Source organism: Mobula hypostoma, chromosome X1 (assembly GCF_963921235.1).
Source record: "Mobula hypostoma chromosome X1, sMobHyp1.1, whole genome shotgun sequence".
In the NCBI taxonomy this organism is placed as follows: domain Eukaryota; kingdom Metazoa; phylum Chordata; class Chondrichthyes; order Myliobatiformes; family Myliobatidae; genus Mobula; species Mobula hypostoma.
The window spans coordinates 41,885,396-41,957,484 of record NC_086128.1 but is presented as its reverse complement, the minus strand read 5'-3'; positions in this window follow the sequence as shown (position 1 = coordinate 41,957,484).

The window sequence follows — 72,089 nt, the reverse complement described above, 5'->3', positions numbered from 1 at the left end:
GTGATGCTGCTTTCAAGAACTCTGTATATGCTTTCAAGAAACAAGTTTCTCTATTCCACTACACTCCTTGGTGCCACTCCTCAACCCACTTGCCCAACTGATCAAGGTCCCCCTGTAATCTACAATAATCTTCTTCACTATTAACAACACCTCCCAATTTTGTGTCGTCCACATTCTTACTAATCAAACCTTGTGTATTTGCATCCAAATCATTTACATGAATTTTGAATAACACAGACCCCTATGGCAGACCACTTGTCAGTGGCCTCCAGTCCGAGAAGCAAACTTCAACTACCACCCTCTGCTTTCTTCCTCTGAGCCAGATATGAATCCATCTAACTGGATCTCTCTAGATTCCATGGGACCAAGTCTTCCAGACCAGCTTGCCACATGGGTCCTTGTTGAAGGCTTTGCTAAAATTCAAATTGACAACATCCACTGCTCTACCCTCATATACCTTTTAGGTTACCTCTAAAAGGTTTGTCAAGCATGAATTTTCCATGCGCAAAGCCATGCCAAAGACTCCTAATTAGACTCTGTCTATTCAAATACTGGTAGGTCCTCTCCCTCAGCATAACCTCTAGTAACTTCCCTACTACTGATGTCAGCCTGACTAGCCTGTAGTTCCCCACAGGGCCTCCACAATTTCCTCTCTAGCTCCACACAAAGTACGAGGAGGCACACAGTCAGGCCGTAGACGGTTGTCCACCTGAATGCACTGTAAGGCTGCAAATACCACCTTCCTGGCATTATATGAATATCCTCCGAAACATCTCCACTTGTTTCCCTTATCTCTTGAGCAACCATGAATTTCTTCTCAGTAAACACCAAGGAGAAATACTCATTAAAAATCCCACCCATCTCTTGCAGTTCAAGATACATAGATGGCCCTGCTGATCTCCAAGGGGTCCTCTTCCCTTAGCCATCCTTTTATTCCTAATAGAGCTGGAGAACCTCTTGGAATTTTCCTAAATTTCACCAACCAGATGCATCTCATACCTTCTCTTTGCCCCCGACCCCCGATTTCCTCCTTAAGAGTATACCTAATCTTTTTATGGTCATCAAGAGATTAAGTCATCCCTGTCATCATAAATCTAATTCATGCTTCTTTTTCTTGATCTTGAAGTTATAATGTATATGATGGCCATTTTGATCATTGGCAGCCTGCCATAAACTTCAAGCAGTTGGGATGTGAATGACCAGGCACTGCACACTTTTGAGATGGAAATCTGCCCTCCAAGATGGGTTTAGTCTGACTGGTGTGGCTGGCAGTCACAAAAACATGGGCCTATGCTTGACTAATGGTGGGAAGGAGATTTGTAGTGGTTTGGGTAGTTTGATGGATAAAGAGAAGAGGAGATGGGAGAACTGTTAGGATGTATGGTAGGATGGAATTGTTGGATGGAACTGATAATTGTTCAAGGAGGAAGTGGAAGAGGCACTGATAGATGGTGCTGGTGGTGAGGAGAATTGGAATATTGGTACTCTGATAGATGTGAGGAAGGTTTGTAAAGAATGCTTGCACTATAGTAGATTGTTAGGGAGAATGGGAAGAATGGATATTCAGACATGGAGATACAGGTGAGTTTTGGATGGTTGCATGTGGGTGGAATTTTAACACCATAATGGATAGTTTGGGAGGGGCTTGGTGGTGGTGATGGGGTGGAGGTAGTTGCAAGATAGGAGCATCAGATTAGGGGATGATGAGTGTGATGGGGTGAGCTCAAAGGCTGAAGGTAAGTTATTGTCTGGCCTGAGAGCTGTCCCAATCCAGGGCTTTGCTGGGCAAGACCAGTTTGTCCAGGGAGTACACAACAATTGTCATTCTTTAAGACATTGTAATCCAAGGTCCGTGCAAAACTCCAAAAAGGAACTTTGCACATAGAATCTTTATCCATTCTGGCCACGACATGGGAGTTGTGCCAGTGCAAGGGTGACTTGCACCTGAGAGGTTGAACTGAATTTTTAGAGTAAGGTGAAATAACATCACACACTGAAAAAAAAAATCAGTTTTCAGCCAAAAGAAATAGCTTCATGTGATTGAATTTCAAGCTGGAATTGGGGCAAGATGCAGAATATCACAACATTTATACAGAACTTCAGAGGAACGCTGCTGTATTGCTCCACATGGACTTCTGACTTTGATCTCACTCTTTGGTGGAGCTCCATGTTCTTTGATTGACTGTGTTCATCATTGATATTATCCTCATTAATAATAAGCATCTTTTTCTTACTTTACTATTATTCCTGCTGATGGCTGAAATTGTGCACATTACAAGACATTCTACTGCACCTATATAAGATGGTCAAAGGTCTCAAGTTGTCGTCAGATGAATCTGCTCTCCAGCGAGAGGTGTTAGGAGATTGTAAGTTCTCTGCTCAGTGACTAGGAAAAGCCTACATGCTCTCAGGGTTTGTTCTTGACATTTTGAAATGAGGGACCTGGAATGTCTCAGATATACACAAGAAGTCTTTTTACTTGCTTCAGATCAGTGTGCTAAAAATTGTCTGAAATCTGTTCCTCCCTGAGCATTTCAACAGTATTAACCTTTCTGCAGAATTTAGAAGCACATTGCAGGCAGGACAGTTGAGATCATAACCTACTTCACTTAAATTTATTCCTGATCAAATCTTAAAGAGTTGTTGGTTTTCATTATTTTTCTTCCCTTTGTAAGGTCAATCACATGGTAATATATTCCAGATTTCAAAAGGTAAAAGTCAGTAAATGTTCTAACCTTTTTACAAATGATTAGGTACTATTAACAATGTATTTATGACTTTCTGTTTATTTTCTGTAACCGCACAACATCCTTACTTATATAGAGGACAAGCCCAGTGCTGCCATGCTGTTACAAAGTAATGTGAGAGAGGTGTTGGTAGTAACCCTATCTTTAGGGGATGACAATTTAGTCCAACAGGCCTGTCCCACTATTCAAGGAGCTCATGGAAGATCTGTGACTTAATTCACCATTTTTCCCGAGTTTCTTAATAACCTTGGTTAACAAAAAAACTGTTTAAATTAGATGCAAGTTTAACAGTTGACCAAACTTCAAATAACATTTTCAGAAGAGGGTTCCAAACCTTGATACTTTTCTGAGAAGGAACATATTCAAGCCATTAAATCTACTGTATCTCAGCTCTCAGACCACCCCCATTAACCTTAGCCAACCTTGATCCTGTAACCTTTCAAGATCATCTAGATGTCTTTATTTATTTATTCATTCACAGTAGGATTCTTGGCCAGGGCTTTGCTTTGTTTTGTGTACTTATTTCACTGTTAGACACAAAACACTTTCAAGTTAATTTGGCCATTCAAGCTTTTTATTGAATATTTATTGTGAGAGAGTAAATAATTATTCTTGCGCTTGTCTTTCAGACTCTTGGCCAGTCCTTTTCTTTGTTTTGCATCCTTATACCACTTCTTCTTCTTCTTCAGCCCATCACCCCTACTGGGGCATTGGCCGCCAACAGCAGCTCGCCAGAGTCCTGTGTCCTGGGCCAGAAGGTTGATCAGCCCTGTGGCTTCCACTGACTTGCAGCTTTCATCACATAACCTCATCTGTCTTCTAGGTGATAATTCCTCTCACAGGTATGAGGTCTTTGTGATTCCTTGTTTAGATGAACATAAGCTTAGAAGAAAGAAAGAAAGAATACACAACAAAAAAATGGAAACATTAAGGACTAGACCTTACACTCTCTGGAAGCTGCTTCACCATTCAGTGATCCTTAACACTTGTCCTTTGGTATTCAAAATCATATTAATCTTGGCATTAAATACACTGAGTATCAAGGGGGGATTGGCAGTGAGGGGTACCTGCCAAGAAAAAAATGTTCATATCTTTATAACATCAGAAGGCCATTCAGCCCACCAAGTCAATCCAAGCTTTCAGGATTTATCCTAGTGGCCCATTCTTCACTTTTTCCCCTGTAACATATTCTCCACTTGAACTCTCCACACATCAAACTGGGGATAATTCAGAGTAAGCAATTAAACTACCATGCAGTACATCCTCGAGATGTGGGAAGTTACTGGGGTATTAAAGGACAACCCATGTAGTCCAAGGAGAAACACCCAAATTCCACAGAGACAGCACCTACAGTATGAGGCACCAGCTCTGCCTGCTTTACCTCTGCAGCTTGTTCCTAAATTCCCCAAATCCAAAAAATAATTACTATCTCCTAGGCTTAATCAAATCATCCCTTAATAGGAAATGTAACCTTAATTTACATGATTTCTCTTTGTAATTTCAGTCTAGAAGACCAGGCATCTCCTTGCAATTCTACAATCGCCTGATGGCAAATACATCACTGCAGAAATGCTAAGTGTAGTCTACTGTTGTAATGTGACTTTTATCTCCTTGTACTCCTCTGTACGTAGAGCAACATTCTAGAAACTAGTCTGATGATTTTATATGAAATTAATGAAAATCAAATAAAATAACTGCTCTGAAACCAAAACTGAAAATGCTGGAAACACTCGGCAGGTCAGGGTGAGTATTTCAAGAATCAATCTATTTGAAAACTTCATGTTTCTTTGGACCTCTGAATACTTCTGCCTGTCACTGCTTGAAAAATACCTTGTATCTTCCTTTAATGTAAATTTGTCTTTGCTGAAATGCTTTTGACACCATTTACCTATGTGATTTTCATCGTAATCTTACTGATTTGTGGCATAGTGTGTAGGATTCTGTCATTCAGGGCACACAGACTAAAATATTCCTGCAAAGGCATCAAGTAAGTTATACATCTTCATGGCACTCTCAGTCTTTCAGAATCTTTGCCAGCTCAGAGTCATAACATTCCCTCAATACAATATTAAAATCATCATAGTTGCTGTTTATTTTTTCACTTCTTCCTTGACAGAATATTGACCTATATTATGTTATTTTATTTCTCTGTGAGATTATCTGTTTGACAGGTATTTGCTGGTGGTCTTTAAAATGACTCCAGCACCTCATCAGTGCCCACTTTGTTAGTGGTCACAACTACAGGCCAGTACAAAATAAATTTTCTTCCTGTCCATGTATTTAGAAAAGTGCCTTGCCAGATGTATGACTTTCACACGTTTCAATTGCTTCTTAACTTCACTCCAGAAAGACATCACTCTAATTTTTTGACCTTATTGCCTGGACCAGGACTTTCTAACTGGTAGTAATTGTTTCTCATAGAGTCATAGAGTTAGATAGCACAGAAGCAAGTCCTTTGGCTCACCTTGCTGACCAATTTGCTCATCTACACTAATCCCATTTTCAGAATCAGGTGTAATATCACTGACATATGTCATGAAATTTATTAACTTAGCAGCAGCAATACAATGCAATATATGATAAATATAGAAAAAATACATAAGTATATATGTATATTAAATAAAATTTAAAAAGTCATGCAAAAACTGAAATGATAAAAGTGAGGTAGTGTTCATGGGTTCAATATTCATTAGAAATCAGATGGCAGAGGGGAATAAGCTGTTCCTGAATTGATGAGTGTGTATCTTCAGGCTTCATTACCTCCTTCCTGATCATAACAATGAGAAAAGGGCATGTCCTGGGTAATGGATGCCGCCTTACTGAGGCACCGCTCTTTAAAGATGTCTTGGATACTACAGAGACTAGTACTCAAGATGGAACGGACTAATTTTACAACTTTCTAAAGCTTCTTTCAATCCTGTGCAGTAGTGCCCTGCTGCAGCCTGTCAGAATGCTCTCCCCAGTACATATGTTTTAGGTGACAAACCAAATCTCCTCAAACTTCTAATGAAATATAGCCACTGACTTGTCTTCTTCATAGCTGAATTGATATGTTGGGACTGGGTTAGATCCTCAGAGATCTTGACACCCAGGAACTTGAAATTACTCACTCTCCATTTCTGATCCCCCTATGAAGACTGGTTCGTGTTCCCTCGTCCTACCCTTTCAGAAGCCCAGAATCAGCTCTTTGGTCTTATTGACGTTGAGTGCAAGGTTGTTTGCTGTGACACCACTCAACTAGCTGGTATGTCTCGCTCCTGTACACCCTCTTGTCTCCATCTGAGATTCTGCCAACAATGGTTGTATCATCAGCAAAGTTATAGATGACATTTGACCTACTGTATGCCTAGCCACACAGTTATGGGCATAGAGAGAGAGAGAGTAGGGCAGTGGGCTAAGCACACATCCATGAGGTGCACCAGCAATGATAATCAGTGAGGAGATGTTACCTATCTGCACAGATTGTGGTCTTCTGGTTAGGAATTTGAGGATCCAATTGCAGAGGGATGTACAGAGGCCCAGGTTCAATGTGGGAATGATGGTGTTAGATGCTGCGATATAGTCAACGAACAGCATCCTGACATGGGTATTTGTATTGTCCAGTTGATCTAAGGCAGCGTCATGTTGCTGACATTAGGACCATATCCTTCTATGCCTCGTCTATTTATATGTCTGTCTAAATGCCACTTAAATGTTATAATTATCTGATTTCACCACCTCCTCTGGCAGTATAGTCCAGTCGCCAACTGAACTCTTTGTTTAAAAAAGTCAAAAACTTCTTCCTCACCTTTTTTGATACCCCTGTCACGGGTGGCAGGGTGGAGATAAATCTCCACCAAATGAGGTGAAGGCACTCTTTCCCTCCACTAGCCTGCAGCTCACTCTTGGGCAAGGTATAATACCCATTTAGTCCCACCAATTGGTGTCACATGAAGCCATGGGAGCAGGTGGTGGATGGTCATATGAGCAGTTGGTGCACATTACAAGTCCTGGTTATACAACCACTGATACTAGACACTGCCTAGAAGGCAGCAATGGCAAACAACTTCTGTAGAAAAAATTTGCCAAGAACCATCATGGTCAAAAGATCATGCATGGCACATAATGATAATGTGCATGGGAAATGATTTTACCACCTACTCCATCTAGGGCTGTTATAATCTTATATACCTCTGTCAGGTCACTACCTCATCTTCCTTCACTCTAGGGAAAACAAGCCTAGCCTATCAACTCTCTCTCCACAACTAAATTCTTACAATCTCTTCTTCATAAATAGAAGACAATAGGAGTAAACAGCTCTTCAGGCAAGTTCCATCTACTCTATTAGCTTCCCTTAATACCTTGAAAACTTCAATGAAATTGCCGTTAATCTTATTAAAAATGCTATAGAATAAATTCCATAGAATTAAAAAAGAATTTTTTTTTGGAGATACAGCACAGAACAGGCTCTTCTAGCCCATTGAGCCACACCATCCAACAACCCAGCTATTTAACCCTCGCCTTATCACAGGACAATTTACAATGACTAATTCACCTCATAACCAGTACATCTTTGGAATGTGGGAGGAAACCAGAGCACCCCAAGTAAACCCACACATCCCACAGGAAGAACATGCAAACTTCTTATAGACAGCATCAGAACTGAACTCCAGGAAATTCAATGCCTTAAGTTATAATAACATCATGCCAACCACTACACTACCATGGCACCCATATACAAAATATGCTTTATAATTTTTCCTTGTTGTTTAATACTTGGTATCCAGATATTAAACCAGTACACTTGCATTCTTCTTTTGAGTCCTGTATAATACCCATGTGCCATAAGGTACTCACAAAGGACTGGACCCCAGTGAGGAGGAACAGCAGGATTCCCAGGAAGGGATGGAAACAAGAGGTTGGTTAAACATCAGAATACTAACAGAGCCTCAGAGGAGCAACTGAGCACCACCACAAACCCATTCATTTTCTCCAACACGATGTCCCCACTCAGGCCCTTCTTCTTCTTCTTTTTCTTCTTCTTGTGTAGTTTTATGGCGGTTGGCAAACCAACTTTAAGGTGCATTACCGCCACCTGCTAGACTGGAGTGTGGATCATTGGATAAACAGGAGAAGGGAAAAGAATTGCATTCCCTATATTCTATATAATAAACCTGAGTCTTTCAGATACTTCATGATACGGATCTGTATTTCTCTTGAATTCCCACTTAAAATGTCTTCTATACCCACATCAGTTTTTTTGTTTCTCTTAAGCACTCCTATCATCTTCACTCTTTCTTTTTGATACTTCTGACATTTTATCAATACATGTTCAACTGTTTCTGGTTGATTACAGTATTCACACAACCCAGTTGGATGTTTCCCTATTTTGTGTAATGTGTAATTAAGATTAGTGTGTCCAATTCTCAAACGACTGATGATCGATTCTGTCTTTCTATATCCACTTGACAATCTTTTGTATCTGACTTGCCTCTGTATCTTGTACAGTTATTTCCCTGTTTCACTCTCATCCCAATGCTTCTGCCATGTCTCCTCAATACGTGTTTTAATAATGCTCTTGACTTCCGCTTTGCAAAGAGGGATCTGGACCTCTATTATAGACGATTTCAGCGATTGTTTAGCTATTCATTACCCTCCACTCCACAATGAGCAGGAACCCAAAGAAAGCTTGCTTCTATCCCATTTTTGGTCAGTGTATACAACTTGCATAAAGTCTCCAATAAAATATCCTGTCTACTTTCTGATTTTCTTGATTTGATTGAGGTTAATGCAGATAAAATGTCTGAACAGGTTACAGCCTTTTTGATATTATTTTCTTCTATCCAAGATAATGCACTCAATATTGCCATTAATTCTGTTGTATACACTGATAAATGGTTTGATGTTCTTTTCCTGATACTAGTTTTGCACTGAGGCATATAGACTGCAATACCTGTGTGACCAGATCGAGGGTCTTTTGATCCATCCGTAAATATTACAAGTTCATTTCTAAAATGTGAGTCTATATATTCTTGTTCTATCTGTTTGATTCCATAGTTAGACTTCTTTTTTAAAAGTTGTTGCAGGTTTTTATCTACTGTATGCATTGTAAAGAGCCATGGAGGAACATCGGATATTGGAACTGTAGGGCTATATTCCATTTCGTGTAGACCATATTTCTGTGCTGCTGCATCCCCAATCCATCCAAAGCTATTATAACTTGACTTATTATGTTCCCAGCAGTCTTTTAATATAGCTTTAGCTGGATGTGAGTGGTTATGTCTCATGATGTTAACCCAGTGATTTAGCATTAGCTTTATTCTTCTAAGTCTTCATGGCATTTCCCCCATTTCGATTTGAAGAGCTGATATAGGTGATGTTCTGAATGCACCACTACATATCCTGAGGGCCTGGGCTTGCTCATCATCCAGCATTTTTAAATTACTTTCTGCAGCTGACATGTACGCTACACTTCCATAATCCAATGTAGCCCTCATTAAAGCTTGATAAATATTTAATAGTGATATCCTGCTCGCACCCGGCAAGACCCCTCAATAAGTTATTTATTTTTTTACATTTGTTTGTAATTTTCTTGATTTGCTTTTTCCATGTAAGTTTCTCATCAAATAACAAACCAAGGAACCGAATTACCTTTACCTGCTCTAATTTTTGTTCATATAATTTCATGGAAACTGGTTTGTGACTTTTTGAGAAACGTATCACTTGCGACTTACTTGTAGACAATTTGAAACCCCATTTATTTGCCCACTCCTCCACTTTAGTTATTGCATCTTCCTTTGTATACAAATTAAATTTCTTCCCCTCACCCATAAAGCCCCATCATCTGCATATAAGGATTTCCCCACACTATGTTCAACTTGTGCAAATATGTCATTATTACTATGGAAGATAGTAATGGACTGCAGACACTACCTTGTGGTGTTCCATTTTCAACCATATATGTCCTGGAGTACTCTGTTTCCACCTTGACTTGAATTGTTCGACCAAAAAGAAAGTCTAGAACCCAATTATGTAATTTTCCTTCCACCCCTAGTTCTTTCAATTTAATTAACACTCCCTCTTTCCAGAGCATATGGTATGCCTTTTCTATGTCAAACAATACCACCAGGACCATTTCTTTATTTGTTTGAACCTTCCTAATTTCAGATTCCAAGCTAAGTATTGAATTTACTGTAGTTCTTCCTTTACGAAAACCGCTTTGGTAGGGAGAAATGAGATTTCTTTTTTCTAGAAAGTATGTAAGTCTATCAGTTATTACTCATTCAATAAGTTTACCTAGCTGTGAAGTTAGTGCAATTGGTCTATAATTTGTTGGGTCTGATGAATCTTTACCAGGTTTTAATACTGGAACAATAACAGGATGTTTCCATGCAGTTGGTAGTTTACCTATTTCCCATATTTTATTAAACAGTCTCTGTAGAACTAGAAGTGCACTTCTTGATAAATGCTTCAGCATTATACCCCATACTTGATCCTTCCCAGGAGAAGTGGGCCGCACATTCATAATGGCTCTTTCTATTTCTGTTACGCTAACAGGTGTATCCAGCACTACTCCTGAGGTTGCTATTTTGTCTGTAATTCCTGAATTTTGCTTAAGCCTCTCCTCCCTTTGCTGTCTAGCCTCACCATCAAATTCTGTGAGCTATGTATGTTTACAAAAGTTTTTGCCAATATTGCTGCTTTTTCTACATTGTTAATTGCCATTTTGTCCTTACTTTTTAGCACAGGAATCTCTTTACTACTACTTATACCATTCATTTTCCTTATCATGCCCCATATTTTGGACAGTTGAGTTTCTCTTCCAATTTTGTTACAATACTGTCTCCGAAATGCTCGCTTTGCTTGTCTGATTGTTTTCCGAACTTCTGCTTGTGCTCTTTTATATTGTATTAATGTTTCTACCGAATGTTGTCTTTTTAACATTTTAAATGCTTTATTTCTTGCTTTTATACTTCTACTACATTCACAATTCCACCATAGAACATTTTTCCTCTTTCCTGTACCTTTACTTTTCGGAATAGTTTCTTCTGCCGAATTTATAATTGCTGTGACCAATTTATCATTCATTTCTTCTATATCTGATATATTTTCATCTAAAATCTTTGTGCATCTTACTTCAATTCACAAACAGTTAATTGCATGTACCATAAACAGTACGAAATCTTTTCTATACATTATTAGTGTCCTTATTTATCATATTACGGCTCTCGGTTTATTATTCCCTGTATTTGTTTGCTTTATAGCTTTCTCCTTTTCAGCGAAACCTCTCACTGCCTCAGCATAAGTAATCCCTTGAATTACTTTAACATATTGTGTCTCAGATGCCTTCTTGCTAATAATGCACCCTCGATAAGCTGCACTGTGTTCCTCGCCACAATTGCAACATTTCAGCCTAGCTCCCACCTCACACTTCCCGTATTCATGTTCTCCAGCACATCTCCCACATCTTTGTTTCCCTCTGCAGACCACCGTAATATGCCCAAATTTCTGACATTAAAAACATCTTAAAGGCAGTGGTATATATATTTTGACCTCATAACATATATACCCTAAATAAACATTAGTCAGCAATCTCTCCATCAAAGTTAATCATCACCGATAAACTATCACACTTTTTTCCGTCTCTTGTAACTTTCAAATGTTTGGCCTCAATAATCTTTGCTCCTTTTGTTTTGTTTAATCTCATCCATTGTAACTTTTGTTGGCGTCCCCAAAATAACTCCTCTGGTCCACTTTCTATTATCAAGTATTGAGCATTGTACTTTTTTGCCGTCTATTTTATTTAATCTTATCACTTTGCCTTGCTGAGCACTATCCCGACATATCACTAATAGCGATCCATTTCGTAATACCTTGGCTCTTTTGACTTCACCGATAAGTTTGTTGAATACCTTCGTCAAATGAATCGGGTTCCAATCCCCAAAAGATGCCCCATCTTCGCTCAGTTTTATAATTGCTTTAATCACATCTCCTTTTGCTATCCTTTTCAATCATCCCCTGACCCCTCAGAATTTGACTGCTCATACCTCTGTTTTCTTTTCTTACTCTTTACACTCCATTCCTCTTTCCCACCATCTTCCATCTCTAACTCACTTCCTCCTGCCATCCTCCATCCATTCACAGTCTAGTCATCCTCCAAAAAACCAGCAAAACACTGCAGGCAGAGCTCCAGTCATCTCTCCAACACTCAACTCAACTCAGGCTCCTCTTCTTCTTCTTCTTCTTCTTCTTCTTCTTCCAGTTGGCATCCACACTGTTGCATTACTGCCATCTTCAGGATTTATTGTTCCTCATTGTCCATTCACTTTAAAGCCATCTTTCCAGTCCCATCGCCCTTAAAAATCTAAACAACCATTTCCTCCCCAATCACTCTCCCCACATTCCAATAAACTTTTAACACTGTTCTCTAACAGTCCTATTTTGCGTAATTGTTGTAACATTTGTTGCCTTTCCTGTGCAAATTTCCGCCATGAAATAAGGATATGCTGTACTGTTTGTCTCCTGACATAGATTGCAAAAACCTGTTGGATGCTTATTTATGATGGCCAGGGTGCCATTAAGGTTGCTGTGCCCAATTCTCAGTCTACTTATAATTACTTGCTCCTTCCGCTTTACTCCCCTACTTCTTCCCATATCTACTCTGTTCTGAATTGAATGTAAATGTCTTCCTTTTACTGCTCTATCCCAATGCTGCTGCCACTGTTGATTTATCCTTCTCCACACTATGCTCTACCCCTCTGATTTTGATAGTTTAATATTGACCTCTACAGATCCTTTTTTGACGGCTGCTTTTGCCAGCCTATCTGCTGTCTCATTTCCCATAATACCGGAATGTGCTGGAGCCCACATGAGTGCGATATTTTTGCCTTGTCTAGCCAGTCTTGAATTTGTAAACAGGATTTCATAAAGCAGATCCTGGTGACCTCTAGCTGTACAGTCTTAATGCTTGCAAGGGCCGATACAGAACTGCTACATATCACAATATTATTACAATCAACCTGCTCACTCCATTCTAGAGCTAACAATATGGCAAACATTTCAACTGCATCAACTCAGGCCCTTCTTCTTCTTCTTCTTCTTCTTCTATTTCCGGCTGTTTAGACACATCTAGGCGTATTACAGCCCTCTGCAGGATGTATATTTAATTATAGAACTTCAAGGGACTCAAATTCTCGAATATAACCTGTTCTCACGTATAAACTGAACAATAAACTCTTCAATCAGATGTTGATTCTCTTGATGGCCAAATAAAGATTGAATAGAAAACAAAAATAAATTTAAGCCAGATAGCCTCTTGAACAACATGCTTCTTTCAATTTTGTGTCAATTACAGCTCAGCAAAACATGCTGGACTGTCTCTGGACTACCATCGTCTCATAATCCAGTAGGATGTTTTCCTATTATCTTTAAATAATAGTTTAGCCCACAATGCCCCAACCCAAGTCTTGTTAATTTCACCATATCTCTACGACTTAAAAGGTAACAGTCTGAGACCTTTTTAACTAGTAGGTGACTAGAAAAATAATGCCTGCCCCTTAATTCATTTTTCCAATCCTCCTGCCACTTCTTCTCTATACCTTTTTTAATCCTACTTCTCAATTCTGCTCTGCCTAGGGGAACTCTAATTTCTACTTGCCTGCTCTGTGAGGAAGACTTTGCAATGCCATCCACAATTTCATTTCCCTCCACCCCAGCATGCCCAGGTATCCATGAAAATCTAACTGCACAACCCATCTTCCCAAATCTAAACAACACTAATAGAATCTCAATAACTATGTCAGGACGAGCTTTTGATTTTCTCCCTTTTACAGACTCTAAGGCAGCAGCAGAATCCGAACAGATGATAACCCTACGTGGTCGAGATTCTTCTATCCACCATAAGGCCCAGAGGATTGCTAATAATTCTGTTGCAAAGACAGAAACACCTTCTGAAACCCAGTGACCAATCTTAACTCCAAGTTGAGACACATACATCCCAAATCCTGCCCTACCGTTCTCTGGGTCCACTGAGCCAATAGCAAAAATCTTCAGATAAGAGCCCCATTTATTATTTAAATATTCATTTGTGATCAGCGCTGATGGAATTGCTCTGCTTCCTTGAAGCTGAAAAAGGAGGAATAGGTCTACTTCTGGTTCTGGAAAGAGCCAAAAAGGGACAGGTGGCAAGCAAATTTGGCCAACTATGTCTTCCTCAGTCAGTTTCAATTTCACAGCCCAGTTATTAACTAAATCTTAAAATGGGTATCTTTTAATTTTATTTCGGCGCTCTGACTTCCCCTGCAAAAGACACTTTGATGGACAGCTGTGATTGAATCCATTTAGTTTTACCCAATACTGCAGGCCCAACTGAATTCATCTTAAATATAGAGGCAATTCTCCCATCTTCACACATAATGCCGGGACTGATGTTGTTCTAAAAGCTCCACAACAGTGTCTAAGTGCTTTGGACTGCACAGTATCTAGTTTTCCAAGCACTGCCGTAGCAGCAGACCTATAAGCAATACAACCATAATCTATAACTGATCTAATGATAGCTAGATATATTAAGTACATAGTTTCCCACCCTGCTCCCCAGTCGAATCCAGCAATACTTCTCATAACATTTAAAACTTTCTCATACTTTCCAATTGTTTTATCTATATGAACCCTCCAAGTAAGTCTTTCATCAAACCAGACACCTAAAAACTTGACTAACTTGACTCTTTCTAGTTGAGAATCATATAGACACCATTCACAATCAAGAATCTTTCTTCTAAAGCCAAAAATCATGTATTTGGACTTAGAAGCAGAAATCCTGAAACCCCATTTATTCGCCCAGTTTAACTCAGGCCCTGCATGGGAGTCCTCTTTAAATAATCATAAAATGTGGGAAACATGTGCCAGCCTCAATTAACTTGATGAGATTAAACTGAAAACACAAAGGTTTAACAACTCCAGTTAAGAGATTGATTAGTGAATACAGGTACCCAAAAGCCCGAGGAGCTCAATGCTCCAACACAAGCCACAAGGCTCATGACACCATCCTTGTGACAAATAAGGTCTTTTGTACAGGTTACCAGATGAGGTGGTTTTGTTTAAGTAGGGCTACTTCCATTAGGTGGTGAGTGGATAGGGAGGGGCCATTTTTCCATTTCTTCTTCCATTCTGTAACCATTATGATTAGACCTCATTTTTGTACAGTAAGCCAATATTAAATGATGCTGACAAGCCATTGATTGGGGATGGGATGGGGTTCTGGATGGTGCAAGAAGTTCAGCATTCTTTTGTACTGATGGTAACAAAAAATATAAAGAGTAACAATGATCCTCCTGAGAGCCATGGAGGGTCAGATATCCGAGAAGCTATTATTTATTGAAATGTATTGCTCAACTGCATTCTTTTAACTTTATTTACAATGTTTTAGCTTTAAGCAACCCACATTTGTCACTTTAAGGATTACTAATAAGTCTGTTTAATACGAAGATAAATGAGTAAAGCATCCACAGTGAACATACCACATCGGTATGTCAAGATTACGAGGGTCCCTTAGATGTCATTCCATCTAAATAGTAGCAGCTGAGAAAGTAGAGTGGATGTTGTAGAAGTTTTTGCATCTTAATTTTCACTATTGTCACTTTCATTGGCTAGTCTTCCTCTGGGCACCTCTCTGTCCTCGCAGTCAATATCAAACCTAATCTCTTTCTTATCACTTCTGACATATGCAGAACCAACCAGCAAATGGGTTCCACCATTTCCTTGATTAAATTTTATCCCCAAACATTTACTGTTGGGTTCTTATCATGAGAAAAAATAGTAAAAGTAACCTTTAATTTTCAATTGCTTTCTTAATTTTTAATTACTTCACTTTAACATTCAAATTTTCAGTTTCCTTTCAAAGTATTGGTTTGAGATCTTGAGTCCACAAGTGAACAGGTAACAGCATTTCCCCTGATGCATGATATGATTAGGAGGTTCTAGTGTGCTAGAATGGATATTCTGCATAACTATGATAATAGAATATCAATGCCATGGCCTGCCTTCCCCTGTACTCTCCCAAAGGGAGCATTGCCCAGGCAATGAAGCCATTTTGCACACTCTTGAAGCAGAAATGAACTCAGGGTGATTTATGCCTAAAAGTGCCCAATAAAATTTCTGAAGCAAAATGAGATAACCCAAAAGTAGCTATTATTGCATTTTCATTTCTGGAAAATAAATTGATTATTATTTGCATGACACTGGGGAAAAAAGCTTTGGAAATTGAATTTTCAGGTACTGATTTCTTCTTTCCCCTTGGCACACTTGTTCCATTAATTCCTGTTGTTCTTTCACACACGCAATTTATTCAAAATATAGCCATACACGTTACCCTTTTAGATGTTCAAGTGCATTGGTTAATTAAGTGTCAAAACAAAGTAAAATCTGCCATGCTGAGATGCAATAGTAACTGATTTTGGTTTATACATTTCCTGTTTCTGTCTGCATGCTAATAGGTGTTTAATAATTCCTTTTCTTACTTTCTAAATGTAAATCTGTTAATCTTTCATCCAAATTGGTCTAGTTTAACAGTCCATTACTCACCAACTACTAATGCCTAGCCATTATACATGATGATATCAAAGGGCTTCTGTTACAGCAACACCCTAGTTTTAAATTTAATTACAGAAACTAGTCACCACATATTCCCAAGTTGAAATAACATCGGAAATTGAGGGACACACAAGCTAACTGAAGGACCGCGAGTTCCTAAGGCTGATTGAGCAACTAATTTCTGTGATTGCACATTAAGTATTTTTGCAATATTGTTGCCTTACCTTATTATAAGGATGTCACATAGTAACTTAACTACATTTTATCTGCAATCAGCCCTTGGCAGAATGGAACTGGAATCAGGAAGAAGGTTCAGAGTTTCATGCTACTCTTTCTCCTCAGGCCTGATAAATCACCTGTCTGTTACAAGTGGGAATTAGTCAGATGTGGCATCTTGATTATACTGAATGTCATTTGCTGCAGTGACTGACTGCACCAACAAGATATTACCAATGCAGAATACAAGCACCAGGAGAAAAGGTCACATTGCAAGATGGTACTGTTCACCTGCGTCAGAGTTTGATTTCAGATACCTCTACACAAGGGCTCGCAGGTATTACAGAGTTTTAATGAGATACTGGAATTAGGTATCGGTGGAGTTCATTGATTTTGCAATCATTTCTAGCAAATAGTTGAAAATTTAACTCACAGTCTGGTGATTGCTTTCTTTTTAAAGTATTGCTTATTTTTATTTATAAAGGTATCCATATTCATTTCCCCCTGCATTGTTTTCTGATTATCTTTGTTATTTTATTCCTAAACAGGCCAGTGATAGAAAGTAGTGATCTGAAGCCATTCATTGAAACTGGAGTGCTGGTCATAACTGTATGTCTTCCCTTTTACCTAAGGTGATATGTGCTCACTGAGAAGAGCTCACCGAGAAGAGCACACCAGGCACCAGAATGCAATAAAGAAGGTATTTCAGATTTGAGACCCACCAGCATGCATGCAGGTATCAGCTGTGTTTGAATGGGTTGCATTCTTGCCTTTGAGTCAGCTCAAATCCCACTCCTGAGTCCTGGGGCACAATGATCCAGGCTGTCAGTCTGGTGGATGACTGTAGGGATGTTCAATCCCCATACACTTCTCTCCTCCATCAAGAAGGCCTCAAAGCCTTCTGCTTCCTTCTTGACAAAAGAACTAACCCATTCCTCTCCACCACCACCCTCCTCCATCCGGCAGAACTGACCCTCACCCTGAACAAATTTTCCTTCGGTTCCTCCACTTTCTCCAAACTTGAGAGGTAGCCATGGGTACCCACTGGGCCCCAGCCATGTCTGCCTCTTCGGTGGCTGCATAGAATATTCCATGATTGAAGCCTTCCCCAGTAATGCTCCCCAACTCTTCCTCCACTACACTGATGTCTACATTGTGCTGCTTCATGCACCCATGCTGAGCTCATCAATTTTATTATCCTTGCCTCTAACTTCCACCCTGGCCCATCTCTGACACCTCCTTCCCTTTTCTCGATCTTTCTGTCTCCATCTCTGGAGATCTCTGGAGACAAACTGTTAACAAACATCTTTCATAAACCTACTGATTCCCACAGTTATCTCGACTACATCTCTCCTATTCTATCCCCTTTTCTCAGTTTCTTTGCCTCTGGCGCATCTGTTCCCTGGACGTGACTTTCCGTTCTGGGCCTCCTTCTGGGCCTAAGAGGTCTCCAGTCTAGTTCTCTTCAGCTCTTAACCCTTTTCTTCGAGAATCAATAGGTTTACAGAAAAGGATATAAAGTTGCAGTTTCAGCTATTGAATGAAGCAAGTGAGAATCAGATATACAACAAGTGCAGGCAGCTTTTGAGGCCCTATTGAAGGAGGGCTGATGGAATATTGTACCTATTTTGAGCAGAGGGGCATTTCCCATTGAACGATAATGCAGACAAGTGTGAGGTGTTGCACTTTGGTTGGACCATCCAGGGTAGGTCTTACACAGTGAACGGTAAGACACTGAGGAGTGTGGTAGTACAAAAGTTTCTGGGAAGACAGATCCATAATCCATCAAAAGTGGTGTCACAGGTGGATATGGTTGTAAGGAAAACTTTTGGCACATTGGCCTTCATAGTATCAAAGTATATTTTACAGGAGCAAGAGAAAATCTGCAGATGCTGGAAATCCGAACAACACACACAAAATGCTAGACGACCCTTCAGCCTGAAATGTCGATTGTACCTTTTTCCATAGATGCTGCCTGGCCTGCTGAGTTCCTCTAGCATTTTGTGTGTGCTTATTGTGTACAGGAGATGGGATGTTATGTCAAAGTTGTATAACACATTGGTGAGGCTTAATTTGGAGTAGTGTGTGCAGCTTTGGTCACCTACCTGCAGTAAAAATATAAATAAGGCTGAAAGAGTACAGATAAAATTTACAAAGGATGTCGCTATGACTGGAGGACCTGAGTTATAAGGAAAGATTGAATAGGTTGGGACTTTATTCCTTTGAAATTAGAAGACTGACGGAAGATTTGATAGACGTACACAAAATTATGAGGGTTATAAATAGGATAAATGCAAGCAGGCTTTATCCACTGAGGGTGGGTGGAACTTCAACTAGAGGTCATAAGTTAAGGGTAAAAGGTGAAAAGTTTAAAGGGGCTATGAGGGGAACTTTCTTCACTCAGGTAGTTGAGAGAGTGTGGAAGGAGCTGCCAGTGCAAGTGGTTCATGTGAGCTTGATTTCAATGTTTAAGAGAAGTTTAGGGAGGTGCATTGATGGTAGGGGTATGGAAGGCAATGGTCTGGGTGCAGGTTGTTGGAAGTAGGCAATTTAAATGGTTTGGCATGGATTAGATGGGCCAAAAGACCTGTTTCTGTGCTGAGCTTTTCTATGCCTCTATGACTCTAATAGCATTGTGGAAACCTGGATGAGATTGGGATAAAAAATACATTTTTTCTCATAACCTTGTATAGGAAATTTAATAAACCTCATGCAGATTGATGCAAATTCTCTGGGTACCACCAACAAAGGTCGCAAGGTTTAGTGTCCAACAAAGAGATTGCATCTCTTCTGTGTGCATCCAAGTTACAAGGGCCAAGGATCATACTGTTTCTCCAAAAATATAGTCCGGTAGATATGTGAAATTTAAGTCAATTAAATTCAGTCAGGAAGGGGAAAGGGGTTAAGGAGCCAGTGCTGAGTACCCCTGTGGCCATCCCCCTCAACAACAGGTATATCACTTTGGATACTGTCGGTGGGGGTGGGGGGGGGGGAATGACCTAGCAAAGGAAAGTTTTGGTGGTCGGGTCTGTGGCACTGATTATGCCTCAGTGACCCAGAAGGGAAGCGGGGAGAAGAGGCACGATGCGGTGATTGGGGATTCATTAGTTAGGGGAGTGGACAGGAGGTCCTGTGAGCAAGAACGAGATTCCCAGATGGATTGTTGCCTCCTGAGTGCCAGGGTCTGGAATATCTCGGATAGGGTCCTCAGCATTCTTAAGTGGGAGGGTGAACAGCCAGAGGCCGTGGTCCATGTAGGTACCAATGACATGGGTAGGACGAGTGACGAGGTTCTGCATAGGGTATTCAGGGAGTTAGGTGCTAAATTAAAGGGCAGGACGTTCAGGGTTGTGATCTCAGAACTGCTATCCGTGCCACATGCTAGTGAGGCCAGAACTAGGAAGACAATACAGTTTAATATGTGGCTAGGGAGTTGGTGTAGCTAGGAGGGCATAAGATTTTTGGATCTTGGGCTCTCTTTCAGGGAAGGTGGGGCCTGTACAGAAGGGACCGTTTACACATGAACTGAAGGGGGACTAATATCTGAGCGGGAAGGTTTGCTAATGCTGCATGTTGAGGTTTAAACTGGAGTGGTAGGGGGATGGGAAGCAGAGTGCCAGAACAGTTGGTGGAGAGGTTGTGGAGACAGACCTCAGACAAAGTCGGAGATCAAAAGGTTGATCAAGTGCGACTAGTGGCCTGAGCTGCATATATTTCAATGCAAGAAGTATGGTAGGAGAGGTGGATAATAGTGCAGAAGATGAAGTAGCTGGTTTACAAACAGAGACAATGTGTAGTGAGGAGAGGCTGTTGGGCAAAATTGCAATCAACAGGATGAGTTGCAATGTAGAAAGCGAACAGAATCGAAAAGAATGAATACAGGACAGAAGGGGTTGTATGTGAATGCATGCAGTATACAGATGACAGAAGGTAGATGAACTTGCAGCACAGTTACAATTTGACAGGTATGATGTTGTGGGCATCACTGAATCATGGCTGAAAGAAGATTACAGCTGGGAGCTTAATGTCCAAGGATACTATTGGTAAAAACTGAAATTAAATCATGAGAAAGAGGTGACATACGGTCAGAAGGTGCAGAGTCATTGTGGATAGAGCTAAGGAACTGCAAAGGTAAAAAGACTGTGATGGGAGTTGTATATAGACCTCCAAACAGTAGTAAGGATCTGGCCTACAAATTACAACTGGAGATAGAAAGTGCATGCCAAAAGGGCAATGTTATAATAGTCATGGGGGATTTCAATATGCAAGTAGACTGGGAAAATCAGGTTGGTGCTGAATCCCAGAAGTGGGAATTTCTAGCATGCCTAACAGATATCTTTTTCGAGCAGATAGTGGTTGAGCCCACTGGGGGATCAAGTATTCTGAATTGTAGAATGAACCAGCTTTGATTAGAGAGCTGATCAAATTCACCCAGAAATTTGAGAAAGTCAGATGTATCAGTGGAATAAAGGGAATTACATAGGCATGAGAGAGGAGTTGGCTAGAATTGATTGGAAAAGAACACTGTCAGGGATGAGGGCAGAGCAGCAATGGCTGGAGTTTATGGATTTGGAAGGTACAGGGTATATACATTCCAAAGAGGAAGAAGTATTCTGAAGGAAAGGTGATACAACTGTGGCTAGCAAGCGAAATCAAAGCCAAAGAGAGGGCGTATAATAGAGTAAAAGTTAGTGGGAAATTAAAGGATTGGGACGTTTTAAAGAAACAATCAAAGGCAAATAAAAAAGTTATTAAGAAGGTAAAGATGGAATACAAGAGTAAGCTAGCCAACAATATTAAAGAGAATATGAAAAGTTTGTTCAGAAACATAAAGTGTAAAAGAGAGGCAAGAATGGATATTGGACTGCTGGAAAACAATTCTGGAGAGGTAGTAATGGGGGACAATGAAATGGTAGATGAACTGAATAAGTATTCATGGTGGAAAACACTAGGAGTATGGTGGAAGTTCCAGATGTCAGGCGACATGAAGTGTGTGAAGTTACCATTTCTAGAGAGAAGGTTCTTGGGAAACTGAAAGGCCTGAACGTAGGTAACTCAACTGGACTAATGCTGTACACCCTAGAGTTTTGAAAGAGGTGGCTGAAGGGATCATGGAGGCATTAGTAATGATCTTTCAAGAATCACTAGATCGGGAATGGTTCAGGAAGACTGGAAAATTGTCAATGTCACTCCACTCTTCAAGAAGGGAGAGAGGCAGAAGAAAGGAAACTTTAGGCCAGTTAATCTACCCTCAGTGGTTGGGAAGATGTTGGAGTCGGTTATTAAGGATGAAGTCTTAAAGGTACGTGATAAAATAGGCCGTAGTTAGCATGGTTTCCTCAAGGGAAAATTTTGCCTGACAAATCTGTTGGAATTCTATTAGAAATAACAAGCAAGGTGACAAAGGAAAATCGGTCAATGTTTTGTACTTAGATTTTCAGAAGGCCTTTGACAAGGTGCCACAGACAAGGCTGCTTAACAAGATATCAGCCCATGGTACTACAGGGAAGATTCTAGCATGGATAAAGCAGTGGCTGATTGGCAGGAGGCAAAAAGTGGGTATAAAGGGAGCCTTTTCTGGCTGGCTGCTGGTGACTAGTGGTGCTCCACAGGGGTCTGTGTTGGGACCAATTCTTTTTATTTTATATGTCAATGATTTAGATAATGGAATTGATGTCTTTGTTGCAAAGTTTGCGGACGATATGAAAATAGGTGGAGGGGCAGGTAGTTTTGAGGAAGTAGAGAGGCTGCAGAAGGACTTAGATTAGAAGAATGAGCAAAGAAATGGCAGATGGAATACAACGTCGGGAAGTGTATGGTCATGAACTTTAGTAGAAGGAATTGTCAGCGTTGACTATTTTCTAAGTGGAGAGAAAATAGAAAAAAAATGAGGTGCAAAGGGATTTGGGATGCCTTGTGCAGGATCCCCTAAAGGTTAATTTGCAGGTTGGGTCTGTGTGAGAAGGGTAAATGCAATGTTAGCATTCTTTTCAAGAGGACTAGAATATAAAAACAAGGATGTAATGTTGAGACTTTATAAAGCACTGGTGAGACCTCACTTAGAGTATTGTGAGCAGTTTTGGGCTCTTTATCTTGGAAAGGATGTACTAAAACTGGAGAGAGTTCAGAGGAGGTTCAGGATTGAATGGTTTGTCATATGAAGAATGGTTGAGGGCTCTGGGCCGGTACTCACTAGATTTCAGAAAAATGAGGGGTGACCCCATTGAAACCTATCGAATGGTGAAAGGCCCTGATAGAGTGGATGTAGAGAGGATGTTTCCTATGGTGGGAGAGTCTAAGGCCAGAGGGCACAGCCTCAGAATAGAGAGGTGTCCCTTTCGAACGAAGGTGAAGAGGAATTTCTTTAAACAGAGGGTGGTGAATCTGTGGAATTCATTGCCACAGGCAGTTATGGAGGCCACATCTTTATGTATATTTAAGGCAGAGGTTGATAGATTCTTGATTGGTCAGGGCAAGAAGGGATACGGGGAGAAGGCAGGAGATTGGGGCTGAGAGGAAAATTAGATCAGCCACGATGAAATGGCAGAGCAGACTCGATGGGCCAAATGGCCTAAATATGCTCCTATATCTTATAGTCTTATAAAAAGAATCAATAATCCACAGAAGTTGAGAAAAACCCACAGAGACAAACTTTTGCCACAATTGAGGCTTGGAGTATAACACCGAGTTTGCTGCAGAGTTCTCTGTAATCTGTGGTCTGGTGATTTATGCACTTGTAATAAAGGTTCTTAAGGTTGTCATAGCCAGGTGGGTAGTGGGGATCAGCACCCACTACCTATTAAATGCTCTCAATGGTGTGCGTCTCAAATAGCCTCTGACAACCAATCCAGTCCATCGTGTGTGGCTTAGCTACTAACCCCGGTGGAACCATTTCTACTGACAGGAGAAGGGACAAAGCTGGGTCACTGGGGCCTTAAAACCAGTCGCTTCAGGCAGATGGGGCTCAACAGCCGTAGTGGGCAGCTCATCTAAGAGAAGGAAAACTCTGATCTGAAATCTCTGCTGGCTTGTGGCTATACCCACTCATGGGGAACTTCTTGGGAGTAAACCCTGAGGAAAAATCCAAGGCTGGAGTCCGTAAGTTGAGTTCAATGCTGACTGGCAACTACTGTGATGCTGCTGGTGCCAAAATGGTCCCTGCCGTTCCTCTGGATTCATTAGCTGCGTGGAGAGTGTAGCCTGCTACATGGGCAATGGCCTGTTCTCCACATTGTGCTGTCCTGGTTTGTGTACTGGCTCCCATGTCGACTTTGACAGCTGGGCGCACCATCCATGGTCAACCTCGACTCATGGAGGGCCTCACAAAATGAAGGTTACATCTTTACATTCCATACATATATGAGATTTAATGGGGAATTTTTCTTCTTCTAATTGATGCTTCAATACAAGTCATGATATTGCAACTGAATAAAGGCTAACTTTGTTTGAATTGTGTTTATGTTGATACGTTTTCAGCTTAATTGTTAATTAGGTATTTGTGTTTTATTTACTGTTTTACATGGCCAAGTATTGCCAGTATTATCACAAGTATACAAACGTCCACAAAACAAAAATATAAACCCTGAAGCACTTAACTCTGTTCCTTGTTCTATCAATACTGTTTGACCAGTTGAGTAATTCAGGCCTTTTCTGTTTTTCTTTTGTATTCTCACACCTGCAAACTTTTGATTCATATAACCTCTCACTTTCCATTTATTCATTGGTGATAAGCTCATCTGGCAGGACCATTTCAGTTTTAATACTTTTTCTGTATTATTGTGCATCAATATATTAATCTATTTCTGCAATTGATTGAGTAACATTTGATGAATTGGCCAATACCAACTAGATTTCTGTATCTTTGACAGGAACTGTTTGTCAACAAACACTTGGAAGGTTTGTCAACTTGTAAAAAACAGTTATGCTACTCCTTAAATCAATATTTTAATCCTGAAAGCACACAAAATCTATACTTAATAATTCACATTTACCTTTGTTATTTTTCCTAGAACAAGCAAATAAGCTCCCGCTTGAATAAAGCTAGGATCTCTCTGTACATTCTGTGGCCACTTTATTAGGTACCCCTGAATAACTCCTTGTTCAGAATTAATATGCATAATACTGCCATTTGTAGGGAGAGCTCTTGTCAAGAAATGGTTCAGCATGTATTGTTTGAATTTAGTTCCTATGAGGTGCAAAGGAAACATCAAATTGCTAAATTGAGATCTTTGGGACAGACACAGTTTAACATGGAAAGTTTGTTAGGATATCACTGATATTGTTATGTATATAAGTGTGTCTATGACTTTTTTAAAAGCATTAAACTTTATGATATTATTTAAGTGTTTTTTGGGGGTGGGCGAGAAATTTAGTAGGTATACTTTCCGTCTCTTTGTTCCGCACTCCAAAAAAGTAGCTGGCAGTAATGCACTTTATGTTGGTCTGTCAACTGCGTTAAACTTTGCAAGAAGGAGAAAGGGAACAAGAAGATGACTCTATCTTTCCAATAATCAAAAGACCACCAAGGGATCCTGTAAGGAAGTCATAGGAAACCCTTTTACCTGAAGCAAGGTAGGAATGTGGAGCTTGTACCTCCATGAATGGTTGGAGTGAATAGTACAGATGCGTTTAAGGGAAATCTGGACAAGCACAAGGGAGAAGGGAAGATATGGTTACACTGATAGATTTAGATGAGGCAGGAGGCAGAAACACTGGCCTGGATTGGTTAATCTACTTGGCTTGCTTCTATTCCGTGTAAGCTAAGTATTTTAATCTAATGGGCATCATGGTAATGTAGCGGTAAGCATGATGCTCTGACAGCTCGGGGCATTCTGGAGTTCATTTCTGGTGCCGGCTGTAAGGAGTTTGTATGTTCTCCCTGTCATCACGTTGGTTTACTCTGGGTGCACTGATTTCCTCCCACAGTTCAAAGGCGTACCAGTTATTAAGTTAATTGGTCATTGTAAGTTGTCCTGTGATTAGGCTAGTTTTCAATGTGAGGTATGCAACTTTATTACTTAAGGAAAGCAGCTACCAATAATAATGGCCACTAAAAGCAACTAAAATTGTACAATGGATATAAATGGAAGTTAATGGCTCTATCTCTCTTACAAAGCTGCCAAGTTTCAACTTTGTCATTTAGGCACTCCTTGCTGATGGAATTGTAAAGAGGATAGAAAGTCAAAGGAGCACACTGATTGGCAAATGAAGTAGAAGTTTAGGAGAACTCCAGAGAGATTACCAATGCTTCTATCTTGTTATGAAGCTCTTTGTATGATATTCTACTTTTCTAACACTTAAAATGATTATTTTAAGTAGCTACATATTTTGTCTGGATTAGCAGGAAGATCAAGGTTGAGTTATTTCTCTCCATCAAGAGCTGAGTCCCTCTCTATGAAGTGCTCAGAGTTCTTGATCCCATACTAGTTTTTGAGAAGGGAGTCATCCGCCTGGTTTGGAAATAAAGGTAACTATTCCTTAACAAAAGCTTTTTTTAAAGTCCTTATTCCATCTTATATCTTGTGTGGAATAAGTCTTTGGAAAGGCAATTGGATCTGATTATCTTTACCAAGCAAAGCCCTGATTCTTGTTATGAACCTCAGCAAAAATAATTGAGTATCAACTTTGCCTCCAACTTTCACCCTGCCCTCAAGTTTACCTGGTCCATTTCCGACACCTCCCTCCCCTTTCTAGATCTTTCTGTCTCTGTCTCTGGAGACAGCTTATCCACTGATGTCTACTATAAGCCTACTGACTCTCACAGCTATCTGGACTATTCCTCTTCTCACCCTGTCTCTTGCAAAAACGCCATCCCCCTTCTCGCAATTCCTCCGTCTCCGCTGCATCTGCTCTCAGGATGAGGCTTTTCATTCTAGGACGAGGGAGATGTCCTCCTTTTTTAAAGAAAGGGACTTCCCTTCCTCCACTATCAACTCTGCTCTCAAACGCATCTCACCCATTTCACGTACATCTGCTCTCACTCCATCCTCCCGCCACCCCACTAGGAATAGGGTTCCTCTGGTCCTCACCTACCACCTCACCAGCCTCCGGGTCCAATATATTATTCTCCGTAACTTCCGCCACCTCCAACGGGATCCCACCACTAAGCACATCTTTCCCTCCCCGCCCCTCTCTGCTTTCTGCAGGGATCACTCCCTACGTGACTCCCTTGTCCATTCGTCCCCCCCATCCCTCCCCACTGATCTCACTCCTGGCACTTATCCGTGTAAGCGGAACAAGTGCTACACATGCCCTTACACTTCCTCCCTTACCACCATTCAGGGCCCCAAACAGTCCTTCCAGGTGAGGCAACACTTCACCTGTGAGTCGGCTGGGGTGATATACTGCGTCCGGTGCTCCCGATGTGGCCTTCTATATATTGGCGAGACCCGACGCAGACTGGGAGACTGCTTTGCTGAACACCTACTCTCTGTCCACCAGAGAAAGCAGGATCTCCCAGTGGCCACACATTTTAATTCCACATCCCATTCCCATTCTGACATGTCTATCCACAGCCTCCTCTACTGTAAAGATGAAGCCACACTCAGGTTGGAGGAACAACACCTTATATTCCGTCTGGGTAGCCTCCAACCTGATGGCATGAACATCGACTTCTCTAACTTCCACTAATGCCCCACCTCCCCCTCGTACCCCATCTGTTATTTATATTTATACACACATTCTTTCTCTCACTCTCCTTTTTCTCCCTCTGTCCCTCTGACTATACCCCTTGCCCATCCTCTGGGTTCCCCCCCGCCCTTGTCTTTCTTCCTGGACCTCCTGTCCCATGATCCTCTCGTATCCCTTTTGCCAATCACCTGTCCAGCTCTTGGCTCCATCCCTCCCCCTCCTGTCTTCTCCTATCATTTTGGATCTCCCCCTCCCCCTCCCACTTTCAAATCTCTTACTAACTCTTCCTTCAGTTAGTCCTGACGAAGGGTCTCGGCCTGAAACGTTGACTGTACCTCTTCCTAGAGATGCTGCCTGGCCTGCTGTGTTCACCAGCAACTTTGATGTGTGTGGCTTGAATTTCCAGCATCTGCAGAATTCTTGTTGTTTGTGGTTTTAAAAATGACCACATTCACTGAGTTTCACTGCAGATTTATTGGAAGCAATCCTGCCTCTGCCCCATCTTCCTCTACTCTGCAAAACCCCTGATGCAAACCTCAGTCTCCACTCCACCTGGACACCAATTCCCTGATGGGCATCTCTATCTTTCCCTTCCTCTCCCATATCTAGGCTGGAGTTATATCTCTTACTGTTCCCATTCTCTACAAATGTAACTGCCTTAACTGTGCATCTTTGTTTGCATGGAGCAGTTGAGAAAAGGGCGTGTTTCTGTGTTGTATTTCTCTGTGACTTTCCTCCAGATAGTGCACAAAGGAAAACATGCAGCAGTTATTCATGTGCTGATTTTTCTTTCTGACATCATAGCAGGCCATTTAACCCATTGTATCCCTCTCAGCTCAGAGTATTCCCATTCCCAAACTTATTTCCCAGAAGCCATTTTCTTACAGATAGAAATGACTATTTCCCTGATTTTTCCATTAGCAACCAACACTAGGGGTAATTCTTGAGGGCCCTCAAAGCTAACAGACATTTTTGGGATGTGGAAGGAAATGAGAACAGCCACATTGTGCCCACATGGTTACAGGGAGAATGTGCAAATGCCACACAGGGAGTGGAATCGGACACAAATCATGGTAGCTGTGAGACAGCTGCACCTTGACCTACACTGTGCTGCTCAGTAACCAAATGACGTACATTTTGTATCATGCTACAAATCCAAGATCTATCAGAGTTTCAGTTTATGAGCCAAGATGAGGAAGGCTCTTTTTCATATTGAAGCCCCTTCATCAGAATGGCAATGTTAACTTAGTCTGCAGCTTTTGTTTTGCAGTTCAATCTATTTTCTTCATAGAGTAGTCACTGCTGCTGACTTAAAATGAGGCCAGCCATCCATTTAATCCATTCCCCTAATGGAAGGCCATGAATATATAACAGAAGTTGATCTGACACTACATGTTGTATCATCCCACTGACGCTGAAAATTGCACTTTAAGCTTCACAAATACAAAGAATATTTTACTATGAATGTGAATCTGACTGACTGTGTTAATGAAAGTCATGTGTTGTGAACAGAGAAACACAGGCAGATGGCATCAACATGTCTTCAGTTTCTCAATCTGCCTCCTATAGTACACAATGCACTTAACAATAGCATAATGCTAGCAAAGAGAATATGGAATGGGAATGGTGCTGCCTGAATTTTAATCACCTACAAGAAGCTGGAAAATGATAGAACAGCATGCAACTTTGAAATTATTCAAACTATTTGATAGTTTTCAAGGAACTTATTAAAATGAAATATTTTCTTATTTTATTATAAATTAGTGCAAAGATTATTAGCTCTTTCTGGTAGCAGTAACCCAGAAAAGGCAAATATTTCATATTAGGTTCTAAAATATTTTCATCATCTCCTGTACTATAATGATTCTCAATTATTATTATTATACTCAGGTCACTCTTTTAATTTATGATCTGTTTGACTTCTTTTTTAAAAAGAGAAAGAACTAATATATGGATCAGCACAGCAGATGAAAACAGTAACAAAAAGGATGACATAAACCTAAATTCAATTGAAAAATATCAATAGTGTTTGAGGTATCTGAAGGTCACGAGACTAAATAAAGAATGACTGAAATTTTATGGTTGCAGAATAGAGTGAAAGGAGATCTGAATTTGGAAACTGCATAAGTTTTGTTTGGGCTAAAAATTACACAGTGGGCATCTTATCAGATACACCAGTTCACCAATATCTAATCAGTCAATCATGTGACAGCTACTCAATCCATAAAAGCACGCAGACATGGTCAAGAGGTTCAGTTGTTGTTCAGACCAAACTCCAGAATGGGGAAGAAATGTGATCTAAGTGACTTTGATCATGGAATGAATTTTGCTGCTAGAGTTTACAGAGGATGGTGCGAGAAACAAAAAAGAATCCATTGAGTGGCATTCTGGGGGTGAAAATGCCCTGTTAATGAGAGAGGACGGAGAAGAATTGGCAGACTGGTTCAAGCTGACAGGAAGGAGAAAGTAACTTAAATGATCTCACTTTACAACATTGAAGTGCAGAAGAACAACTCTGAATACATAACACGTCAAACCTTTAAGTGGATGGGCTACAGCAGCAGAAGACCACAAACATACACTTAGTGGTCATTCTATTAGGTACAAGAGGGACCTAGTAAAGTGGCTACTGATAGTAATTTCCAGTCGCACTAAAGCATAATGTTTAAATAGATAGTGAATAACGAAGAGGATAATGAATGGTTGATCACATCAGATTCCTCTTTTTTTTAACTTTGCAAATGCATTGAAAGTGGATATGATGACATTCATGATACCTTGAGCAACTGGATAGGACCTGAGGCTGATTTATACTTGTGCGTCAGATGTACGTCGTAGCCGCGAACCCTACACTGTACTCTACACAAACCCTACGCTTTAGCCTAACGCGCACCTCTCCCAAAATGTAACTATGCATCGTGCCAACGCAGACCGCAACAACTGTGATTGGTCCGCTTGGTAGCATCGCATTTCCTCCTACGCTGCAATAGCTTCCCATTGGGCGACTGAAGGGCAGGGAAGGAACTCTGGCTGCAATGCTTTCCATAAAGCTTTACAGACCTCCAAAATTATGGAGGACACATTTCGCTTTTACGAAAGACCTACATTAGTACCTGTTTTCGTTAACCGAAAGAGGATTTTCGCTTTTACGGAAAAAGATGCTCGCTTTAAACTTGTTCACCTCGAGAAAGACTACCATGACCATGAAGCCTTGCACAGGCAGGTGTGTGCACATGCATGTACATGCCGATTTTTTTCGACAAATCGATTTTGGCTCAAAATTCCTGATTCTGTAAGTGACACTACACTGTACATACAGAAAATTCACCCTCCTTCAGTTTCAGCCGCCATTGTTTGAAGTTTAAGTTTCTTCATGTTGAGTTTCAACACGAAGAAACTCAACACAGTGGCATAGAAACCCCACCGCCAACTAGCGTTTTGGTGGTGAATTGCAGAGCAACCCAGACACATCAATGCACAAGTATAAATGCTCACAATGGCGTAGGGTCCCAGTCTGCGTCAGGTCTCGCCAATATATAGAGGGCCGCATGGGGAGCACCGGACGTAGTATATCACCCCAGTTCATTTCACTGGACACCTACGCTCTGTCCGCCAGAGAAAGCAGGATCTCCCAGTGGCCACACATTTTAATTTATGTCCCATTCCCATTCCCATTCCCATTCTGATATGCCTATCCACGGCCTCCTCTACTGTAAAGGTGAAGCCACACTCAGGTTGGAGGAACAACACCTTATATTCCGTCTGGGTAGCCTCCAACCTGATGGCATGAACACTGACTTCTCAAACTCCCGCTAATGCCCCACCTCCCCCTCGTACCCCATCCGTTATTTATTTATATACACACATTCATTCTCTCATTCTCCTTTTTCTCCCTCTGTCCCTCTGACTATACCCCTTGCCCATCCTCTGGGTTCCCTCCCCCCTTTTCCTTCTCCCTGTGCCTCCTATCCCATGATCCTCTCATATCCCCTTTGCCAATCACCTGTCCAGCTCTTGGCTCCATCCCTCCCCCTCCTGTCTTCTCCTATCATTTTGGATCTCCCCCTCCCCCTCCCACTTTCAAATTTCTTACTAGCTCTTCCTTCAGTTAGTCCTGATGAAGGGTCTCGGCCCGAAACGTCAACTGCACCTCTTCCTAGAGATGCTGCCTGGCCTGCTGCATTCACCAGCAACCTTTATGTGTGTTGCTTGAAATTCCAGCATCTGCAGATTTCCTCGTGTTTGAACTTTGTCTTTTTGTGTGTTTTCTCCCTAGTCATTGGTCTGTGGTTTTGTATTGTCATGTGCTCCTGTTTGTTTTCATGTCCCATGTGCTCCTGTCCCTGCTCCTGCTCTGCTCCAGCCCCTGTATTACTGAGTACTTCGCCTCTCACCTGTCTCTCATTACTACCTGCATTGCCGCTATCTGTGTCTCATTGTGCTCTACCTATCATCTGCCTCTCTGTTTGTTGCTCAGTGTATTTCAGTCCTGTGTTTTCACCTGTTTGTTGCCTGTTTGTGCCAGTGAGTTTTCCTGAGCCTTTCCAGCATTTGTATCTGAACTCTGTCCATCTGAAGGTGGGGGAGGAGCCCAGAGGATGGGCAAGGGGTATAGTCAGAGGGACAGAGGAAGAAAAAGGAGAGTGAGAGTAAGAATGTGTGTATAAAAATAAATAACAAATGGGGCACGAGGGGGAGGTGGGGTATTAGTGGAAGTTAGAGAAGTCAATGTTCATGCCATCAGGTTGGAGGTTCTTTTTCTCCCTCTGTCCCTCTGACTATACCCCTTGCTCATCCTCTGGGTTTCCCCTCCCTTGTCTTTCTCCCCGGACCTCCTGTCTCATGAGCCTCTCATATCCCCTTTGCCAATCACCTGTCCAGCTCTTGGCTCCATCCCTCCCTCTCCTGTCTTCTCCTATCATTTTGGATCTCCCCCACCCCTCCCACTTTCAAATCTCTTACTAACTCTTCCTTCAGTTAGTCCTGACAAAGGGTCTCGGCCTGAAACGTCGACTGTACCTCTTCCTAGAGATGCTGCCTGGCCTGCTGCGTTCACCAGCAACTTTGATGTGTGTTGATACAGTGAAATACCAGCATCTGCAGATTTCCTTGTGTTTCCAGTGACACATTATTTATTTTCTGTGATGAAGCCAATTAAGAATAAATGTTATTATGTTCTCGACAATTGGCCTACCAAGACTTACCAGCAACATCTGATCTGTTAGTGTTTTCTCATTCCATTTTTTTCTCCTTTGTTCCCTTTGTTTCTGTTATTCAGTTATGTTCATACATATACTTCTTAAAATATATTTATTCCTACATAGCCACCACCCCGCAACCCATCCTTGCAAATTAGTTCAGCAGTTCGGAAAACTCTCTCTAATGGAACAGCTAACTTCTACTTGAATCAGAATAGTTTATTTCTCATTCTCTTTGACTGTAATGGGAATCTTCCCTTCCCTATCTTAGAAGATACTGCCTCCAGCAGTTACTCAGAACAACTTTGTGATGTATAATTATTTCAAGGTACTTTGGGAGTCTAATCGTGCTTTGAGAAATGTGGTAATTGGGAGACCCTTGCTTTAACTTAGTGTCTGTGTCACTGGGTGACTTGCGCAATTCCCCAAAAGTCCAGATTTAACAATGGCCTTATACTTTCTTCAAACTCAGCAAGAATCCACTTTGATCCTCAACCTCAGTTCTGCATAAGTACTCATTTTAGTTTTACTAAGTACTACTCCCTAGTTTTGCACTTTTATTACAGTTTTGCTTCATTTTAATTATTTGTTCCATATTTTGTTTTTCATGATATCTAACCTTGACCTTAGCTTCCTTGCCCTGAGTAACTCTGCAGGAGGCTAAGCTGTAGACTGCCCTGTAAAGCAGTGATAGTATAAAAACTGAAACGTTTTGATTTCTTTCTTTCTTTCTTTTTAAATCTTTTTATTGAGTAAGTATACAAAAAAGGTAAGCCATATAAACATTAATACAATGTTAAAGTATAATAAAATTCCAAAAGATATCAATACCAAAAAAAAATACTACAAACAATGTAATTTAAACATAAGAAACCAAGATAACATAATAGTATACTAAATTTTATATATATCAATGGGAAAAAAAAAGAAAAAAAAAACCCAAAAAAAAACCCACCGTGCAGCTAACTAAAAGCAAGGCAAAGCAATGGGCTAACTTGAAACCAAACAGAGTTAAACTTAAATCACGTCCTCAATCCCGACCTCCATTAAAAACAGTGAAAAAAAAACAAGAAGGGTAAATATTACATTAAATGAAAATATCGAATAAAAGGTCCCCAAATCTGTTCAAATTTAAATGAAGAATCATAAAGGTTACTTCTAATTTTCTCCAAATTCAAACATAAAATCATCTGAGAAAACCAAAAAAAGGTAGTTGGAGCATTAAGCTCTTTCCAATGTTGTAAAATACATCTTTTCGCCATTAAAGTAAGAAATGCAATCATTCTACGGGCTGAAGGGGAAAGATTACTAGAAATTTTAGGTAGTCCAAAGATAGCAGTAATAGGGTGAGGAGAGATATCTATATTTAATACCTTAGAAATAATATTGAAAATATCTCTCCAAAAAGTTTCCAAAGTAGGGCAAGACCAAAACATATGAGTTAAAGAGGCTATCTGCCCCGAACATCTATCACAGAAAGGATTAATATGCGAGTAAAAACGCGCTAACTTATCTTTGGACATATGTGCTCTATGAACCACTTTAAATTGAATTAGGGAATGTTTAGCACAAATAGAGGAAGTATTAACTAATTGTAAAATCTGCCCCCAATCATCCACAGAAATGGTAAGCCCCAATTCCTGTTCCCAATCTACCCTAATCTTATCAAATGGAGCTTTCCTAAGTTTCATAATAATATTATAAATCATAGCCGATGCACCTTTCTGACATGGATTAAGGTTAATTATCGAATCTAAAATATATGTAGGAGGAAGCATTGGAAAGGAAGAAAGTATAGTACTTAGGAAATTTCTAACTTGTAAATATCTAAAAAAATGTATTCTTGATAAGTTATATTTATTAGATAATTGTTCAAAAGACATAAGGGAACCATCTAAAAATAAATCCAAAAACCGTAAAATACACTTAGTCTTCCAAGTTTGAAAAGCGCGATCCGTAAAAGAGGGAGGAAAAAATATGTTACCTAAAATAGGAATCGCTAACCCGAATTGATTAAGATCAAAAAATTTTCTGAATTGAAACCAAATGCGCAAAGCATATTTAACTATCGGGTTAGAGACCTACTTAAGACGTTTCGAATCAAAAGGGAGAGAGAAGCCTAAAATAGAACCAAGTGTATAACCCTGAACAGATTGTAATTCCAATGCTACCCATTTAGGAATAGATAGTATATCCTGGTCAAGTAACCAAAATTTCATATGTCGAATATTAATAGCCCAATAATAAAATCTAAAGTTAGGTAATGCTAAACCTCCATCTCTCTTAGCTTTCTGTAAATGTATTTTACCCAGTCTCGGATTCTTATTCTGCCAAATAAATGAAGAAATTTTAGAGTCAACTTTATCAAAAAAAGATTTTGGAACGAAAATTGGTAATGCCTGAAACACATATAAAAATTTTGGCAAAAAAAACATCCTAACTGCATTAATACGACCAATCAAAGTTAAATATAAGGGAAACCATTTAGATGAAAGTTGAGTAATATGGTCTATTAATGGTAAAAAGTTAGTCTTAAATAAATCTTTGTATTTACAAGTAATTTTAATCCCAAGATATGAAAAGTAATTATTAATCAATTTAAATGGAAATTTATAATATAAGGGAAGATGTTTATTAATCGGAAAGAGTTCACTCTTACTAAGATTTAATTTATAACCTGAGAAAAGACCAAATTGTGCTAATAACTCTAAAACAGCAGGAATGGATTTCTCAGGATTAGAAATATATAAAAGTAAATCATCAGCATAGAGTGATAATTTATGGGACTTTAATCCCCGAGTTATCCCAGTAATATTTGAAGATTCTCGAATAGCAATTGCAAGAGGTTCTAATGCAATATCAAATAATAGGGGACTAAGAGGACAGCCTTGTCGAGTACCACGAAAGAGAGGAAAAAAAGGTGAGTTTAAAGAGTTAGTACGAACCGAGGCTACAGGGGATGTTTTGATTTCAATGCTGCTGCAACTTTCTTGAGTCCTTCTTTGAAAGTCTGAACAGCCATCCAATAGATAAACTATTTAATGGGGAAGATGTCAGAAGGAGAAGATGGCGGTGCGACGGCAGCGCCCGTGGCCACTTTGGTGGTGATGTCTGTTATCTGTCAAGTAGGGGGCCGTGCACAATTCTGATTTGATGGAGACGGACGTGAGAGTACGGAGGAACATCTGGAAAACTTCTGAAATGCCGCTTTGCTGCCGCTGCCACTGTGTGGTAACCGGAATCTCCGGAGCAGAAGGCTCCGAAATCCTCGGCTTTGCTTGTTTCAGCGGCCTGGGCTCGGTCGAAGGCGCTTGGCAGAGGATGGCGCTCGGGAGGCTGTATCGGAGAGGCTGGTCAGAAGCTCGAAGTTTTCAGACGGATGGACTCAGTATTGGCTGTGGTCGGCTGTTTCCAAGGTATCGGCAAGTTGACGGTGCCTGGAGGTTTATGGCAGGGAGTTTCTCCCTTTTGCCGCCTGCTATCGGGGACTCGGGAGTCAATCGACTCGGGGACTTTTGAGACTTTATTTACCGTGCCCATGGTTTGTTCTTCATCAAATTATGGTATTGCTTTGTACTGCTGTAACTATATGTTATAATTATGTGGTTCTGTCAGTGTTAGCCTTTGGTTTGTCCTATTTTCTGTGATATCACTCCGGAGAAACATTGTATCATTTCTTAATGCATGTATGCATTTCTAAATGACAATAAAAGAGGACTGAGTGTTCTCATAACCTAAAAAAAAATTTGCACCATTTCATCTCAAAAAATCCTTAATTTCTGCATTTGTGAAGTAACATATGTTGTCTGGGAATGAATATGAGGCAATCCCATGAACAGTCGAACTCTGACCAAGCTTTACAATGGTAGCACTGGACATTGAAATATTCATTGAATATCAGTCCTTCTAATTTGAGTGAGCATCAGATATCAGTAGGAGCATTTTCCCAAAGAAAGGTCCAGCAAAGTCTACTCCATTGCCACTCCGAGCACTCCCAAGGATTCAATGTAGCTGAAGCACTTCTCTTTTCTTGATACTTGACACAATTTGACACTTCTTAATGGCAGAGTTTATTTTGAATTCACCATGGATATCACCTTGCTATCCCATGCATCTAAGTATTTCCAGGCTGTGCCTGATGCAGTTGTGTCAGAAGCAATGGCCTTGAGATAACGCCAGTTCTCCAAACAACACATCCATTCCTCAAGATTAGCTCTAAGCAATTGATAGGGCATTAACTACATTTCTTTCTCCATAGTCCATGCATGGTCCATCATCAAGGCCGCCCACCATCCAGGCCATGCTCTCTTCTTACCGCTGTCATTGAGAAGGAGGTACAGGAGCCTTAGGTCCCACACCACCAAGTTCAGCAACAGTTATTACCCTTCAACCATCAAGCTCCTAAACCCCTGTGGATAACTTCACTCACCCCAACACTGAATTGATTCCTCAACTCATGGATTAACTTTCAAGAACTCTACAACGCATGTTCTCAGTGTTATTTATTTACTTATTTATTATTATCATTATTTTTCTGTTTGTATTTGCACAGATTGTGTGTAAATTTTTTTTATTAATTCTATTGTATTTTTGTTCTACTGTGAATGCTTTCAAGAAAATGAATCTCAGGGTAGCATACGGTGACATATGCATACTTTAATAACAAATTTACTTTGAAAAAGGATCAAGTGACTTCCCGACATATATGAAGAATAAACTCTTCTTGTGCTTCCATCTGGGTACAGGTATCGATTTTAACCAATGTTTTGATGACAAACTCTGCCATCTTCATCAGAGATGATTCCTGGGCTTGTCTAATCCAGTGGTATTTATACCCCGTCGTCCATTCCTCCTGGTTGGTTAGACCTCTTCCTTTCAGAATTCCACTGTGCCATTTACCTTGAACTTTGATCGTCCAAACTTACAAACTTGAGATAGTTCAGTATCTTCTGGTATCCATTTGTACAGTACTCACTGACAGAGTGTCCAGCTCATCATTCACAGCAACTTGGCCCTGTATTTCTTTCTCAGCAGTTAGATCTAGCGTCGACTGGGTAACAGAGTATTTGCACATCTTTGATATTTCCTTGCTTTGAAAGCCATGATATTTGTTCTTTGGCTCCCAAGGTTAATAGAACCTATATTTGAACTTGTGGAGAAGCCATCATGGAATAGGGAAATTAGAGATCTGCAATCTGTGTAAATGGTGATGTGATATTCATAAATGCACTCGTGGATCTACTGTACTCCAAACATAGTGGCTGTGCCCTCTTTATCTGATTATTCTTTCTAAGCTGGTTTGTTTAAGGAGCATAAATGTTTTGGATGTATAATAGCAATATTTGGGCTTTGCGATATAGATTTTAATTACAAAATTTATGTGGCATTCACAAAGTGCTGAAGGAGCTTAGCAGGTCAGGCAGCACCTATGGAAAGAAATAAACAGTCGAAGTTTTGGGCCAAGAACCTTCTTCAGGACTGGAAAGAAAGGGGGAAGATGCCAGAATAAGAAGTTAGGGGGAGGGGAAGGAGGACAAGCTGGAAGGTGATAGATGAAGCCAGGTTGCTGGGGGAGGGGGTATGAAGTAAGAAGCTAGGAGGTTATATGTGGAAAAAGTAAAGAGCTGAAGAAGGAATCTGATAGGATAGAAGGGTGGACCATAGGAGAAAGAGAAGGAGGAGGGGCACCAGGGGGAGATGATAGGCAGGTGAGGAGAAGAGATAAGGGGGGCAGAGTGGGGAAATTGAGAAAAGGGAAGGGGGGGGGAATTATCAGAAGTTGGAGAAATCGATGTTCATGCCATCAGGTTTGAGGAATGTAAGGTGTTGCTCCTTCAGCCTGAGAGTGGCCTCATCATGGCAGAAGAGGAGGCTATGGACTGACATGTTGGAATGGGAATGGGGATTGGAATTGGAATAGTTAGCCACTGGGAAATCATGCTTTTTGCATATCGAGTGAAGGTGTTCAACAAAGTGATCCCTCAACCTATGTCGGATCTCACTAATGTAGGCATTTTTGCATTTTAAAGCTATTTATAATTACCATGTTCATTACCTCTGCCTTAACTATTTGGGTCAATTGCGGTTTATTTCTCACTTGTAGAATGCTGTTGAGAGGAGACTGTGGACCAGATGTGATACAACTAGGGGGATAAACAGGTGGAGAAGTTGTGGAGACAGATGTTCTTAAGACCTCAGACAAAGTCAGGAATCAAAAGGTTGAGCATGGTGTGACTGATGTTCAGAGCTGTGTATATTTCAATGCAAGAACTGTAGTAGAAAAGGCAGATGAGCTCAGGGCACCGGTCAACACCTGGAATTCTGGTATTGTAACCATTAGTGAGACTTGGTTGCAGGAGGGGCAGGGCTGGCAGCTCAGTATTTTGACAGAGCAGGATCAATTAAAGAGGGAATAGTGGTGTTAGTAGTCAGGGGAAATGTCATGGCAGTGCTCAGTCAGGACAGACTGGAGAACTCATCTATTGAAGCTTTATGGGTGAAACTGAGAAATAAGAAGGGTAATGGGGCTATATTATGGACTACCTAACAGTCTGTGGGACTTAGAGGAACAAATTTGTAGAGAGATTGTAGACTGTTGCAAGAAATATAAGATTGTTACTGTAGGTGATTTTAACTTTCCACATATTGATTGGGAATCCCATACTGTCAAAGGACTAGATGGGACAGAGTTTTCCAAATGTGTTCAGGAGAGTTTCCTTAAACAAGTACATAGAAGTCCCAATGGAAGAGTGTGTGATACTTGATCTGCTATTAGGGAATGAGATTATGACGTGAGTCCTTGACAAGGACGATTTGGTCCAAAATGCTGGGGTATCTGAAGCAAGGTTTGAGACACGGTATTAAACTGGATCTGAGCACAAACAGACACGAGATGATATCACTAGTAGGCTTACGATTGAGCATCAAACTGTAGCTCAGGTGTTCCTTAAATACTCAATTCCTGACACCCAAAACATGATTACCAATTAGCGGGACGATCCCAAAGCCTTAAAAGGGCCATGCTAGCTATCCGTACTCTGAGGAGTTAGAGCATCTCGTAACAGGACCCCCTCCCTTATGGCCGACTCCTGACAGCCCTGGCTGCTTGGAGAGATGGTGATGAGAACTGGATCCAATATGTCTCCTTTAGGCATCAAACACCTCTCTTCAGGTCCAAATCCTTCCCAGTCCACGAGGTATTGCTGAACACCCCAAAACAGTACGTGAGTCCAAAAGTCTTATCACCGTGAAGACCTGTTCTCCCTCGATAAAACTGGGTGGCGGTGAGGCTTGATGGTGGTGGGGCTAAGGGGCTGGTGCAGACAGGTTTTAATTTAGAGATGTGGAAGGTGGGATTGATCTTCAGGAACTGCAAGGTGTAAGCCACTGGGCTTACTTTCCTCAGGACTTTGAAGGGTCCAATGAACTTAGGTGCCAACTATCTAGACTCCACCCAGAAAGGCAAATCCTGAGTGGTCAGCCAGACCTGTTGTTCAGGCTGTAAAGCAGGTCCCTGTCTTCTCTTTCAGTTCGACTAAGTGTCCGCTTTCCGGGTGGAGTCCAGCAAGATCTTTCTTGTCCTCATCCAGTTTCGCTTGCAGTATTGGATGAGATGTTTGGCCAGAGGGACCCCAATCTCAGCCTCCTGTTCTGGAAAGTGAGGCGGAGGACAACCAAACTGGCATTCAAACAGTGATATCCTCTGTGCTGAATATTGTATGGTGTTGTGGGTGACCTCTGCCCTCATCAAATGGTCAGGCCACTTGTCCAGCCTCTCTGAGATCAGACATCTTAGGGTATGTTCTAATTCTTGGTTGGTCCGCTCCGTTTGGCAGTTGGACTGCAGGTGAAACTCAGAGGAAATGCTTGCTGTTGCCCCTATCAGTTTATAGAACACCCTCCAGAAATGTGATGTAAATTGTGGACGATGATCCAAGACATTGTCCATCGGGAATCCATGATCCTGAAGACCTGGTCCAGGACAATTTTGTCTATCTCAGCCACAGACGGTAACTTCTCCAAGGCAATGAAATTGCAAGCTTTCGAAAACCAATTGATAACTACCATGGTGACCGACTTTCCCCTGGATGGGGGGTGACGTTGTGCATCTCTAGGCTCTGTCTTGAAATTTTCTCGCTGTGGCTGGCCACAGCTGACGATGGGCTTCAATACCCCACTGGTTCCACATTGGCTCAATCGTACTGTGATGAGAGTCCTTGATGAGGATGGTTTGGATCCAGATGCTGGGGTATCCGAAGCAAGGATTGAGACACGGTATTAAACCGGATCTGAGCACAAAACAAATGCCAGACAATATCGCTAGTAGGCTTACGATTGAGCACCGAACTTCAGTTCAGGTGTTCCTTAAATACTTGATTCCTGACACCCAGAACATGATTACCAATTAGCAGGACCATCCTGAACCCTTAAAGGGGCTACGCCAGCTATCCGTACTCCGGGGAGTTAGAGTGACTAAATCCCGGAAGCTGGCGTGGTTGGGAGCGTCTTGTAACAGAGACCGGGCAGGTGATAGAAGTTTGTGATATGGAACACTATATAGTGATCATAATGCCATTAGTTTCAAAGTAAATATGGAACAAGATAGGTCTGGTCCATGGGTTGAGATGCTAAACTAGAGAAATGCCAATTTTGATGATATCAGAGAGGATCTGGGAAGTGTGGAATGGGACAAGCTGTTTTCTGGCAAAGGTGTACCCATAAGTGGGAGGTCTTAAAAGGTAAAATTTTGAGAGTACAAAGTTCGTATGTGCCTGTCAGAATAAAAAGTAAAGATAATAGTATTAGAGAATCTTGGTTTTCAACAGATATTGAGGCCCTGGTTAAGAAAAAAAAAGAGGTGCATGGCAGGTATAGGCAGGTAGGAACAAATGAGGTACTTGAGTGTAAGAAATGTAAGAAAACACTTAAGAAAGAAATCAGGAAGGCTAAAAGAAGGCACGAGGTTGCCCTTGAAGACAAGGTGAAAGGGAATCCTAAGGGATTCTACAGATACGTTAAGAGCATATGGATTGCAAGGGACAAAATTGGTACTCTGGAAGATCAGAATGGTAATTCATGTGTGGAGCCAAAAGAATGGTAATTTGCGTGTGGCTTTGCAGGAGAAGCCAGAGAGGGTTAGTCGATGGCTGTTTCTCCCACTGGAGGCCTGAGGGTAGTGGAGTGTGCCAGGACTTGGTCCGTTGTTGTTTGTCATCGATAGCAATGATCTGGATGATAATGTAGTTAAATGGTTCAGCAAATTTGCGGATGACACCAAGATTGAGGGTGTAGTGGACAGCAAGAAAGACCATCAGAGCTTGTAGCGGGATCTGGACCAGCGTAAGAAATGGGCAGAAAAATGGCAGATGGAATTTAATGCAGACAAGTATGAGGTGATGCACTTTAGTAGGACCAGTCAGGGTAGGTCTTACACAGTGAACGTTGGGACACTGAGGAGTGCAGTGGAACAAAGAGATCTGGAAATACAGGTCCATAATGCATCAAAAGTGGTGGCACAGGTAGATAGGATCGTAAAGAGCTTTTGGCACATTGGCCTTCATAAATCAAAGTATTGAGTACAGGAACACAAGGAATTCTGCAGATGCTGGAAATTCAAGCAACACACATCAAAGTTGCTGGTGAACGCAGCAGGCCAGGCAGCATCTCTAGGAAGAGGTACAGTCGATGTTTTGGGCCGAGACCCTTCGTCAGGACTGTACCTCTTCCTAGAGATGCTGCCTGGCCTGCTGCATTCACCAGCAACTTTGACGTGTGTTTATTGAGTACAGGAGATGGGATGTTATGTTGAAGTTGCATGAAACATTGGTGAGGCCTAATTTGGAGTATTGTGTGCAGAATCGGTCACCTACCTACAGGAAAAATTTAAATAAGGTTGAAAGAGTTCAGTGAAAATCTGCAAGGATGTTGCTGGGACTGGAAGACCTAAGTTATAAGTAAAGATTGAATAAGTTAAGATTTTATTCTTTTTAACACGGAAGATTGAGGGGAGATATTTGATAGAGCTATACAAAATTTTGACAGGTATAGACAGAGTAAATGTAGGTAGACTTTTTCAACTGAGGTTGGGTGGGACTACAACTGGAGGTCATGGGTAAAGGGTGAAAGGTGAAAAGTTTAAGGGAACACGTGGAAACTTCTTCACTCAGAGGGTCGTTAGAGTGTGGAATGAGTTGCAAGCTCAAGTGGTGCATGCGAGCTCAAGTTCAACATTTAAGAGAAGGTTGGATAGATATATAGATAGTATTGGTATGGAGGGCTATGGTCCTGGTGCAGGTCATTGGGTGTAGGCAGTTTAAATGGTTCGGCATGGACTAGATGGGCCAAAGAGCCTGTTTCTGTGCCAAACTTTTCTCTGACTCTATAAAAAGGCCCACATTTCAAAACCCCTATATGAAGATGCAGTTTGAGAGAATTTCCTTTATTTGGAGTTATCTAGCAGCTAAGGCACTAGACCTACAAATATTTCCATTCTATATAACTCAATGATATATGAGATGGTGTTCGACTTAAAGCTGTGTTAAGAGAATGTCAAATAGAATATTGTAAATTGCATCACAATAGGACTATTGGATAAATAAGCTAATAAACTTAAGGAAGAAGATTTGCTGACTTCCCATAGAGACAAAATATCTGTCTCTTTTCTGTTCTGACTTTATGGTTGCCATTGCTCTGATTATAACAATGTAAGAGTCCCTGATGTATTTTATAAATATTGGAAATGGCATCCCAGAGGGTTAGATATCTTTCAAAGCTGCTGCCTGTATGTGTCGTTTCAACTTGAGGCTGTGAATCCCCTCACCTAACCAAATCAATATGTTTTCTTCATTAAAGAAAAAATATTGTGACATTACATTTGTATTAGATAAATGTATCTTCGTAAAGGTGGCCATGCACTGTTGGAATTTCATGTTTACTGGGAGGTTCATTCTGCAACAGATTTCTGAGGAATGAATCTAATGTGTTAATTTGAAAGACCCTCACCCTCATATCCCAATATATCCTTATTATCAAATATTCTCATTTAGCTAAGAATTTGATGCCATAGCTAGCATTGATGTTAATGCTCATTAGCACTCTGATCAAATGTGATCCTGAAATTCCTTGGGAGTCAAAATCCGAAGCACTTTAAAAATTTGTGGATTCAGTAGCTTAGCTGTTAGCTTACTGGATATCATCTAGACTCCAGAATCATTAATCTAGAAATGCAAATTGGAATCGTGCCTTGAAAGCTGGAGAATTTATATTCAATGAGTTGATTCCACAAATCTGGAATGAGATCAGAATTGAAATCAGGTTTACTATCATTGACATCTGTCTTGAATTTTGTTCTTTTGCGACAGTAGTGCAGTGCAATACATAATAAATTACTATAATTTACAATAAGGAATATGTAAAAAAATTGTGCAAGAAAAGAGCAAAATAGTGTGCTAGTGTTCATGGGTTCAATGGCCGTTCAGAAATTTGATGGAAGAGGGTAAAAAGCTGTTCCTAAAACATTGAATCTGTGTCTTCAGTCTCCTGTCCCTCCTCTTTGATGGCAGCAGTGAAGAGACATCATGTCCTGAGTGGTCGGGGTCCTTAATGACAGATGCCATCTTTATGAGGCATTGACTTTTGAAGATGTCCTTGATGCTGGGCAAGCTCGTGCCCAAGATGGAGCTGGCTGAGTTTATAACTCTCTGCAGCTTTTTTCAATCCTGTGCAGTGGCCCCTTCATACCAGATGGTGATGCAATTAGGCCGAATACGCTCCACAGTACATCTGTAGAAATTTGCTGGAGTGTTTGGTGACATACCAAATCTCCTGAAGCTCTTAGTGAAATATAGTTGCTGACATGCCCTCTTCACAATTGTATCAATATGTTGGGCCCAGAATAAGATCTTCTGAAATGTTACAACCCTAGGAAACTGATCACCTTTTCCACTACTGACCCATCAATAATTGCTGGTGTGTGATTTCTCGACTTCTTCTTCTTGAAGTCCACAATGAATGCCTTGGTCTTACTGATGTTGAGTGCAAGTTTACTGTTGTGACACCACTCAACCAGCTGATCTATCTCACTCCTGTATGCTTCCTCGTCACCATCTGAGATCTACCAACATCAGTCGTGTCATTAGTGAGTTTACTGATGGCATTTGTACCATCTATAAAACAGAGACCACCTTTATCTCTCCCCCATCCATTCTGTTGCAATGAAAATAGTGGATAGATTTAGTTTGCTGGCATCCTTTAGGAAAACAAATCTTTCCACACTTGGGTCCAAGTTGGGTATTGGCCATAGCTCCCAAAACTCGGTGACTCCTAGCTGCTCTTTGAAACAGCCTTAAAAGCTATTCAACGTCAAGAAGGTGGCTCACCTCCACCACCTTGAGGGAAGTTATGTACTGTATAAAAAGCTGCAGAAGATTGTGAACACAACGCAGCACATCACACAAACCAATCTTCCGTCCTTGGACTCACTTGCTGCCAGGATAATCAAGGACACAACCCACCCAGCCAACACACTTTTCGTCCCTCTTCCCTCCGGGAGAAGGCTCAGGAGCTTGAAGACTGGTACGGCCAGATTTGGGAACAGCTTCCTTCCAACTGTGATAAGACTGCTGAACGGATCCTGACCCGGATCTGGGCCGTACCCTCCAAATATCCAGACCTGCCGCTCGGTTTTTTTGCACCACCTTACTTTCCATTTTCTATTTTCTATCTATGGTTTATAATTTAAATTTTTAATATTTACTATCGATTTGTAATCCAGGGAGCAGGAAGCGCAGAATCAAATATCGCTGTGATGATTGTACGTTCTAGTATCAATTGTTTGGCGACAATAAAGTATAAAGTATACATACTGGTCTTGTCAGCAATGCCACATCAGATAAAATGAATGAAGAAGCCCATGCTACATAAAAAGAAGATGGGTTAGTCATTGAAAACAAAAATACGTTTTAAAAGCTAATTATCTAATCTTTTGTGATGATGCACCTATTGAGTGAAATTATATAGTCTTGAAATGAAATGGGATTAGAGTTCAACTATAATTGAATTAATGATGAGATTTTTCTCCAATTTAAAATAATTCTACATTCCTCATATTTATAATATATACATATTCCGGTAACCTTAATTTTTGTAGAAAGAGCTGAAGTAACATCATCACTTCCCACCAAAGTACTTGTCATAGAAAGTAGTAACTGGATGTGGTGCAGAGAGAACTTTTAAGAAATTGTTTATTGTTGTGTGCAAATATCATTAAAAAAGAACAAACTGATCTTTTGGCATAATGATGACCAAGTATTTGACGGACTCTGTTTGCCATGCCCAAATATATCTACTTTCAATTTCTCTTGGTGGGCTATAGTTATATGAAAGTAGTTGGGTTTTATCTGTGTTGATCTTGTATCCTGGTAATTGGTCATATTGTTCAAAGAATTGCGTCAATTTAGGTAAAGAGTCTGTTGGTTGCCCTAGATAGATCAAAATGTCATCCACGTAACAGGCCAATTTATGCTCTGGCTCTTTAATAGTAATTCCCCTGATATCTTCATTTGTCTGATGTATCGAGCTGAACAAATAAGAGCCAAGAAATGCGAATAATAAAAAAAAAGTAACAAAGGTGTGATTCCAAGGCTGGGGTCTCTAGATGACACTGGGTTGGGCTAGAAGAAAAGTCTAGCCATGTGGGATAGTCCCTCCTGCCTATGGGTTGAGGGCCCCCGGTGCAGTACCCATAAAAGTAAGTAAAAAAAAACTATGTCCATTACAAAGAAATGATTTCCCTGTGTATTCCTCCCATGTATATATTCTCATTTAGGTGGGGAAAAAGGAATGAATAAATGAATTTTTAGAAAATTGAGTAATATAAAAACTACATTATAACGCGTATTTCTCGAGATAGGTATATCACCGTCTATTTTTGCTTCCGTTTAGTTTATCAGCATTTTTAAAGTTAGCCAAACCTTATGGCTCTTCTGGAGGAGGTGAGGGTTGTCTTCAGAGAACTCACAGTCTCTTCCTAATATCCTTCTCTCGTCCTGTTCCCGGCCCCTGCTTTCTCGGTTCTCTTACTATTTCCCAAGCAGCTCGGGACAACTGCTCAGCCAGACTTTCCCTTGGTCTGACCACGCTAATGGACAGTCCTCTGTTGTTCATGTCTGTAGTCGCCTCTTCCACCATCTGGTACAATTGTATCCCTTTTTGGTAAAATACTCTCAGGTTAGCAGGATATGGGGTTTGAAATTTAATCATATATAATCATATCACAGAATATATTTAACCATAAAGTCAATGAATATGTTGTAAAAAAAGATCACTCCCTACTCTGTACATAGTTTTCTTCTTTCGATTGTTCTTTCTTTCCTCTCCTTTCTATAAGTGTATACCTCAGATAAATATTATGTGGAGATTTGTGACAAATATAATTAAATGATATATATGTACAGTATCTGAAATACATTTTATGGAAATGTTTGTTTGATGATGAAATTCAATAAAAACAAATTACAAAAAAAAAGAACAAACTGTTCATTCACAGATATTCAACATTTACAATCTGTGATCGTTTGGGGAATAAAGTGGGGAATATCTTGAATGAAAATCCACCAAAATCAGATCAAATAATTATCCACTGTAAACCATAACATATACTGTGTGTGTATATATAATAATCTAAGAAAAGAGATGCAATGAACATTCCAACATTTTAAATTCCTGTAGCATTTTTTGATGGTTTCTTTTTGTGGAGGTGAGGAGTTGCATATTATTTTGGACTGGTTAATTATCAATTAGAAAGGCTGGGCTTGAGAATGCAGATTTGAATGCATGGTGCTGTTTCAGTCAGTCATTCACTTAGGTACGGGGTTAGGTGCTCCATATCTCTCAGTTGTGGAAGTAAGCCCATTGATCCCATTGAATTCATCAGCCCCCTGTCAAGCAGGTGAGGAAGAAGATAATGATTGAAAGGCTGTCAGTGTTGCTGCTGCCTTGTGTGAAAGGATATTTAATGAAAAAAAAGAACTGCCTTCTTTTGTCCTCTGCTTTATCAATTTTGATACATCCTAAACCAGGAGATCACAAAGCTGCTTTCTTTTTTTTCTTTATTAAGTTATAAGCAATGAAATAACCCATCACATTTTAACTCAAGATCTGCTGGTTGAAAAGGAAGCTGCCTAACTTAATAAGAAGAAAAACGGTTTTGGATCTTTGCCTAGATTTTTCATGATATGGAGACACTGCAAAAGCTTTAGAGCAAGGGTTCGCAATCTTTTTTATGCCATGCACCCCTACCATTAACTGAGGGCTCCATGGACCCCCAGCTGGGAACCCCTGCTTTAGAACTATGAAGTAGTGTTGAAGTCTAGTGGTTGTTGTTGCATGCCAGCTCTCTCTCAGTACTGCATTGCAGTGTCAGCCTAGGTAATTAGTGTTCCATTCTCTGGACTAGGGCTTGAACCAAAGATCTCAAGCCTCAAGTGGGACATACCCTAACCCACAGATGGCAGAATCATTTTGATTATTGTTTTGATGAGACATCTTCAGCTTTGGAAAGCAGGTGATTCTATTAGACAGTGCTATTGCATTTCTACATCATTCACACCATGTTTTCAAGGTGTGGTAGCATTGTTTCAAGAAGGAAAACGGCAGTAGTTAACTACCATCAGAAATTACCAGTAACCTATTCAGTTTGAAACCATTTGAAACTGGCTAATAAAATCTTTGCCAGTTGCCCAATAACAAGAAAATGAATGAAAACATTATAATGTGGACACAATTGCCGGGCATTAGCATTGCTCCTGAATGGAGACTAAAGGACTTGCATTGATATATTTTTCAGAAATGCCTCAAGTTGTTTCATGTTTGATGGATTACTCTAACGTGTTGTCACAATTGTTTCACAGGCCATTTTTCACACCAACAGCATGATGGTGAAAAACCAGCTATTGCACTGCCATTGACATTGACTGAGAGAGAAGTGTTGAACAGACTTTTTATTCAAGTTCAATGGTACTTAAGCCACCAAAGGTTCAAAGGTTAATTTATTATCAAAATATGTATGCAGTATACAACTCTTGAAATTCTTCTCCAGATAATCACAAAATAATGAAAACCATGGAAGTTAGTTCAAAGAGAAACTGCAACTCCCCCCCCATACAAAATGTAACAAGAACATTGACCCTCAAGCCCCTTCCTCTTCACGAAATGCAACTAGAACATTGACCCCCCCCAACGTCCCCACCCACAAAAAAAGAGAAATAATGGGCGAAAACACAGAATATAAAAACCATAAGACTGATAAAGTCCATAGCCCATAGTCCAAATTCATAAACACAGAGCCCCAGTAACAACCTCCGACATCATCAAAAGAGAGAGACACTACTCAATCTGACTACAGGCACTGATCCTTGGCCCGTGTTTGCTGGCCCCTTTCCCCCTTCGGACCCAGGGACCCAGCCTCAATCTTGGGCAGCAAATTTTCATCATTGAGAAAGGTCATTGTCTGCTCAGTTCTAAAATCTGCAGCAGCAGGCACCCTACTTCATCATTCATTAATGACCCAAAAGGTCATTAGGGTGCAGAACACTAAAATTGCAGTGCACTAATTATCTGCACTGACTGAAGGTGGAGTGGAGCTTTAAATAGTGTCTTACGGTACCTCATGCAGGCCACAAAAACCTTGTGCTTTGTCTTCAGTGTTGATGTAACACAACCCCCAGCTGCAGAGGCTGCTGCCAAACCCCTGCCACTGCAATCCCAATAACAGATCCACTGACCCCCCTGAACCCCAGCACTGCATTTCCACTTCCAGATCATTTGGCCCCACCACTGCAACCCCACTGTCTGATCTCCAGATCTCTTTCTCAGTGCCAGAGCCCCTACTCCCCACCTCTGCACACCCACCGCGATCTCCCCTGATCTCCATCACTACACTCCCAATACGAGAACCCTTGACCCCACCACTGCATTCCGACTGTCAGATCCCCTGATGCAGTTCCACTGCACACTACTGCCAGATCTCCTGACCCCCACCACTGGACACTTACTGCTGGATCCTCACAACTCTCCACCAACAACACACACAGCTTATGGCAAGGTCTGCACACCATCGCAGACTTCAAAGCTAAGCACAGTGGTGCTGCCAACATCATTGCCTCTCTCCCAGATGAGCTAAATCATTTTTACGCTTGGTTTGGTGTCACCAACACGGAGCCCCCGAAGAGAGCCGCACTTTAGTCATCTCTGAGGCTGAAGTACGCAGTTGTTTCCGATGAGTGGACAGTCGCAAGGCTGCGGGACCAGACGGCATCCCTGGGCGGGTCCTCAGGATGTGCATGGCACAACTTGCAGGTGTGTTTACAGACAGTTTTAATCTCTTCCTTCCCCAGTGTAGAGTGCCCTCCTGCTTCAAAGCATCCACCATTGTTCCTGTACCTAAAAATACCAAAGTAACATGTATGAACGACTGGTGTCCTGTCACACTCACCTCAATAATAAGCAAATGCTTTGAGAGGCTGGTCAAGGATTACATCTGCAGCTTGCTACCACCCACACTGGACCCCCTACAATCCGCTCACCAACACAACCAATCGACAGATGACACAACAGCCACAGCTCTACACACCGTCCTTACACACCTGGAGAAGAAGGATGCTCATGTGAGAATGCTGTTCTTGGTCTACAGTTCAGCATTCAACACCATAATTCCCTCCAGGCTCAACAGGAAGCTGAGACCTCGGCCTTCACCCTGCCTTGTGTAGCTGGATCCTGGACTTCCTGTCAGATCGCCGGCAGGTGGTAAGGGTGGGCTCCTTCATCTCTGCTCCTCTGACCCTCAGCACAGGTGCCCCTCAGGGCTGTGTCCTAAGCCCCCTCCTTTACTCTCTGTATACCCATGACTGTGTCACCACCCACAGCTCCAATCTGCTAATTAAATTTGCCGAAGACACTACGTTGATTGGTCTTATCTCAAATAATTACAAGGCAGCCTACAAAGAAGAAATCACCACCCAAACACAATGGTGTCAAGAAAACTCTCTCTCAATGCCGCAAAAACAAAGGAGCTGATTGTGGACTACAGGAGGAACAGAGACAGGCTAACCTCTATTGACATCAATGGATCTGGGGTTGAGAGGGTGAACAGTTTTAAGTTCCTCAGCATAAACATCACCGAAGATCTCTCGTGGTCTATGTGTGGTGAAAAAAGCACAACAGCGCCCCTTTCACCTCAGACTGTTGAAGAAGTTCAGCATGAGTCCCCAAATCCTGAAGACTTTCTACAGGGAAACAATTGAGAGCATCCTGACTGGCTGCATCACTGCCTGGGATGGGAACTGTACTTCCCTCAGTCGTAGGACTCTGCAGAGAGTGGTGTGGACAGCCCAGCACATCTGTAGTTGTGAACATCCCACTATTCAGTACATTTACAGAGACAGGTGTGTAAAAAGGGCCTAAAGGATCATTCGGGACCCGAGTCACCCCAACCACAGACTGATCCAGCAGCTACCATCCAGGAAACGGTACCACAGCATAAAAACCAGGACCAACAGGCTCCGGGACAGCTTCTTCCACCAGGCCAACAGACTGATTAATTCACTCTGTACAATTGTATTTCTATGTTACATTGACAGTCCTGTTGTACATACTATTTATTATAATTTGCACATTGCACATTCATAAGGAGACGTAATGTGAAGATTTTTACTCCTTATATATATGAAGGATGTAAGAAATAAAATCAAGTCGATTCAGTATAAATCTGAACCCCACCAATGTACACCCGCTGCCAGATTCCTGTCCCCTACAGCTGTACTCACAGTGCCAGATCACCTGAAGCATTCCACTTCCCCACGACCAGTCGCCCTGACCCCCGCCACTGCACTGCAAGATCTGAAACCTTCCACTGCACAGGAAAAGACGGACTGCACTTCCATGAACAGAACCCCGACCCACACCAATACGCTCACACGCCACCTCCCCTGATCCAGCCACTGCAATCCCATGAACAGCACCACAACACTCCCAATGCCAGTCACTCTGATGCCCACCATCACATTCCCAATGTCAGACACGCTGATGTCCATCACCACACTCCCAATGCCAGACACGCTGATGGCCATCACCACACTCCCAATGCCAGGCACTCTGATGCCCATCATCACACTCCCAATGCCAGACACTCTGATGTCCATCACCACACTCCCAATGCCAGATACTCTGATGCCCATCACCGCACTCCCAATGCCAGACACTCTGATGCCCATCACCACACTCCCAATGCCAGGCAGTCTGATGTCCATCACCACACTCCCAATGCCAGGCACTCTGATGCCCATCACCGCATTCCAATGCCAGACACTCTGATGCCCATCACCACACTCCCAATGCCAGACACTCTGATGCCCATCACCACACTCCCAATGCCAGACACTCTGATGTCCATCACCACACTCCCAATGCCAGACACTCTGATGTCCACCACCACACTCCCAATGCCAGACACTCTGATGCCCATCACCACACTCCCAATGCCAGACACTCTGATGCCCATCACCACACTCCCAATGCCAGACACTCTGATGCCCATCACCACACTCCCAATGTCAGACACTCTGATGCCCATCACCACACTACCAATGCCAGTCACTCTGATGCCCATCACCACACTCCCAATGCCAGGCAGTCTGATGCCCATCACCACACTCCCAATGCCAGACACTCTGATGTCCATCACCACACTCCCAATGCCAGACACTCTGATGCCCATCACCGCATTCCAATGCCAGGCACTCTGATGCCCATCACCACACTCCCAATGCCAGACACTCTGATGCCCATCACCACACTCCCAATGCCAGACACTCTGATGCCCATCACCACACTCCCAATGCCAGACACTCTGATGTCCATCACCACACTCCCAATGCCAGGCAGTCTGATGCCCATCACCACACTCCCAATGTCAGACACTCTGATGTCCATCACCACACTCTGAATGCCAGACACTCTGATGCCCACCACCACACTCCCAATGCCAGACACTCTGATGCCCATCACCACACTCCCATTGCCAGACACTCTGATGTCCATCACCACACTCCCAATGCCAGACACTCTGATGCCCATCACCACACTCCCAATGCCAGACACTCTGATGCCCATCACCACACTCCCAATGCCAGACACTCTGATGCCCATCACCACACTCCCAATGCCAGACACTCTGATGCCCATCACCACACTCCCAATGCCAGACACTCTGATGTCCATCACCACACTCCCAATGCCAGCCACTCTGATGCCCACCACCACACTCCCAATGCCAGACACTCTGATGCCCATCACCACACTCCCATTGCCAGACACTCTGATGTCCATCACCACACTCCCAATGCCAGGCAGTCTGATGTCCATCACCACACTCCCAATGCCAGACACTCTGATGCCCATCACAGCACTCCCAATGCCAGATGCTCTGATGCCCATCACCACACTCCCAATGCCAGACACTCTGATGTCCATCACCACACTCCCAATGCCAGGCACTCTGATGCCCATCACCGCATTCCAATGCCAGACACTCTGATGCCCATCACCACACTCCCAATGCCAGACACTCTGATGCCCATCACCACACTCCCAATGCCAGACACTCTGATGTCCATCACCACACTCCCAATGCCAGACACTCTGATGCCCATCACCACACTCCCAATGCCAGACACTCTGATGCCCATCACCACACTCCCAATGCCAGACACTCTGATGCCCATCACCACACTCCCAATGCCAGACACTCTGATGCCCATCACCACACTCCCAATGCCAGACACTCTGATGCCCATCACCACACTCCCAATGCCAGACACTCTGATGCCCATCACCACACTCCCAATGCCAGGCACTCTGATGCACATCACCACACTCCCATTGCCAGACACTCTGATGTCCATCACCAGACTTCCAATGCCAGACACTCTGATGCCCATCACCGCATTCCAATGCCAGGCACTCTGATGCCCATCACCACACTCCCAATGCCAGACACTCTGATGCCCATCACCACACTCCCAATGCCAGACACTCTGATGCCCATCACCACACTCCCAATGCCAGACACTCTGATGTCCATCACCACACTCCCAATGCCAGGCAGTCTGATGCCCATCACCACACTCCCAATGCCAGACACTCTGATGTCCATCACCACACTCTGAATGCCAGACACTCTGATGCCCATCACCACACTCCCAATGCCAGACACTCTGATGCCCATCACCACACTCCCAATGCCAGACACTCTGATGTCCATCACCACACTCCCAATGCCAGACACTCTGATGCCCATCACCGCATTCCAATGCCAGACACTCTGATGCCCATCACCACACTCCCAATGCCAGACACTCTGATGCCCATCACCACACTCCCAATGCCAGACACTCTGATGCCCATCACCACACTCCCAATGCCAGACACTCTGATGTCCATCACCACACACCAATGTCAGCCACTCTGATGCCCACCACCACACTACCAATGCCAGACACTCTGATGCCCATCACCACACTCCCATTGCCAGACACTCTGATGTCCATCACCACACTCCCAATGCCAGGCACTCTGATGTCCATCACCACACTCCCAATGCCAGGCACTCTGATGCCCATCACAGCATTCCAATGCCAGGCACTCTGATGCCCATCACCACACTCCCAATGCCAGACACTCTGATGTCCATCACCACACTCCCAATGCCAGACACTCTGATGCCCATCACCACACTCCCAATGCCAGACACTCTGATGCCCATCACCACACTCTGAATGCCAGACACTCTGATGCCCATCACCACACACAATGCCAGATACTCTGATGTCCATCACCACACTCCCAATGTCAGACACTCTGATGTCCATCACCGCACTCTGAATGCCAGACACTCTGATGCCCACCACCACACTCCCAATGCCAGACACTCTGATGCCCATCCCCACACTCCCATTGCCAGACACTCTGATGCCCATCACCACACTCCCAATGCCCGACACTCTGATGCCCATCACCACACTCCCAATGCCAGACACTCTGATGCCCATCACCACACTCCCATTGCCAGACACTCTGATGTCCATCACCACACTCCCAATGCCAGCCACTCTGATGCCCATCACCACACTCCCAATGCCAGACACTCTGATGCCCATCACCACACTCCCAATGCCAGACACTCTGATGTCCATCACCACACTCCCAATGCCAGACACTCTGATGCCCATCACCGCATTCCCAATGCCAGACACTCTGATGCCCACAACCACACTCCCAATGCCAGACACTCTGATGCCCATCCCCACACTCCCATTGCCAGACACTCTGATGCCCATCACCACACTCGCAATGCCAGACACTCTGATATCCATCACCACACTCCCAATGCCAGACACTCTGATGCCCACAACCACACTCCCAATGCCAGACACTCTGATGCCCATCACCACACTCCCAATGCCAGACACTCTGATGTCCATCACCACACTCCCAATGCCAGGCAGTCTGATGTCCATCACCACACTCCCAATGCCAGACACTCTGATGCGCATCACCGCATTCGAATGCCAGGCACTCTGATGCCCATCACCACACTCCCAATGCCAGACACTCTGATGTCCATCACCACACTCCCAATGCCAGGCACTCTGATGCCCATCACCGCATTCCAATGCCAGGCACTCTGATGCCCATCACCACACTCCCAATACCAGACACTCTGATGCCCATCACCACACTCCCAATGCCAGACACTCTGATGTCCATCACCACACTCCCAATGCCAGACACTCTGATGCCCATCACCACACTCCCAATGCCAGACACTCTGATGCCCATCACCACACTCCCAATGCCAGACACTCTGATGCCCATCACCACACTCCCAATGCCAGACACTCTGATGCCCATCACCACACTCCCAATGCCAGACACTCTGATGTCCATCACCACACTCCCAATGCCAGTCACTCTGATGCCCATCACCACACTCCCAATGCCAGGCAGTCTGATGCCCATCACCACACTCCCAATGCCAGACACTCTGATGTCCATCACCACACTCCCAATGCCAGACACTCTGATGCCCATCACCGCATTCCAATGCCAGGCACTCTGATGCCCATCACCACATTCCTAATGCCAGACACTCTGATGCCCATCACCACACTCCCAATGCCAGGCAGTCTGATGCCCATCACCACACTCCCAATGCCAGACACTCTGATGTCCATCACCACACTCCCAATGCCAGGCAGTCTGATGCCCATCACCACACTCCCAATGTCAGACACTCTGATGTCCATCACCGCACTCTGAATGCCAGACACTCTGATGCCCACAACCACACTCCCAATGCCAGACACTCTGATGCCCATCCCCACACTCCCATTGCCAGACACTCTGATGTCCATCACCACACTCCCAATGCCAGACACTCTGATGCCCATCACCGCATTCCAATGCCAGGCACTCTGATGCCCATCACCACACTCCCAATGCCAGACACTCTGATGCCCATCACCACACTCCCAATGCCAGACACTCTGATGCCCATCACCACACTCCCAATGCCAGACACTCTGATGTCCATCACCACACTCCCAATGCCAGACACTCTGATGCCCACCACCACACTCCCAATGCCAGACACTCTGATGCCCATCACCACACTCCCATTGCCAGACACTCTGATGTGCATCACCACACTCCCAATGCCAGGCAGTCTGATGTCCATCACCACACTCCCAATGCCAGGCACTCTGATGCCCATCACCGCATTCCAATGCCAGGCACTCTGATGCCCATCACCACACTCCTAATGCCAGACACTCTGATGCCCATCACCACACTCCCAATGCCAGACACTCTGATGTCCATCACCACACTCCCAATGCCAGACACTCTGATGCCCATCACCACACTCCCAATGCCAGACACTCTGATGCCCATCACCACACTCCCAATGCCAGATACTCTGATGCCCATCACCACACTCCCATTGCTAGACACTCTGATGTCCATCACCACACACCAATGTCAGCCACTCTGATGCCCACCACCACACTACCAATGCCAGACACTCTGATGCCCATCACCACACTCCCAATGTCAGACACTCTGATGCCCATCACCACACTCCCAATGCCAGTCACTCTGATGCCCATCACCACACTCCCAATGCCAGGCAGTCTGATGCCCATCACCACACTCCCAATGTCAGACACTCTGATGTCCATCACCGCACTCTGAATGCCAGACACTCTGATGCCCACAACCACACTCCCAATGCCAGACACTCTGATGCCCATCCCCACACTCCCATTGCCAGACACTCTGATGCCCATCACCACACTCCCAATGCCAGACACTCTGATGTCCATCACCACACTCCCAATGCCAGACACTCTGATGCCCATCACCACACTCCCAATGCCAGACACTCTGATGCCCATCACCACACTCCCAATGCCAGACACTCTGATGCCCATCACCACACTCCCAATGCCAGACACTCTGATGCCCATCACCACACTCCCAATGCCAGACACTCTGATGCCCATCACCACACTCCCAATGCCAGACACTCTGATGCCCATCACCACACTCCCAATGCCAGACACTCTGATGCCCATCACCACACTCCCAATGCCAGACACTCTGATGTCCATCACCACACTCCCAATGCCAGGCACTCTGATGCCCATCACCGCATTCCAATGCCAGACACTCTGATGCCCATCACCACACTCCCATTGCCAGACACTCTGATGTCCATCACCACACTCCCAATTTCAGACACTCTGATGCCCATCACCACACTCCCAATGCCAGACACTCTGATGCCCATCACCACACTCCCAATGCCAGGCAGTCTGATGTCCATCACCACACTCCCAATGCCAGGCACTCTGATGCCCATCACCGCATTCCAATGCCAGACACTCTGATGCCCATCACCACACTCCCAATGCCAGACACTCTGATGCCCATCACCACACTCCCAATGCCAGTCACTCTGATGCCCATCACCACACTCCCAATGCCAGACACTCTGATGCCCATCACCACACTCCCAATGCCAGACACTCTGATGCCCATCACCACACTCCCAATGCCAGACACTCTGATGCCCATCACCACACTCCCAATGCCAGACACTCTGATGTCCATCACCACACTCCCAATGCCAGACACTCTGATGCCCATCACCACACTCCCAATGCCAGGCAGTCTGATGCCCATCACCACACTCCCAATGCCAGACACTCTGATGTCCATCACCACACTCCCAATGCCAGACACTCTGATGCCCATCACCGCATTCGAATGCCAGGCACTCTGATGCCCATCACCACACTCCCAATGCCAGACACTCTGATGCCCATCACCACACTCCCAATGCCAGACACTCTGATGCCCATCACCACACTCCCAATGCCAGACACTCTGATGTCCATCACCACACTCCCAATGCCAGGCACTCTGATGCCCATCACCACACTCCCAATGCCAGACACTCTGATGTCCATCACCACACTCTGAATGCCAGACACTCTGATGCCCATCACCACACTCCCAATGCCAGACACTCTGATGCCCATCACCACACTCCCAATGTCAGACGCTCTGATGTCCATCACCACATTCCCAATGCCAGACATGCTGATGCCCATCACCGCATTCCAATGCCAGACACTCTGATGCCCATCACCACACTCCCAATGCCAGACACTCTGATGCCCATCACCACACTCCCAATGCCAGACACTCTGATGCCCATCACCACACACAATCCCAATGCCAGACACTCTGATGTCCATCACCACACTCCCAATGCCAGACACTCTGATGCCCATCACCACACTCCCAATGCCAGACACTCTGATGCCCATCACCACACTCCCATTGCCAGACACTCTGATGTCCATCACCACACTCCCAATGCCAGGCAGTCTGATGTCCATCACCACACTCCCAATGCCAGGCACTCTGATTCCCATTACCGCATTCCAATGCCAGACACTCTGATGCCCATCACCACACTCCCAATGTCAGACACTCTGATGCCCATCACCACACTACCAATGCCAGTCACTCTGATGCCCATCACCACACTCCCAATGCCAGACACTCTGATGTCCATCACCACACTCCCAATGTCAGACACTCTGATGCCCATCACCACACTCCCAATGCCAGACACTCTGATGCCCATCACCACACTCCGAATGCCAGACTCTCTGATGTCCATCACCACACTCCCAATGCCAGACACTCTGATGCCCATCACCACACTCCCAATGCCAGACACTCTGATGCCCATCACCACACTCCAATGCCAGACACTCTGATGCCCATCACCACACTCCCAATGCCAGACACTCTGATGCCCATCACCACACTCCCAATGCCAGATACTCTGATGCCCATCACCACACTCCAATGCCAGACACTCTGATGTACATCACCATACTCCAATGCCAGACACTGATGCCCATCACCACACTCCCAATGCCAGACACTCTGATGCCCATCACCACACTCCCAATGCCAGCACTCTGATGCCCATCACCACACTCCCAATGCCAGGACTCTGATGTCCATCACCACACTCCCAATGCCAGACACTCTGATGCCCATCACCACACTCCCAATGCCAGACACTCTGATGCCCATCACCACACTCCAATGCCAGACACTCTGATGCCCATCACCACACTCCCAATGCCAGACACTCTGATGCCCATCACCACACTCCCAATGCCAGACACTCTGATGCCCATCACCACACTCCCAATGCCAGACACTCTGATGCCCATTACCACACTCCCAATGCCAGACACTCTGATGCCCATCACCACACTCCCATTGCCAGACACTCTGATGTCCATCACCACACTCCCAATGCCAGGCACTCTGATGCCCATCACCGCATTCCAATGCCAGACACTCTTATGCCCATCACCACACTCCCATTGCCAGACACTCTGATGTCCATCACCACACTCCCAATGTCAGACACTCTGATGCCCATCACCACACTCCCAATGCCAGACACTCTGATGCCCATCACCACACTCCCAATGCCAGGCAGTCTGATGTCCATCACCACACTCCCAATGCCAGGCACTCTGATGCCCATCACCGCATTCCAATGCCAGACACTCTGATGCCCATCACCACACTCCCAATGCCAGACACTCTGATGCCCATCACCACACTCCCAATGCCAGACACTCTGATGCCCATCACCACACTCTGAATGCCAGACACTCTGATGTCCATCACCACACTCCCAATGCCAGACACTCTGATGTCCACCACCACACACAATGCCAGATACTCTGATGTCCATCACCACACTACCAATGCCAGACCCTCTGATGCCCACCACCACACTCCCAATGCCAGACACTCTGATGCCCATCACCACACTCCCAATGCCAGACACTCTGATGTCCATCACCACACTCCCAATGCCAGGCACTCTGATGCCCATCACCACACTCCCAATGCCAGACACTCTGATGCCCATCACCACACTCCCAATGCCAGGCACTCTGATGTCCATCACCACACTCCCAATGCCAGACACTCTGATGCCCATCACCACACTCCCAATGCCAGACACTCTGATGCCCATCACCACACTCCCAATGCCAGACACTCTGATGTCCATCACCACACTCCCAATGCCAGACACTCTGATGCCCATCACCACACTCTGAATGCCAGACACTCTGATGCCCATCACCACACTCCCAATGCCAGACACTCTGATGCCCATCACCACACTCCCAATGCCAGACACTCTGATGCCCATCACCACACTCCAATGCCAGACACTCTGATGCCCATCACCACACTCCCAATGCCAGACACTCTGATGCCCATCACCACACTCCCAATGCCAGACACTCTGATGCCCATCACCACACTCGCAATGCCAGGCAGTCTGATGTCCATCACCACACTCCCAATGCCAGGCACTCTGATGCCCATCACTGCATTCCCAATGCCAGACACTCTGATGCCCATCACCACACTCCCATTGCCAGACACTCTGATGTCCATCACCACACTCCCAATGTCAGACACTCTGATGCCCATCACCACACTCCCAATGCCAGACACTCTGATGCCCATCACCGCATTCCCAATGCCAGACACTCTGATGCCCATCACCACACTCCCAATGCCAGACACTCTGATGCCCATCACCACACTCCCAATGCCAGACACTCTGATGCCCATCACCACACTCTGAATGCCAGACACTCTGATGTCCATCACCACACTCCCAATGCCAGACACTCTGATGTCCACCACCACACTCGCAATGCCAGACACTCTGATGCCCATCACCACACTCTGAATGCCAGACACTCTGATGCCCATCACCACACTCCCAATGTCAGACGCTCTGATGTCCATCACCACATTCCCAATGCCAGACATGCTGATGCCCATCACCGCATTCCAATGCCAGACACTCTGATGCCCATCACCACACTCCCAATGCCAGACACTCTGATGCCCATCACCACACTCCCAATGCCAGACACTCTGATGCCCATCACCACACTCCCAATGCCAGGCACTCTGATGTCCATCACCACACTCCCAATGCCAGACACTCTGATGCCCATCACCACACTCCCAATGCCAGACACTCTGATGCCCATCACCACACTCCCATTGCCAGACACTCTGATGTCCATCACCACACTCCCAATGCCAGGCAGTCTGATGCCCATCACCACACTCCCAATGCCAGACATTCTGATGTCCATCACCACACTCCCAATGCCAGGCAGTCTGATGTCCATCACCACACTCCCAATGCCAGGCACTCTGATGCCCATCACCGCATTCCAATGCCAGACACTCTGATGCCCATCACCACACTCCCAATGCCAGACACTCTGATGCCCATCACCACACTCCCAATGCCAGTCACTCTGATGCCCATCACCACACTCCAATGCCAGACACTCTGATGCCCATCACCACACTCCCAATGCCAGACACTCTGATGCCCATCACCACACTCCCAATGCCAGACACTCTGATGCCCATCACCACACTCTCAATGCCCGACACTCTGATGCCCATCACCACACTCCCAATGCCAGACACTCTGATGCCCATCACCACACTCCCAATGCCAGACACTCTGATGTCCATCACCACACTCCCAATGCCAGGCACTCTGATTCCCATTACCGCATTCCAATGCCAGACACTCTGATGCCCATCACCACACTCCCATTGCCAGACACTCTGATGTCCATCACCACACTCCCAATGTCAGACACTCTGATGCCCATCACCACACTCCCAATGCCAGACACTCTGATGCCCATCACCACACTCCCAATGCCAGGCACTCTGATGTCCATCACCACACTCCCAATGCCAGGCACTCTGATGCCCATCACCACACTCCCAATGCCAGACACTCTGATGCCCATCACCACACTCCCAATGCCAGACACTCTGATGCCCATCACCACACTCCCAATGCCAGACACTCTGATGTCCATCACCACACTCCCAATGCCAGACACTCTGATGCCCATCACCACACTCCCAATGCCAGACACTCTGATGCCCATCACCACACTCCCAATGCCAGACACTCTGATGCCCATCACCACACTCCCAATGCCAGACACTCTGATGCCCATCACCACACTCCCAATGCCAGACACTCTGATGCCCATCACCACACTCCCAATGCCAGACACTCTGATGTCCATCACCACACTCCCAATGCCAGACACTCTGATGCCCATCACCGCATTCCAATGCCAGACACTCTGATGCCCATCACCACACTCCCATTGCCAGACACTCTGATGTCCATCACCACACTCCCAATGCCAGACACTCTGATGCCCATCACCACACTCCAATGCCAGACACTCTGATGCCCATCACCACACTCCCAATGCCAGACACTCTGATGTCCACCACCACACTCCCAATGCCAGATACTCTGATGCCCATCACCACACTCTGAATGCCAGACACTCTGATGCCCATCACCACACTCCCAATGCCAGACACTCTGATGTCCATCACCACACTCCCAATGCCAGGCACTCTGATGCCCATCACCGCATTCCAATGCCAGACACTCTGATGCCCATCACCACACTCCCAATGCCAGACACTCTGATGCCCATCACCACACTCCCAATGCCAGACACTCTGATGCCCATTACCACATTCTGAATGCCAGACACTCTGATGTCCATCACCACACTCCCAATGCCAGGCACTCTGATGTCCATCACCACACTCCCAATGCCAGACACTCTGATGCCCATCACCACACTCTGAATGCCAGACACTCTGATGCCCATCACCACACTCCCAATGCCAGACGCTCTGATGTCCATCACCACACTCCTAATGACAGGCACTCTGATGACCATCACTGCATTCCAATGCCAGACATTCTGATGCCCATCACCACACTCTGAATGCCAGACACTCTGATGCCCATCACCACACTCCCAATGCCAGACACTCTGATGCCCATCACCACACTCCCAATGCCAGACACTCTGATGCCCATCACCACACTCCCAATGCCAGACACTCTGATGCCCATCACCACACTCCCAATGCCAGACACTCTGATGCCCATCACCACACTCCCAATGCCAGACACTCTGATGCCCATCACCACACTCCCATTGCCAGACACTCTGATGTCCATCACCACACTCCCAATGCCAGACACTCTGATGCCCATCACCACACTCCCAATGCCAGACACTCTGATGCCCATCACCACACTCCCAATGCCAGACACTCTGATGTCCATCACCACACTCCCAATGCCAGGCACTCTGATGCCCATCACCGCATTCCAATGCCAGGCACTCTGATGCCCATCACCACACTCCCAATGCCAGACACTCTGATGCCCATCACCACACTCCCAATGCCAGACACTCTGATGCCCATCACCACACTCCCAATGCCAGACACTCTGATGTCCATCACCACACTCCCAATGCCAGGCACTCTGATGCCCATCACCACACTCCCAATGCCAGACACTCTGATGCCCATCACCACACTCCCAATGCCAGGCAGTCTGATGTCCATCACCACACTCCCAATGCCAGGCAGTCTGATTCCCATCACCACACTCCCAATGTCAGACACTCTGATGTCCATCACCGCATTCCAATGCCAGGCACTCTGATGCCCATCACCACACTCCTAATGCCAGACACTCTGATGCCCATCACCACACTCCCAATGCCAGACACTCTGATGTCCATCACCACACTCCCAATGCCAGACACTCTGATGCCCATCACCACACTCCCAATGCCAGACACTCTGATGCCCATCACCACACTCCCAATGCCAGACACTCTGATGCCCATCACCACACTCCCAATGCCAGACACTCTGATGCCCATCACCACACTCCCAATGCCAGACACTCTGATGTCCATCACCACACTCCCAATGCCAGACACTCTGATGCCCATCACCACACTCCCAATGCCAGACACTCTGATGCCCATCACCACACTCCCAATGCCAGACACTCTGATGTCCATCACCACACTCCCAATGCCAGGCACTCTGATGTCCATCACCACACTCCCAATGCCAGGCACTCTGATGCCCATCACCACATTCCAATGCCAGACACTCTGATGCCCATCACCACACTCCCAATGCCAGACACTCTGATGCCCATCACCACACTCCCAATGCCAGACACTCTGATGTCCATCACCACACTCCCAATGCCAGACACTCTGATGTCCATCACCACACTCCCAATGTCAGACACTCTGATGCCCATCACCACACTCCCAATGCCAGACACTCTGATGCCCATCACCACACTCCGAATGCCAGACACTCTGATGTCCATCACCACACTCCCAATGCCAGACACTCTGATGTCCATCACCACACTCCCAATGCCAGACACTCTGATGCCCATCACCACACTCGAATGCCAGACACTCTGATGCCCATCACCACACTCCCAATGCCAGACACTCTGATGCCCATCACCACACTCCCAATGCCAGACACTCTGATGCCCATCACCACACTCCCAATGCCAGACACTCTGATGCCCATCACCGCACTCTGAATGCCAGACACTCTGATGCCCATCACCACACTCCCAATGCCAGACACTCTGATGCCCATCACCACACTCCCAATGCCAGACACTCTGATGCCCATCACCACACTCCCAATGCCCGACACTCTGATGTCCATCACCACACTCCCAATGCCAGACACTCTGATGCCCACAACCACACTCCCAATGCCAGACACTCTGATGCCCATCACCACACTCCAATGCCAGACTCGATGCCCATCACCACACTCCCAATGCCAGACACTCTGATGCCCATCACCACACTCCCAATGCCAGACACTCTGATGCCCATCACCACACTCCCAATGCCAGACACTCTGATGCCCATCACCACACTCCCAATGCCAGACACTCTGATGCCCATCACCACACTCCCAATGCCAGACACTCTGATGTCCATCACCACACTCCCAATGCCAGGCACTCTGATGCCCATCACCGCATTCCAATGCCAGACACTCTGATGCCCATCACCACACTCCCATTGCCAGACACTCTGATGTCCATCACCACACTCCCAATGCCAGACACTCTGATGCCCATCACCACACTCCCAATGCCAGACACTCTGATGCCCATCACCACACTCCCAATGCCAGGCAGTCTGATGTCCATCACCACACTCCCAATGCCAGGCACTCTGATGCCCATCACCGCATTCCAATGCCAGACACTCTGATGCCCATCACCACACTCCCAATGCCAGACACTCTGATGCCCATCACCACACTCCCATGCCAGACACTCTGATGTCCATCACCACACTCCCAATGCCAGACACTCTGATGCCCATCACCACACTCCCAATGCCAGACACTCTGATGCCCATCACCACACTCCCAATGCCAGACACTCTGATGCCCATCACCACACTCCCAATGTCAGACGCTCTGATGTCCATCACCACACTCCCAATGCCAGACACTCCGATGCCCATCACTGCATTCCAATGCCAGACACTCTGATGCCCATCACCACACTCCCAATGCCAGACACTCTGATGCCCATCACCACACTCCCAATGCCAGACACTCTGATGCCCATCACCACACTCCCAATGCCAGACACTCTGATGTCCATCACCACACTCCCAATGCCAGACACTCTGATGCCCATCACCACACTCCCAATGCCAGACACTCTGATGCCCATCACCACACTCCCAATGCCAGACACTCTGATGTCCATCACCACACTCCCAATGCCAGGCACTCTGATTCCCATCACCGCATTCCAATGCCAGACAGTCTAATGCCCATCACCACACTCCCAATGCCAGGCAGTCTGATGTCCATCACCACACTCCCAATGCCTGACCCTCTGATGCCCACCACCGCACTCCCAATCCCAGACACTCTGATGCCCATCACCACACTCCAATGCCAGACACTCTGATGTCCATCACCACACTCCCAATGCCAGACACTCTGATGCCCATCACCACACTCCCAATGCCAGACACTCTGATGCCCATCACCACACTCTGAATGCCAGACACTGATGCCCATCACCACACTCCCAATGCCAGACACTCTGATGCCCATCACCACACTCCCATTGCCAGACACTCTGATGCCCATCACCACACTCCCAATGCCAGACACTCTGATGCCCATCACCACACTCCCAATGCCAGACACTCTGATGCCCATCACCACACTCCCAATGCCAGACACTCTGATGTCCATCACCACACTCCCAATGCCAGGCACTCTGATGCCCATTACCGCATTCCAATGCCAGACACTCTGATGCCCATCACCACACTCCCATTGCCAGACACTCTGATGTCCATCACCACACTCCCAATGTCAGACACGTTGATGCCCATCACCACACTCCCAATGCCAGACACTCTGATGCCCATCACCGCATTCCAATGCCAGACACTCTGATGCCCATCACCACACTCCCAATGCCAGACACTCTGATGCCCATCACCACACTCCCAATGCCAGACACTCTGATGCCCATCACCACACTCCCAATGCCAGACACTCTGATGTCCATCACCACACTCCCAATGCCAGACACTCTGATGCCCATCACCACACTCCCAATGCCAGACACTCTGATGCCCATCACCACACTCCCAATGCCAGACACTCTGATGCCCATCACCACACTCCCAATGTCAGACGCTCTGATGTCCATCACCACACTCCCAATGCCAGACACTCTGATGCCCATCACCGCATTCCAATGCCAGGCACTCTGATGCCCATCACCACACTCCCAATGCCAGACACTCTGATGCCCATCACCACACTCCCAATGCCAGACACTCTGATGCCCATCACCACACTCCCAATGCCAGACACTCTGATGTCCATCACCACACTCCAATGCCAGACACTCTGATGCCCACCACCACACTCCCAATGCCAGACACTCTGATGCCCATCACCACACTCCCATTGCCAGACACTCTGATGTCCATCACCACACTCCCAATGCCAGGCACTCTGATGCCCATCACCGCATTCCAATGCCAGACACTCTGATGCCCATCACCACACTCCCAATGCCAGACACTCTGATGCCCATCACCACACTCCCAATGCCAGACACTCTGATGCCCATCACCACACTCCCAATGCCAGACACTCTGATGCCCATCACCACACTCCCAATGCCAGACACTCTGATGTCCATCACCACACTCCCAATGCCAGGCACTCTGATGCCCATCACCGCATTCCAATGCCAGACACTCTGATGCCCATCACCACACTCCCAATGCCAGACACTCTGATGTCCATCACCACACTCCCAATGCCAGGCACTCTGATGCCCATCACCGCATTCCAATGCCAGACACTCTGATGCCCATCACCACACTCCCAATGTCAGACACTCTGATGCCCATCACCACACTACCAATGCCAGTCACTCTGATGCCCATCACCACACTCCCAATGCCAGACACTCTGATGCCCATCACCACACTCCCAATGCCAGACACTCTGATGCCCATCACCACACTCCCAATGCCAGACACTCTGATGCCCATCACCACACTCCCAATGCCAGACACTCTGATGCCCATCACCACACTCCCAATGCCAGACACTCTGATGCCCATCACCACACTCCCATTGCCAGACACTCTGATGTCCATCACCACACTCCCAATGCCAGGCACTCTGATGCCCATCACCGCATTCCAATGCCAGACACTCTGATGCCCATCACCACACTCCCATTGCCAGACACTCTGATGTCCATCACCACACTCCCAATGCCAGACACTCTGATGCCCATCACCACACTCCCAATGCCAGACACTCTGATGCCCATCACCACACTCCCAATGCCAGGCAGTCTGATGTCCATCACCACACTCCCAATGCCAGGCACTCTGATGCCCATCACCACACTCCCAATGCCAGACACTCTGATGCCCATCACCACACTCCCAATGCCAGACACTCTGATGCCCATCACCACACTCTGAATGCCAGACACTCTGATGTCCATCACCACACTCCCAATGCCAGACACTCTGATGTCCACCACCACACTCCCAATGCCAGACACTCTGATGCCCATCACCACACTCCCAATGCCAGGCACTCTGATGCCCATCAGCAGACACACTCCCAATGCCAGACACTCTGATGTCCATCACCACACTTCCAATGCCAGACACTCTGATGCCCATCACCACATTCCCAATGCCAGACACTCTGATGCCCATCACCACACTCCCATTGCCAGACACTCTGATGTCCATCACCACACTCCCAATGCCAGACACTCTGATGCCCATCACCACACTCCCAATGCCAGACACTCTGATGCCCATCACCACACTCCCAATGCCAGACACTCTGATGTCCATCACCACACTCCCAATGCCAGACACTCTGATGCCCATCACCACACTCCCAATGCCAGACACTCTGATGCCCATCACCACACTCCCAATGCCAGACACTCTGATGTCCATCACCACACTCCCAATGCCAGGCACTCTGATGCCCATCACCGCATTCCAATGCCAGACACTCTGATGCCCATCACCACACTCCCAATGCCAGACACTCTGATGCCCATCACCACACTCCCAATGCCAGACACTCTGATGCCCATCACCACACTCCCAATGCCAGACACTCTGATGTCCATCACCACACTCCCAATGCCAGGCACTCTGATGCCCATCACCACACTCCCAATGCCAGACACTCTGATGCCCATCACCACACTCCCAATGCCAGACACTCTGATGCCCATCACCACACTCCCAATGCCAGACCTCTGATGTCCATCACCACACTCCCAATGCCAGGCACTCTGATGCCCATCACCGCATTCCCAATGCCAGACACTCTGATGCCCATCACCACACTCCCAATGCCAGACACTCTGATGCCCATCACCACACTCCCAATGCCAGACACTCTGATGTCCATCACCACACTCCCAATGCCAGACACTCTGATGCCCATCACCACACTCCCATTGCTAGACACTCTGATGTCCATCACCACACACCAATGTCAGCCACTCTGATGCCCACCACCACACTCCCAATGCCAGACACTCTGATGCCCATCACCACACTCCCAATGCCAGACACTCTGATGTCCATCACCACACACCAATGTCAGCCACTCTGATGCCCACCACCACACTCCCAATGCCAGACACTCTGATGCCCAGCACCACACTCCCATTGCCAGACACTCTGATGTCCATCACCACACTCCCAATGCCAGGCACTCTGATGCCCATCACCGCATTCCAATGCCAGGCACTCTGATGCCCATCACCACACTCCCAATGCCAGACACTCTGATGCCCATCACCACACTCCCAATGCCAGACACTCTGATGCCCATCACCACACTCCCAATGCCAGACACTCTGATGTCCATCACCACACTCCCAATGCCAGGCACTCTGATGCCCATCACCACACTCCCAATGCCAGACACTCTGATGTCCATCACCACACTCTGAATGCCAGGCAGTCTGATGTCCATCACCACACTCCCAATGCCAGGCACTCTGATGCCCATCACCGCATTCCAATGCCAGACACTCTGATGCCCATCACCACACTCCCAATGCCAGACACTCTGATGCCCATCACCACACTCCCAATGCCAGACACTCTGATGCCCATCACCACACTCCCAATGCCAGACACTCTGATGCCCATCACCACACTCCCAATGCCAGACACTCTGATGCCCATCACCACACTCCCAATGCCAGACACTCTGATGCCCATCACCACACTCCCAATGCCAGACACTCTGATGCCCATCACCACACTCCCAATGCCAGGCACTCTGATGCCCATCACCACACTCCCAATGCCAGACACTCTGATGTCCATCACCACACTCCCAATGCCAGACACTCTGATGCCCATCACCACATTCCAATGCCAGGCACTCTGATGCCCATCACCACACTCCCAATGCCAGACACTCTGATGTCCATCACCACACTCCCAATGCCAGACACTCTGATGCCCATCACCACACTCCCAATGCCAGACACTCTGATGCCCATCACCACACTCCCAATGCCAGACACTCTGATGCCCATCACCACACTCCCAATGCCAGACACTCTGATGCCCATCACCACACTCCCAATGTCAGACACTCTGATGTCCATCACCACACACCCAATGCCAGACACTCTGATGCCCATCACCACACTCCCAATGCCAGACACTCTGATGCCCATCACCACACTCCCAATGCCAGACACTCTGATGCCCATCACCACACTCCCAATGCCAGACGCTCTGATGTCCATCACCACACTCCCAATGCCAGGCACTCTGATGCCCATCACTGCATTCCAATGCCAGGCACTCTGATGCCCATCACCACACTCCTAATGCCAGACACTCTGATGCCCATCACCACACTCCCAATGCCAGACCCTCTGATGTCCATCACCACACTCCCAATGCCAGGCACTCTGATGCCCATCACCACACTCCCAATGCCAGACACTCTGATGCCATCACCACACTCCCAATGCCAGACACTCTGATGCCCATCACCACACTCCAATGCCAGACACTCTGATGCCCATCACCACACTCCCAATGCCAGACACTCTGATGCCCATCACCACACTCCCAATGCCAGACACTCTGATGCCCATCACCACACACACTCCCAATGCCAGAAGTCTGATGCCCATCACCACACTCCCAATGCCAGACACTCTGATGCCCATCACCACACTCCCAATGCCAGACACTCTGATGCCCATCACCACACTCCCAATGCCAGGCACTCTGATGCCCATCACCGCATTCCAATGCCAGACACTCTGATGCCCATCACCACACTCCCAATGCCAGACACTCTGATGCCCATCACCACACTCCCAATGCCAGACACTCTGATGCCCATCACCACACTCCCAATGCCAGACACTCTGATGCCCATCACCACACTCCCAATGCCAGACACTCTGATGCCCATCACCACACTCCGAATGCCAGACACTCTGATGTCCATCACCACACTCCCAATGCCAGGCACTCTGATGCCCATCACCACACTCCCAATGCCAGACACTCTGATGCCCATCACCACACTCCCAATGCCAGACACTCTGATGTCCATCACCACACTCCCAATGCCAGATACTCTGATGCCCATCACCACACTCCCAATGCCAGACACTCTGATGCCCATCACCACACTCCAATGCCAGGCACTCTGATGCCCATCACCACACTCCCAATGCCAGACACTCTGATGCCCATCACCACACTCCCAATGCCAGACACTCTGATGCCCATCACCACACTCCCAATGCCAGACACTCTGATGCCCATCACCACACTCCCAATGCCAGACACTCTGATGCCCATCACCACACTCCCAATGCCAGACACTCTGATGCCCATCACCACACTCCCAATGCCAGACACTCTGATGCCCATCACCACACTCCCAATGCCAGACACTCTGATGCCCATCACCACACTCCCAATGCCAGACACTCTGATGTCCATCACCACACTCCCAATGCCAGACACTCTGATGCCCATCACCACACTCCCAATGCCAGACACTCTGATGCCCATCACCACACTCCAATGCCAGACACTCTGATGCCCATCACCACACTCCCAATGCCAGACACTCTGATGCCCATCACCACACTCCCAATGCCAGACACTCTGATGCCCATCACCACACTCCCAATGCCAGACACTCCTGATGCCCATCACCACACTCCCAATGCCAGACACTCTGATGTCCATCACCACACTCCCAATGCCAGACACTCTGATGCCCATCACCACACTCCCAATGCCAGACACTCTGATGTCCATCACCACACTCCCAATGCCAGGCACTCTGATGCCCATCACCACACTCCCAATGCCAGACACTCTGATGCCCATCACCACACTCCCAATGCCAGACACGCTGATGCCCATCACCACACTCCCAATGCCAGGCACTCTGATGCCCATCACCACACTCCCAATGCCAGACACTCTGATGCCCATCACCACACTCC